Source organism: Benincasa hispida, chromosome 9 (assembly GCF_027475165.1).
Source record: "Benincasa hispida cultivar pf3 chromosome 9, pf3_genome.v1.1, whole genome shotgun sequence".
Taxonomy (NCBI): Eukaryota; Viridiplantae; Streptophyta; class Magnoliopsida; order Cucurbitales; family Cucurbitaceae; genus Benincasa; species Benincasa hispida.
The window spans coordinates 11,840,165-11,912,253 of NC_143486.1; the positions used below are offsets into that span (position 1 = coordinate 11,840,165).

A 72,089-nucleotide genomic window follows, 5' to 3' on the forward strand; every position below is an offset into this window, starting at 1 on the left:
ATTATTAATTTAATTTTATTAAATTAATATTAATTAATTAAAGGGAGGAAGTTACAATTTCCTTCCCCCATTTTCTCTCAGTCAATTACATGGGTTGTGTGAGAGAAGAAGATGAATTTGATTTATCTTCTTCCTAAAAAACACTAAGAAAAAAAATCTCTCTGGGAAAAACTTACAAAGAAGAAAAGTTTTTCTGCTCCCTCTCTTCCTATCCATCTCCTTCCCTCTTCCAAAGCCCTAAGGTAGAGCCCACAACTCCTGCCATTCTCAATCCATAAGGAGAATACAGGAGGCTCTAGTTGGTGGTGTCCCATTTGGAGAAGGAGATCCGTACATGACTTGTTCGAGGGATTCTTGAAGAAAGTGTTCTTCAAATGTAAAGGTTTCTGAAACTCTAAGTTTTCCATTTTTATTGCATGCTATAATTTATGTAAGTGCATATCTTGTTCTTGTTTAACTATAAAACTTATATTCAATGAAAAATGGAAATTGGGACGATCTTACTTCCGCTCACGGTTCTCTCCAGTTAGAGTTCCTTCAATTGTTTGATCACTACATGATATTAATTGTTATGTGATTACTATTTGATGGTTATTATAAAAGATAACGATTGTCATCTGATTATTGTCTAACTACTATTTGATATCGACAGTTAATGATATTGGTTTCTATTTGATAATGATTATTCTTTTATAATGATTTTTATCTAATTACTATATATCTTATTGTTAACTTGTATTGATTAATAATGATTTGTTGATTTACTGTCTAATTGTTGCCTAATTATTATTTGATATTTGATTGTAATATGATTGCTAATAATGTCGATTGCTATCCAATACTAATTACTGTTTGATATTGATCAATTTTCGATTTCCAATGATACCAATTATTATGTGATTGTTGTGAGATTACCTTTTGTTTTTTGTCAATTAGCTAGTAGTTTCTTTTTTTTTTTTTTTATTACTATTTGACTATCATAGTTAGTAATTTTTTATATTGCTATTTGATTGCATTTTTATTACCCTATAATCTTCTACTTTTGTAGTTAGTAGTTTGTGATTACCATTTGATTGTCATCGGATTATTATCTGATTGTTATTTCATGTGAAGTCTTGAAAAAGGATCTAACGAGTCTTGAAAATGTACTCCTCACTATTCCATTTCAAATAACAATCCCCAATCTATTTTTTCAATCAACTAACAAAAAAACATTAAATCTCAATAAATCAAAGAAGGGAAATCAAAATACATAAAATCTGGTTTACTGAAAACAATAATATTACTTAACACTCGGGTTGGCAAAAATCCCCACGAGTCCCCGCCTCGATCGGGGCGGGGAATCCCCAATTTGACCGGGGATAGGGGTCAAATCGGGGATTATAACCAGGTCCCCGATCGGGGATGGGGAGGGTATCCCCACTTATTTTTTTAATGTGTGTGTATGTGTATAAATTTTACAAATAAATATATATACTATATAATTATATATATACCGTATAAATATATAATTATATATATTACAGAAAAAACTGGGGATGGGTCCCCGTCTCCGTCCTTGCCAATGGGGGGGGGGGGGCCCCCCCCCACGACCCCTGCAGTGACGGGATGGGGAATTCACCCTGTTGCTAACCCTACTTAACACTCATTGTCTTTCTCTCCTAATTCATTGTGCCGTGTTTGTACTCAAACATTCAATTTGTTGTCAAATATTCCTTCTCCCATATATGATAACATAATAAGAAAGAAAATAACATGTGAAACAAACAAACAAAAAATTGCATTCACCATTATGATGTTGATCACCACAACCAACTTAATACAAAATAAATCTCAAGGAAATCAGAGAAAAGACATTAAAGCGTGTTCAATTATCAAATCCTAAAAATATCAAAGAAAAATATTGGAAAGAAGGAAAACCTGTAATGCGATCAATAATCAATAAGGCAAAATCAATATGACGAAGAACCTTATGAATGTAGAAGCAAGACAGGGAAGGTGATGAAGAAATCGAACCAAAAAAGAAGGGGAATAAATTGAAACCGTAGAAGAAATTGGAGGATCTTGCGAGGGGATGAAAAAAATAGAAGAAAAAAAGGAAGAAAAGGCTCTTAAATCGCCAAAAAACAAAAAAAAAAATCGTAAGGGGAGATACGTGGGAAACACGAGGGAAAAAAAAGAAAAACAATATGACATAAGAAAAATTTTGGAATAAATAATAAATAAAATTTTATATTTAAAAAATTTGCCATATTTGTAAACTAATAAAAATGGTGACACGACTGCTATATATTATCTTAAAAAGGCCACCAATTACAAATTCCCTAACTTTGATTTTCTTTTAAAATTAATATTTATGCTAAACTCCTAAATTTTCAAATTTATCCTTAAAATTTTAATTTTAATTTGTAAATTTTTAATAATATTCCAATAAAAAAAACTCATCGTAGCTCGACTAACATCAATATGTGTTATAGATCAAGATGTCTATGGTTCAAATCCCTTAACTCTCATTTGTACTTTACAAAATTATAGAAGAAAAAAAAACTTATTGAGCATAAAATTTAAAAGGTTTAGTTTTTCTTTTCTTTTTTTTTTTAGAAAAATCAATCTTAAACATAAAGTCTATCGTACAACAAATTAAAGTTAAAATAATATTACTATTATGAATATTATAATAATAAATAGATGTCCATTGCTTAGTTTCCCAAGAGCCATGTGTCATCCTTCATATTGTTCATGTGTCTTGTAGTTATTTATGTTTGGTGTCCATACGGGGACGATGGCAAGCAAGACAAACTTGCCAAGTTTGATTGATATGGTGCGTCAGTCTGCCGCTTTGACGGACCAATCAGGTCGCGGATGCCTTAAGCATAAGTAGGAAGATAGAGCTGGCGGCATTTAAGTGTGAGGCAGTGGCAGCCACCAGCAGGGTCACGAGTACCATACCGCATCGTATTCGAGATGGGCTTGAAAAAGGGCGGATTCCTCGATTAAGGATTCCACTTTTTCGAAATCGAATGGATTCGGTCAACTACATACGCGAGGAAGGTAATCAAAAAAGGAAAGAGGAATAAGTTCACATCTTACTTGTCACTTTGCCTATAAATAGTGGCATTCGGTGGATCTTTAAAACTCACACCCATTGGTAAGAAATCCGTTTCAAATTCCACTAAATTTTAAATTTTAGTTATTTTATGATTTTAGTTATTTTTAATTTTAAATTATGTATTATTATTATTATTTTCCATATCCGTGTTCCCATTATGCTCCTCAATTTCACAACACATTATCAGCACGAGCTCCTGTCGTTTTTTCTCGCTAAAGGTGTTCTGAAGGTATGTCGATTTTTCCCTCTTCGTTTTAATTTGCATATTCAATATCTATTAAATTTCTAACATAAGTACAATATTTTACAATAGTTCTACCATGAAAAATCTCACAAAGTTAGAATTTGTGGCCCTTGATATTAACGAAAATAGTTACTTATCAAGAGTACTTATGCTGAAATCCATTTGGATGCTATGAATCTTGGGGAGATTATTAAAGAAGGAATTACAACATCCAAACAGGACAAAGCAAAAGCTATGATTTTCCTTCATCATCATATCCACAAAGGATTGGAAGTGGAGTATCTTACAATAAAAAATCCCCGTATCTTGTGGAAAATTTTGAAAGAGAGGTATGATAGTAAAAAAATAGTTATTCTTCCTAAAGCTCGTTATGAGTGGATGCACTTGAGACTACAAGATTTCAAATCAGTAAGTGATTACAACTCTACATTATTTAAAATCAGTTCGAAATTGTTATTATGTGGAGAGAAAATTATTGATTTTGATATGTTAGAAAAGACAATATCTACATTTCATGTCTCGAATATGCTCATGCACCAGCAATATGAAGAGAAAAGTTTTAAACAGTATTATGAATTAATTTCATGTTTTCTCGTGCCGAACAAAATAACGAGTTATTGATGAAAAATCTTGAATCTCGTCCAACCGGAGCGACACCATTCCTTGAAATGAATATTGTGAATTTTAATAATAATTGTGGTCGAGGTTGAGGTTGTGACCGTGATAGAGGAAGAAATAATTATTATTTTTGTGGTGGTCGTTCTAATCATTTAAATTTCAAAAGAACCACACAAAATGATGATCACAAAAGAAAAGCTCCACAAAATAAAAGTTCAAAGAGTGTTGAAACTAAATGCTTCCGATACGGAATGACTGGGCATTGGTCTCATATCTGTCATACGTCAAAACACTTAGTTGACCTCTATCAAGCCTCCCTGAAGGAAAAAGAGAAAAATGTGGAAGCAAATTTTGCATACTCAAAAGTGTTTCTTTTGACTTTTAGAATATCTAACCTTGTTATTGTTTTTTTTTTTTTTAAATCTATCTTCTTGTTTTTTTAGTAACTTTTGTATATTTTAAGTGTTTCTTTTCTTATTATAATTATTTTATTTTAATGAAGAAACATGGATCATTTTCACATGTTGGGTGACTAAAAAATGAGTAAAGAAAATCTATGTCTGGCAGACAGTGCAACTGCACATACAATACTTATAAAGAAAAAATACTTTTCCAAATTGACAATGTTGAAAGCAAAAGTAAATACAACATCAGGTTTGGCAAACTTGATCGAAGATTTTGGAAAAGCAAATATTACTTCTCCTAGAGGAACAAAATTTACAATTGACAATGCATTGTTTTCTAGTCAATCAAAGAGAAATCTTCTAAGTTTTAAAGATATACGTTGCAATGGTTATCATATTGAGATTGATAGTAAGAATAATGTGGAATATCTATATATCATATCCACTATCTCAAATGAAAAACGTATATTGGAAGAGTTAACTTCTTTATCTTTTGGATTGTATTATACTCATATACGTGTAATTGAAACATATGCAACAATGAACCTGAAGTGAATCTAGACATATTTAAAATTTGGCATGACCGATTGGGTCATCTAGGATCTATAATAATGAGGAGAATTATTGAGAATTCAAATGGACACTCATTGAATAGCCAAAAGATTCTTCAATCTAACGAATTATCATGTGATGCTTACTCTCAAGATAAATTAATAATTAGACCATCACTAGCTAAACTGGTGAGTGAATCACTTGCATTTTTAGAATGAATTCATGGTGATATATGTGGACATATTAACCAACCAAGTGGACCATTTAGATATTTTATGGTATCAATAGATGCATTAAGTAAATGGTCACACGTGTGCTTATTATCAAGTTGAAATCTTGCATTTGCAAGATTACTTGCTCAAATAACTAAGCTAAGAGCAAAATTTCCTGATTATACAATTAAAACTATTCGTCTTAATAATGCTGGTGAATTTACATCCATGCTTTTGATAATTATTGTATGTCAATTGGGATAAGTGTTGAACATCCTATAGCTCATGTTCATACACAAAATGGTTTAGCAGAATCATTCATAAAACGTTTGCAATTAATTGCAAGACCATTAATTATAAGAGCTAAGCTTCCTTTATCTATATGGGGACATGCTATTTTGCATGCAGCATCAGTTGTACGCATTAGGCCAATAGCTTATCATAAGTAGTTGCCACTATAATTAGCTTATGGCCATGAGCCAAATATTTTCCATTTGAGAATTTTTGAATGTGCAGTATACGTTCCAATTGCTCCTCCAAAACACACTAGGAGGTTAGGAATATATATTGGATATGATTTTCCCTCAGTTATTAAATATCTTGAACCCTGACGAGTGATATATTTGCTGCACGATTTTTTGGTTGTCATTTTAATGAGATAAATTTTCCAACATTAGGGGGAGGAATTAAGAAGTTGGAAAATGAAATTACATGAAATGCATCGTTATTGTCTCATTTAGATCCCTGTACAGATCAATGTTAACTTGAAGTTCATAAAATAATTCATTTGCAAAATATAGAAAATCAACTACCAAATGCATTTATAGATGCAAAGAAAGTAAATAAATCACATATATTAGCTGCAAATGTTCCATCGAAAATTGATATCCCAACATAGCAAGTTGTCACTAATGAGTCTGGAACACTCCAGAAACGTGGTAGACCAGTGGGTTTCAAAGATAAAAATCGTCGAAAAATAAAAATAGTTAATAGTCAAGAAGACTTGGCTGAGGATGTAAATACCCATAAAGAAATACTTGACATGATTAGTGAGGAAGATGAAATACCTAAAGATAATCATGAGATTTCAATAAATTATGTCATGACAGGAAAAAGATGAAAGCAAACTAATATAATTATTGACAACATTTTTGCGTATAATGTTGCTCTTGATATTATATCTGAAAATGAGGATCCTAAACCAAAATCTGTTGAAGAATGTCGACATAGAAAAGATTGTCTTTAGTGGAAAGAAGCAATCAATGTAGAATTAAACTCACTTTCAAAACATAAGATTTTTAGACCAGTAGTCCGAACACCATAAGGTGTTAAACTTGTGGGATACAAATAGATATTTGTGAGAAAAAGAAATGAAAATAATGAGGTCACAAGATATAAGGCAAGACTAGTTGCACAAGGTTTTTCACAAAGACATGGTATTGATTTTAAGGAGATGTATTCTCCGCTGGTGGATGCAATTACATTAAGATATTTAATTAGCTTGACTGTGTATAAAAGTTTGGATATGCATCTTATGGATGTAGTCATAACATATTTACATGGATCACTTGATAATGATATTTATATGAGAATCCCAAAAGGATTTAAGATACCTGAAACATATACATCAAATTTTTGGAAATGGTATTCAATAAAGTTACAAAGATCACTATATGGATTGAAACAATCAAGACGGATATGGTACAATCGTCTGGGTGGATATTTATTGAAAGAATGATATCAAAATAATCCAATATGTTCGTGTGTTTTTATAAAGAAATTACAATCAGGATTTGCTATTATAATTGTATATGTTGATGACTTGAATATAATTGGAACTCTTGAAGAGTTTTCAAAGGCAATAGAATATCTTAAGAAATAATTTGAGATGAAAGGTATCGAAAAAACAAAATTTTGTCTTGGTTTGCAAATTGAGGATGTAATATTTATTCACCAGTCAACTTAAACAGGAAAAAATTTGAAAAGTTTTTCTATGGACAAAGCACATCCATTAAATATTTCAATGGACGTCCATTCATTGGACATAAAGAAAGATATATTTCGACCTTGAGAAGATAATGAAAAACTTCTTGGTCCTGAAGTATCATTTCTTAATGAAATTGGTGCACTTGTGTATCTTGCTAATAATACAAGATTAGATATTGCATTTTCAGTAAATTTATTAGTAAGATATAGTTATTTTCCAACAAAAAGACATTGGAATGGAATTAAGTATATACTTCGTTATCTCCAAAGAATAATCAATATGGTTTTTTTTATTCAAATAAATCAAATTTTGATCTAGTTGGTTATGCAGATTCTAGATATTTATCTGATCCACACAAAACTATATCTTAAACAGGTTATTTGTTCACATGTGGAGGAACTGCTATATCATGACGATCGGTAAAACAACCATAACGACCACTTCCTCAAAACATGCTGAAATTCTTGCAATTCAAGAGGCTAGTTGAGAATGTGTATGACTAAGATCAATGACTTAGCACATTCGTGAAACATGTGGTTTGTCTTCTAGTTCCTCCAACAATATTATACAAAGACAACACAACTTGCATAACCCAAATCAAAGGAGGATATACTAAAGGAGATAGAACAAAGCATATTTCAACGAAGCTTTTCTACACTTATGGTCTTGAAGAAAATAACGACATCATTGTACAACAAATTTGTTCGAAAGATAACATGGCAGACTTATTTACAAAGGCATTACCAATTGCAGCTTTTGAAAAATTGGTACACAATATTGGAATGCGGCGACTCAGAGATCTTAAGTGATGTTTTCATGAAGGGGCGTAAATATAATAGTATTATGTTAGGAGTATATATTATATGAAATATGTATTCTTTTTCATTCACTAGGGTTTTTCTCCCATTGGGTTTTTCCTAATAAGGTTTTAATGAGACATATTTTATATACATATAAACATCTAAGGGGAAGTATTCTGAATATTATAATAATAAATAGATATCTACTGCTTAGTGTCCCAAGAGCCATGTATCATCTTTCATATTGTCCATGAGCCTTGTAGTTATTCATGCTTGGTGTCCATGTAAGTCCACATCCTACTTACCACTTTGCCTAATAGTGGCATTTGGTGGATCTTAAAAATACACACCCATTGGTAAGAAATCCACTCCAAATTTTACTAAATTTTCTATTATCCAATTTTATAATTTTAATTTTTTATTTAAAATTATATTTTATTATTATTATTATATTATATTTTCTCAATATCCGTGTTTCCGTTATGCTCTTCAATTTCACAATAATTACATTTTTTTTCTTTTAAGTTGAAGAGATCTACTGACATGACCCTTAAACTTCTTTGAAAACAAAAAGATTATACACTATAGTTTCAATCGAAATTAGAAGAAATAATACACACAATGTGACCATTTGATCTAATCCACACATATAATAGAGTAATATTTAGATGAATCTTGAAATATACCTATTTCTATATGCATCTCACTCTAATCACATAAAAAAAATAAGGAACATATTTTAAGAATTATGTAACAAGAATTTGGATAAGTCATGAACAAGTGTAAATGTAGAATATAAAAAAATCAATTTAAAAAAAAAAAAAGCTCAATCTTTACAATGGAATGATAATATTGACCACTTTAAAATAAACTTTCATAACTTTAGATTATTAGATTTACAATAGTGGTAAAAATTGAACATTCAAACCAATATACAATTGTTATAATTTCAACAATTATATAAATTTCAGAGTCCAATTTTAACACTAGTATATATATATTTTAAAAAACACTGGTATAAGTAATTTGAGTATTCAATTTTTACCATTGAAAGTTTAAAGGTATACTTACTAGAACAACCACCCCTAATTTAGGGGTAATTTTTATGATTTTCCTTTAAAAAATGTTAGGAGTCATATAATCTAAAATTAATAATAGCTACATGCATTTTGTGGAAAAATATCTAATACTAATGTAATATTTCAACTCTTCCCATTCATTATTTGATACGTTCTTAAATTTATTATTTATTCATTTCCTAAACTATACATGAATTTAAATTTTTTCATACTATTATAATAATAGAAATTTTCTCGCATTTTATAAAGTAAAAGATATACATTCAAAATTAATAATATATTTGAAATTAGCTAAATTCAACACAAACTAATTTTAAGTCATATCATGAACTAATACAACCCAACCAAATCAACCCGAACCCAAATCATTATTCTAGAAGAAAATATTTAAAGAAGACACATTTTTCAGTTGGGTTGGCAGCCACCATGGGTGGAAAACCAAGGTGATCCACAACGGTAGCAGAACTCGAATCGACACCTACAACAATTTCAACAACCATATACATATTACAATACAATTATTTTTTTAATATATGATCGTGATTAATATCCAAATAAATTATTAAATTTATTCCTCTCTTTACTTCATATGGTTCAACTATTATAACCTAAACTAGTCCTGATACAAAGATTATCATATAAATTATCAATCGTCACTAATAATGGTTTCATTCGATCTTATAATTTTAATCCAATTTAGTCTCTATGACTAGTTTATACCTTCTTTTTTATAAAAATCTTTTATTATCCTTTAGCATTTTCACTTTAATTTTTGAAGATATATTCACATATTGAAATTCCTCGCATGAAAATTAATATATTATAAGACCAATTCCAATAAAAAGTATATATTTGATAAGATTTATTAAAAATATATATATATTTATTTTAAATGGTAAAACTGCTAAAAATATATCCGAGTATGACAAAATGTTACTGTGTACTAGTGATATACATCGATAGATATCTATCACAACTTATCATGATCTATTAATGCTAAGTAGTTACATTTTACTATATTTTTGTAAATAAATTGCTTCATTTTCCTTTATTTGAAAACAATCATAAAAAATATAAAGATTAAAATTCAACAAATTCTAAAATAGATAGATCAAAATGATATTTGACCGATTTTCAATTGTGTCCTAAACCTTTTCTAAAAAACAAAATTATTGGTCTTTCATGAAAATAATCTTAAATCTACTTCTCTAACTTTGCTAAATAAACGTCCCAACCAAACTAAGTATATACTTGTATAAATATATTAGTATACATATTCTTATTACGTTAAAATAGGCATTTGAAAAGTATGTAGAGACCAAAATAGTTTGAAAAACGAATTAAACATCGAATTACGGTTAAATACGAATTTAGACTAGGAGAAGGTTTGAATTTAATCTTACGAATTTAAAAGTTAGAATTTAGTTTCTATGGTTTGTTAAATTCTCATAAATAGTTTTTATAAATGGATAAATCTTAATATAGTTCATATTAGACGGACTATTTAGGAGATTTTTATCGATTCTAATTTATAATTTAATCAAATAAAAGAAGAAAAAAATAAAAAAAGAAAGGAAGGAAGGAGGAAACCTGCAAGTAATGTGCAAACAACCAGAAACCTTCTCAACGAAGAATTTGCAATTAGGGCATTTCATCCATTTCATTTTGGAGGCTAGCATTTCCATCAAAATGTCATTTATACCCCTGTCAACTTTATGAAGTGTTTGATATTCATCGCACGTGAATCCCTCGTGCCATGGGACTCGACACGTGGCACAGAACAGCCTATGGCAAAACGGACACTCACAATCCCGTAATTTGCCGCCTCCTCCGTCCAATGCTTCTTTGTCGAGGATCATTCCAACAGAGCAATCCTTGAATGGGCAAAACACTTCCTCTGCTTCTGAATAAAGCGCTTTGCAAAGCCCTTTGTTCCATTCCTCTGCTATTTCCCTTGGTAGCATTCTCCTGCCAACCATAATTCAAATAAATTCGCTTTTTTCCATCCATCCTTCCAATATCTTTTTACCATAAACCCTAAATTTTAATCTTTTGATTTGAAAATTTTATTAATTCTTGGTTGCTAATACTAAGATTACTTTTTGTTTTGTTATTCACTTCTAGTTTTATAATGAAAATTCTTACTAAACATACTAACTTTAACCTTTGTAATAGTTAACTATCACTTTTAGTCCTTAATTTTTTATAAAAATATCAATTTAGCTATTCAATTTTTATTTGTAATGATTTAATCATTATATCTTTAATTTTGTAACAATTTAGTCATTAAATTTTATTCTATAATAATTTAGTCACTTTAGTTTAAAATTTGTAGTAATTTAGCCCTTATTGTAGAACTTAGTTTTATAAATATATTACATAAATAAATTGATAAACTTAATAAGAGACTCAATATTTGTATAAAATACAAAGTCTACATCATAAAATATTTAATAAAAGCTATCATCTAATTTTGATGGTTTTTTTTGCACTAGATAATAGATTGTTACAAATTTGAAAGTTTAGGAATAAAATTGTAGAAAATTAAAAATACAAGGAATAAATTATAGAAAATTGAAAGTGCGTGGATTATTGGTTACAAATTAAAGTTTATGAATTAAATTGTTACTTTTATTAAAATTTATATGGACCAAAAATGCTTTTAATGTAAACTTTTTTACTCTCTTCCTGAAAAACTTTTAGTACTATGATAGTATGAGCTCGATTCATTGAGTGTCATATTTTAAACATCAAATTCTAAGAACAAAAAAGGTTTTTAAAGACTACTTTTTAATCGTCAAAATATAATTAAAAAGATCTCACAAAAATGACCAAAAACAAAAACAGTGTTTATAGATTTAATTCATAAATACCAACAACCAAATATTATTGGTGTCTAAAGATAGTTGGCCAAAAAATTCAAATGTAGTCAGATATTATGAAAACTATGCAATGAAGCCAAGTTCTATGAATTGTTTTCATACCATACTTTTTTAATTATTTTATTTTCTTACGACATTTATATGAATTCTGAACCAATTTTTTTTTTTTAAAAAAAATTAAATTTCAAAACTTAATAAGTACTCACCTCTAAAAATAAACATTCCGTTTAATAAGAATTTTAGCCTCCGTTTGTAAACTATTTCATTTATGTTTTTAATTTTTAAAATTTAACCTTATTTCCTCCCTAATTGATTTTCATCTCTACGTAATTAATTTTCATCTATATTAAGTAAAAAAATTGAATTATTAACTAAATTTCAAAAATAAAAAACAAATTTTTAAAAACTATTTTCTAATATTCAAATTTTGACTTGGTATTTTAAACTTACGCTATTTTTTAAAGCCCTAAAGAAACGTAGGTAACAAAACCAAAGACGAAAATAGCGTTTATAGATAGGCTAAACAAATTTTTTTAAAAAATAGCAAAAAGTGTAATTACCAGCAGGTAGTGAAGTCTATGATGGAGGGACAGTTCAAAGTAAGGCAAGAAACGGAGAAATATCCATCAGCGATCTTTGCAGAGACGTGTTTGATTACAGTCACAGCAAAAGGAATGAAAACACGTCTTTATTTGAAACATGTTTGCCTCTTCTTTTTTCTCCAGACAAATCTCACACAACTTCTTCATTGTGGATCGTTTCAGACCCTTTCTTTTTTCTTTTCTTTAATCTTTTAAGGAGTACTGCTATCTATAATTAAGTTCTTAATTAATCATATTATAGATGGATAATTAACGACTCTTCGATTGAAGATATATATTAACATTAAAAACTTTTGGATTATTCTCTAATGGAAAGTGTGATTCTTATAAATGCCTCTCTTGAAACTTGCAGACTTCAGTCACTCAATCCAAAATTTTGAAATTGCCCATACCGTTTAAATACTAAATAAAGTGTCATTTTGTTAATTAACCAACCAAGACTTTTTTTAATAATAGGTTGAAAATATCATTTTTTGTCCGTTTAAAGTTTATTCAATTTTAGTTGTTGTACTTTCAATAAATCTTAAATTTAGTATCTCGAAACTAGTTTTTTATTGAAATTAGATAAATAATAATGATAATTTTCATGTACGAAAATTTAATATGTGATTATGTTGTCAAAATACTAATATAGATAATAAAAAGTTTTTGAAAAAATCTATAAACTAATTGTAGAGACTAAATTTAAGATTTATTTGAGAGTATAGAGACTAAAATTGAACATTTAAAATTACATGGACTAAAATGGATCAAATCTAAAAATATATAGACTAAAAGGATAATACTTGAGTGCATCTCAAGATGCATCCATCTTTATGCTTTTCTCTTCCACATACCAAAAAATAATTAAAATATCTCAAAAAATAAATAAGAATAATTTGTTATGTGTCCAATTATGATAAGACAATTTGATTGGATGTACAAAGATAGGTGTTATCCAGAATGTACTAAGTATTTTTCTAAACTAAAATTGAATAAATCTTATAATACGTGAACTAAAATGATATTTTTTAACTTAAATAATAATAGGAATATTATTATTATTATTATTATTATTATGAATTAAAATGTGAATAATTATTCGTTAAGTTACAAGTTTAGTTCATGTGATTGGGTAATGTTTCAATATAGTTGACGGTTTGGTTGATATAGGTTTTGCACATGAATTGGTCGGTTGGCATGGTTAAACCCTAAAACCAACCGAGAATCAATGTGATCAACTGGTTAGCATCAGAAAACTCTTTGAATGGAAAGTTTTCACTTGAAGAAAACTGAAACCAACATGTTCGTTATCGATATTGGTTTGAGCCCAATATCATGATCAAACGAGAAGAAGTTCACCCCAATATAAGAAAGTATTTTCTAAAAGAACATAAATTCTATATTTTCAAACGATATTCAAAAGCTTTTTCTTACTATTCTAAATTGGCTATATGTAACCTTGAAACAAAATAAGATAATTAACTAATTAATTTTAATTAAATATTAATTAATCTAAATTAACAATCAAACTAAATATTACACTCAAATATACAAATTATCATATAATTCTCCTCATCAAGACCAAAACAAGCGTTGAGAGATAATGATCATTAGATAATTCTCTCGTTTATTTATAATTAGCTAATTCATTTAGAATCTTAGAGATTAATCTCTAACCTATATCTGATTTGTTATTTATTTTGACAAAAGTAATTAAGTTTTGCATTAAATAATTTTAACAACGATTTCTTATCTATTTATGCATTTGGTAACCATGAAAAGTTTTTTCAGACCAAACATACAAAATGGTCAAATTCTCAATTTGGTCCTAAAATTATAAACTTACCCGTTTATTAAAACTGCTCTCAATTAAAGTGTTTATAAACAAAAAAAATTCAAAATTTGTTGTGTCATTAATTTATATTTTATTGAAAGCTTAAGATATTTCAACACATACTTACACATGAAATTCAACCCACTTATTAATCAAATTCGACATACCAAAAAAGAAAAATTATAGAATTCTTACAAGTGATATGTTGGATTAGCATGCATATATGTTAAAATATACTAATAAAACAATGACACATTAACTTTTTATGAGTAAACTTTTAATATAATAATTCTCTTGAAAAAAGACTTAATTGAGAAACCCCCTAAATATGGTTGATTCTTTCATGTCCTTATATTTTCTTTTTCCCCCCCCCCCCCCCCCCCCCTTTGATGAAAAAGAGTTATTTCATTTAAGAAGTTAGTAACTAAATAATGAAGACCTCATGTCTCACCACTCATTTTCTCTCTACTTTCACCCCATCTATTATTGATTCTCTAATTTATTTAAATTAAGATATAGATTAGCATTTTTTTTTAAATTCTAGTTTTATATGTATTTAAAATTATTCTCTTATTAAATATTACAAAAAAAAAATTACTCGACGGTTGTACCAAGCACATTCCGATTTGTTTTTCCTTTTCCATTTTCTATTAAAGTAATTTCCACAAAACATACTATTTTTCTAATAAAAAATAAACAAATAATGCCATCTTAGTTGCCCATATGTATGAAACTTTGAGTGGTTTACAGTTTAATGGGAAAAAAATATAAATACAAAATAAAAAGGCCATACTTTTGCCGACCATGGAGATTAATGGGGTGGGATTGTGTTGGGGTTTTAAGTGAAAAATTGGAAAAAAGAAGGGGTTGATTTGGAAATACCATGATGAGTGGGCAATATCGACTAATATCTAATAAGAAGGGTAAAATTGTAACCTTACAAAAAAGAGAGTAATTTTAGGTATGTAGAAAGCAAGCTAGTCATAATCCTCCCTACTTGACTATTTAGCTGGTCTACTTTCTTTTAATTAGTTTTATATTTTAAAAATCTCAACTTTTGTCCTCCCTACCAACACCTAAATCTTCCAAGAAAATATGATCACCCTAAGCAAATCCCATTATTTGACATATGTGGAATATAATATATACACATATAGAGAGAGGAATAATAACATAGGTTATAATTTTTGTTACATGACAAGCTCTATTAGATTTTTTTAATATGGTTTTATTAGGTCCTTTAACTTTTAAATTCATGGTTTTATTAGGTCCTTTAACTTTTAAATTCATGTTAAATGAGTTCTAAAATTAAAAAACAATAAACTATTTTAATAAATTCTTAAATTTTCAATTTTGTGTATAAGATGTTTCTAACAAATTTCACATTCGGTAAATTAATGAATCTATTAGATATGAAATTGAATTATATTTAATAAAATACTAAACTTTAATATTTTGTACCGAATAGATATACAAGTTTAATATATATATATATATATATATATTGAAAATAAGGACTTATTAAAAACTTTTTGAAAGTTGTAAAACTACAAAAGTTCGAAAAATTGATAAAGTAGACACGTAGTTTAAGCAATATGTTATGAGTTGTTTTAGATTTGTATTTATTCTTGAAATTCTTTAAACTAAAGAATATTACATCGCCTCATTCAAAGTAACATTAAAAATAGTCTCGAGAATCTTTTCAAGATAGTCACAAAGGATTTGTGCTCTTTTAGAGATTTACAGGAAAGTAGGTCAACCATATATTACATATTTTTAAGGCATGTCTTCCTCCGGTTAAAATCATACCTCAGTAAATTTTTATATCACAATTTATTATAGTTAAAAAAAAATAAATAAATAAAATAAATAAATAAATTGCAAAAACTATCCCATAGTTATAGTTGCAATTACACTCAAATTTTTAATCGTAAAAATTGAATCCATAAACTTCTACACTATAAGTGTTAAAATTGAATTCTCAAACTTACAATAATGGTAGAAATTGAATCTACAAATAATAAAAATTAAACTCTTAAACTTATCAAACATTACAATTCATACAATTATGTTAGCTTAAAGGTCTAATTTGACCCAATTTTAGCATTTATATAATTTGAGGGTTTAATTTTTCAAATTGAAAGTTTAAAGGGTATAATTGCAACTATTACCCTACTTGAAGGGTGATTTATGTAATTTGTCATACAAAATCTCACACAACCACTTTTATCAAATAATTAAAACTAAAAAAAAATAAACAATAATTTAAACCCTATAACATAAATTTTTAAATAATTAGTTTATTATAAAATAGATAGGAAAATTGTTATTAAATGTCAAGCTGTTGAAAATGTTTATAAATATAGCAAAATTTCGTAGTCTATCAATATATATCACTGACGTGCTATATTCATAAATATTTTAATTTATTTTTTTACATTTGAAAATAGTCGTAGTAAATATTAGTTTAAAAAATAATATGTCTACATTGTAGCTAATTCACAGCTTAATATTACTTCATCAAACACAATTTTATGCTTATTCAAGTTTAAAATTGCAAGGTACAAATCACTAATTTATTTTATTGTACAACTGACTTTTTCTAAAATTATAGTTACCATCAATCATTTTTAAATCTATAGTAATCTCAAAGTAAACATAGGTTAAATTTGCAAGGTTACTTTTCTTTTTTACTATTATTATTTTATCTAGGTGATGATATATTCAACTATTTTAAACAGGCAGAAACGGGGGTTTAGAGGTTTAGATTATAAATGGAAACTATTTGACTCATTCTTTAATGCACCGATTCGTGACCAACAAAATACATAAACATTATAGTTAGTTTATACGCATAAAAATATATGCTACTTGATTCAGAAGATGCTTGATTTTATATTTTAATTAATTAATTATTATTTTAGTGAGTGCATAAGATGCTAAAGAAGTTGTCAACTATGGTTAGAATCATAATAGTAATAATACAGGATGCAGCCCATGAGTCAAGCCTAAAGCAAATGCTTTGCAAAAATATAAGATGGAAGGATTCAACTTTATAATTACAAAGTAACGTTTGAGGGAAAATAGTTTTAATTAATTGCTGAAATCTCTTCTGTTCTTTTGTAAGGTTGATAATTTAGTGGGAAAAACAATAATGTAAGCTGTAACATATGAAAAATAATTATGAAAATAATTAATATAAAAAAGAAATTGGGTGAAAACGATATACATTTGAAATAAAAGAAATGGGGATCATATGGACGGTACGTAATAAAAATAATATTTTATATATTTTAAACTAGAATTCTTATTACTACCTACACAGCAAGAATCTCAACTTTTAGATGATAATCTTATATTTCAATGTTTACATTTTCTCTCATATTGAATAATAATTCTTTATTGTGGGCGTGAGTTGTGACTTGTGAGACCTTTAGGTAAGAAAAAAAGTTCAAAAGATGATAATAGAAATTATGAACCAAAACTATATACATATACATATAATAATAGTTTGTAAGGAACGACAAGTGTGAGATAATCTAATCATGGCCGTTAATCGAGAAAATTTCCCGAATTATTTATGTAGGAATAAGAACTAAATTCCTAATTTTAAACAATTAAAATCACATTGTCAGATTTTTTTAATGTTTAACAATCTTAATTACCAAAAATATTGAACCACCACTAAGTCCATATTTCATATCATTTCTCTCTGATTGTAACTGAGTTGGCGCCATACCAAAATATAATAATAACACCAACAACAATAAAATCTAATTAACTGAATTAGGTAACGTTATACCTAATTAAAACTAATGAAAAAAAAGGAGAAACTAATAGTGATGGAATCTATTATTCTTAATGAGAAAATTGTGATTCAATCTAACTCCTTAGTACGTATTTGGGACAAGGAGTTGGTTATTATAATTTTAAGTTATTATAGTTGAGTTTTAATAGTTTGTGTTTGGGTATAGATTATTTTAATTTGGGTTATGATAATATGTGGTTGAGGTGTAAAATATTTTAATTTGAAAAAGAAATAGTAAACACTGTAGCAAAAAAAAAAAAAAATGTTGAATGAAAAATAGTAAAAAACATAAGAAATAGTAAAAACTGTAGCAAATGAAGGCTTTAAAATAGTGTTTACAGTAGTTAATTGGAGGTTTTGAAATAGTATTTACGGTTATTATATTCTTATTGTAGGTGTAGCTTTTATTCATGTTAATAGGCCATGTAATGTGTTAGCTATTAGCTAAAAAGGCTAGAGTGAAAGAACTATGAGGTGTTTGAATGTTTGAATTTTCTTGTAGATCCTTCAAATAGTGAAAATGGATATTTCTTCTTTTGCGAAGAAGTTTATGAAATTTGATATCTTTTTTTTCAAAATAATAATAATAATAATAAATAAATAAATAAGGTAGTATGTGCCAAACGGAGCCTGACTCAATTGGCATAGGAGTGTACTAGTAACCCAAATTCTGTGGTTCGAATCCTCTACTTTCAATTGTATTTAAAAAAAAAAAAAAGGTAACATGTAGAGTTGTTTATTTCTACTCATAATCACTTCAAGCCATCTGATTCTCATCGAATAATTGACAAAATTTCAATTTGAAAGTAAATCTAATCTCTATTTTAAACTAAATTCTCCATCTTATCTATTTTTTTATATACTATCGGGAATGTCATGTAGTTAGATTCGAGATATCAATACTTTTGTATTTCTTTCCTTTCTTCAAAATTCTATATTTCAAATTTTTTTCCTCATTTATTTAAAGTGCAAGAGAATCTAAAATAAATTAGTGACATTCTTCCCAAGATTTTATACCATCCCAAGTTATTTCAACAAGATAAAATTTTCTTTTCAAGCTTTCTTGAAAGTCCAATTAAAAACTATATCCTTTTCCCTTTGATTGTAGGCCATAGAATTCATTCCCTATAAACATAAGAAAACACACCCACTAAAATGAAAACTAACAAATAACATAATTAACACTTTAACCAAACACCTTCCATCCCATAAAGGCTTTAAGCATTCCTCTTTAAAAAAGAAGGAATTTGAAAACGAAAGAAGAAAAGAATCAACTACAAATATAAATAATTTATTTCTTTTGTAAATAAAATGCATCTTTTAAGTTAAAGAAAATAGACTTCACTTTAATAATTTATTAAAATGTGTTAATAAATGAAAATTTACCTTTTTAGTTCTAGTTGTCAAGTTCTCAACAAGTTTTTTAAGTATAGATTTAAAAGATTCCTAAAGTAGTTTTCTATTATTATTTTAAATAATTATATAAACTTTGAAATTAGGAAATTAATTTGAGAGAAAAGTGATGATTCTTTAAAATTATTTTTTAATATAAAATGTAATAAAAAATTGAATCTTTTTTAAAATTACTTCAAAACCTTATAAACACAGAGACGGTTGCAAATATAGTAATCATATAAACTCCTAAACCTATTTTACTAATTAATTATGTTACGTCACCATAATTACAAATTAATGATATTTACTTTAATTAATTGGTGTGTAAAGTATAAGATGAATATGTGTGTATAATGCTTAAAAAGAGAAAAAAATTGTAAGTGTTAGAAAGGAGCACTGAAGCGTGTTTAGAGGTTAATGGAGGCATTGATGAGTGGCTGGTCTAAGCACAAGCGTTTAAAACAAAGCAATGATATGTGCTGGTTGGTGATGCGTTGGTCGAGGGGGTGCAGCGCTGATTGGGGTATGCATTGGTCGAGAGGAGAGACTTGTATAGATACAAGCCTATGTGTGGGTGAAAAGTTTAAGCACTCAACTTAATCACCCAATTAAAGGCCTTAAGCAAGCATTAGTGCGCTAGATGTCACCTTGAAGAGCTATCTGATCATGCAACCCTTGGTATAAAAGGAAGTTTGTAATGAAGAGCTTGACTTGAGCAATTCACTCGTGCTAAAGGGGAGAGTTGCTGCCAACTTGAAGCTTGTTTAGTATTAAAGTTGAGCTAGGCCTGCTGGAGGAAAATTCTTACAATTTTGAGCATAAAGTTTAAGAATTCTCTAAGTGCTCAAGACTCTCAGATTTCTCGAACAGGGTGTAAAGATTGGACAATTCCAAGTTCGTTGAGAGGAATCAGAGGCTGGAATTTTAAAGTAAGATATTTAAGCTGTCTAGAAATTAAGTTATTTAAGATGGAAATTAAATTTGGGAATTTGGCTGGATGGACAAGCAGGCAGTTGCAACCTAAGCATAAGTAAGCAGTTGACCGGCTGAAGCTGTGCATGGACGAGCGCACGTAGGCGAGGGTATGCGCTGGCAGGAAAGTGTTGGTCGAGGTGTGTACGACGATCGAGGTGCTGGGGATTGCTACAGCGAGTGCTCATCGCATAGGTAAGGTAGGTGCATCCTGGCGCCCATGAGCACCCGTGAACGTATTGCCATCCATCAACCTAGTTACAAGGTAAAATTTGGCTAAGTATGGTGAAGTGTTAAGTTTACTTAGGTGTTAAGGATGCATTGAGCAAGGTTGAGTGTGTTGATACGTTGAGCTAGGTTTAGACGTATAATATTGTAAGGAAGTCAAGGCATTAACTGAGGGTTCCTATTTCTTTCCACGGGGCAATTGCATATAGGAGAGACCTACAATCCTTTGAGAAAATAACACAAAAACAGTGAGTGACTAGTTTGCAAATATTTGCTCATTGCTTTACTAGAGAGTTTTCAACGCATAGTCAGCCTAAACATGATTTCTCAATGCATGTTTAGTGTTAAAGAATTATGTTGAATGCATGATACTTAACTATTTTACCATATATATGTTTTTCCATGTTATGATTTATGTAAAGTTAAAATGTTTTATGCCTTGCACACAAAACCTACTCTTAGATATATGGTACCGAAGGTATAGTAAGGTACCTAGTTATGATGTGATCTTGCTACTGAAGGTATGGTAAGGTAGGTCGGATCCTATTCTAGTATCAAGTAGGTCGGATCATATTCTAGTATCTACGCACGTAAAATCCATGTTACTGACATTGAGGATATCGAGCAAAAGGGTTCTCTCTCAACTAAGACTATAAGGGATTGAGCAAAATGACTCTCCCTCATGATAATGACAGTGAAGTAAGGATGTTTTACAAAAAATGACGATGAATGATATTTTAGGGTTCTATATACTATGAGAGTTTATGATTCCAAATTTTGCTTTTATTAATCCCTGAATATTGAGAAAATAAGTGCTTTATGTAAAGCATATTTTCTTAAAGTAGTCATTCACTAGGCATTTTAAGCTCGTGGTTTTAAATATTTTCTCTTCCCAGGTAGTGGTTGACGTCCCGAGACTTAGCAGTTCTATTAATCAGTCATTACTCAAGGATCATAGAGGACTTGAAGCTTAAGTGGTCCATCATATTTTGTTGATCTTTGAGTCTATCATGTACATGTCATGGGAACATGGTAGAATTTGTGTTGAACAATTGTTGTAAATAAACTAAGTTTTTCTGAGATTGTCATGTATGTTGAAGCTAAGATTCTAATTAGTAGTAATATATGTACATTGGACCGTTGTTGAGATTGTGTGTTAAGTTGTGGTGAGTTAGTAACTACTATTTAGGTATAACAGATATTATGAACACAGGTTCATAGGAAAAGGTTGGGCAGTAGTTATTATAATAGGATTGGCAATTATTATCTTCACATCTCTTCTTGGATTAAGAGGGTAATTTGGAAAGAAGTGTGACAAATCAAACACAAAGTAGTAGTAGATACAGCACAATGTAAAAGAATTTGAAAATATAGCAAAATTTAAATCCAACTTTCGAAAGTTTATCAGTAATAAACTACATTGCTAGTAGAAGTTGTAAGAGTCGCTCACTGGTAAGAGTCTATCAGTGATAGAGTTTGCTATATTTGTAATTCTTTAAATATGTTGTTATACACTTAATTATTAGCCCTAGAGTTACTAGGATTTCTTGTACGGATGATCCGAATTGGAAGGGGAAAACAAGATCTGCCATACTTTTTAAAAAATGTGAGTTTTTTTACCCTTCATTGACGTCAACATTGGGTGAAATTACCATGAAATCCTCGCACGCATGCGAAAATGGCGAATCTCGCTCTTGGCTTTTCGCTCCTCTTTCTCTTTCGTTTCTTTTCTTTCTTTCACAGATCACTTTCCTCTCTCGTTATCTCGCTCCCCTCTCTCTCGCTCTTTTCTATCTCACACGTTTCTATCTCGTTCTTTGACGTCCATTTCGTTCTGTAACATTGTCGGAGAAGAATGAATTTAAGCATTCGTCGATTGGAGGAGCAGAAGAAGAAGAACAAGAGAGAAGAAGAAAGAAGAAAAACAAAAAGAAAACGAAAAAGGAGAAGAATGAGATAGATGAAGAAAAAGGAAAAAAATTGAAAAACAAAAAAAAAGAAAGAAAAGAAAAGAAAACCGGGAAGAAAACCGGGAAGAAGAAAAAGAAAAGATAATAGAAAAAAGAAAGGAAAACACGGTGATGGAGGAGAAAAAAATAAAATGGGGTAAATTGGTAAAATTGCTTGAAGATGATGTAAACAAGAGGTAAAAAATCTTAAATTTTAAAAAGTAGTGCATTTCTCATTTTGGGTCTTCAAAATAGATCACCATGTCATTCTTTCAAGGGTACCATCTATTCCAATTATCCTATAAACATATTCTTTAAGAACTCAGAACTAAAAGTTTATATTTTGAAAATTAGGAATCAATGCATTTATTTTTAAAAATCTAATGATTAAAAAGATACATTTTGAAAGTACCAAATATACATGTTCTTCAAACTTCTACCATTCAACAGGAATTTTTTCAAAAAAAGAAGTATTTTTGAGTATTATGAGTTGAATGAACTCTAGTTTAGAAATTAGAAGGAATGGGTAAATGTATGAGATAAATGCGATGGTTGCTATCTATTCAAAGGCAATATGCTCAAACGAAAGGATTTGACTTCACGAGGGCCCAGTAATCCAACAGACTTATTCTCTGGCTCACATCTTTGGTTATTAATTGAAACCTAAAAAAAAGTGTCACCCATTAATGTATGGAATCCTTTACCCATCTGGCTACTTATGCTGAGCTGACTATGTATTTTTTTAATGAAAAATTATAGTTTTAATTTTTATATAATGAAAGCGAATTTCAATTTCCTTTCTTTGTTTAAATGTTTCAACTTTTCTATAAGTTTGGTTAGATCTCTAAAAATCTCTAAGGTTAACAATATGATATTTTATAACATGGTAAGGGGTTATTAATGAATGTTTGGCCTACCAACTTTATAAGTTGGTGGTAAATAACTCAATTTCAATAATAAACACAATTGAAATTTGTAAATTTATCGAGAAATTCCATTTTTTTTTAATCTATTTTGCATAATAATTTTAGACTTCATAACTCAATTCACGTGCATGTTAGGAAATAATTATGCAATTGTTAAAATCACTTTTGAAAAGTTTAAATCACTCAAAAACACATCTTTCACCACTCATTAATTTAATATTTAATTTTACACTTTTAAATATAATTTTTATATCATCAAAATTAGTTTCAAATGATTATAAATACCTAAAACATTATGTCAAAAATGATTTTAACTATGTTTAGAATCACTTTCAAACCTGTCCTAATCAAATATATAAAGAAACACGTCATTAATGAAAACAAGAAAACAAAGAGGGATATAACTACTATTATAAGAAGCACATTGAAACATTCAAGTTATAAATTAACCCTACCCATTAAAATCAAGCATAAATTATAGGGACAAAAAGGTGATGGGCTACTTTTTCAGAAGGGGAATGTTGAAAGTAGCTTTTAAAGGGGAAGAGAACAAAAAACAAAATATGATGAACTGTCAAGAGATATATAGTCCAAAGGCTTTGGTTGGTGCCATTACTAGAAGTGAAATTAGGTGCCTTAGATCTTTGGGCATAGTGCACACCTATTTTCGTCAATGTTTTTCTTATGCCTTTCCCCATTCTTGAATCCCAAAATGGAAAGTTCCTTTTTTTCCCCCTCTTAGTACTCTATGATTCTGGATATATATTTAATTCAAAAGGAAAATGAAATGAATGTCAATGAGCAGCCGATATATTCTCCACCTTGCTGAACTGGATTTTGGGTTCTTTGTAGATGTAGAAGAAAGAAAGAAAATATATCCTATAAATTTTACACATCTTTGGATTTTTTGTCCAAGGTAGAAGAGCGGAAGGGTAATTTTTAGGGTTGTTAGCATTTCTACCTAAATATGGCAATTCATTAAAAAGAAATAATGACTTTGAAAATCACATCAATAGTCAATATATGCAAATAGTTTCGTATTTTATCAACAAAAACTGATGAAGAACATTGGGAATTTCTGTTCATCAATAAATGACCAACCTCGCACATCATGTAAGCATTTGATTATAATCAACGGTTCATTTCAAACTTAGAATCAAAAGTAATTTAAAAAAAAAAAAAGGTTTCTGTAATCAAAACAAATTCATGGAATAATTCAACAGTAAAATTCTATAACTATATAAAACTTTTTACCATTTCCCTAAAATCAGAAATATAATAGATAAATGAAAAATCTAACAAAACAAAACCATTTAAAAGTTGATAACTAAATCCCTCTACTCAAATGTGAAACCTGGTTTATTTTTAGGCCGTAAAATAAACCCCATGTAATATTTGAAGTCTAATAGAAAAGGAGAATTGAACGTAATAGATTGATTTAATAGTTATTGAGTCAAGATAGTTATCTATCTAAAATTTCATATTTACAAATATTCTTAACATCCAAATAACGTAGGCACAAATTATCCTAAAATATTAGTTTGATACATATGTTAGTCAAGAGAAGGAACAAGATTTGAAAAGGAGTGAGGTATAAATATAATGACTGATGTGAAGGGATAAGAGAGGGAGAAGTTAATGAGTCTAATAGGGAAGGAGAGAGATACTGTAGTACTGGAAAGAAATGGGCTTAATCTTCAAGGGTCAAATTCGGATGGAGGGAGGTAATGTGAAAATTAAAGAAGAATTTTTTTTTTAATCAGGTTATAAAGAGAGGCCAACAAGAACAAGTGGAGTAGACAAATGGGTGACCGTGACTGTGTCCTCTGCCCACCGATTGCGTCTGCTCAACACGTTGTCTTCCAATAGAGAAATAAATTAGTCAGAATAATAATGATGATAAGCAACAAATTATCTTTTAAAATTAATTTCTAAAACCCAACAACGGGCATTAACCCCCACTTCCCACCTCAACCCATCGCCAAAAGTAAACGCTAAATGAGAGAATTCCTCTAGTGGGATGGGAGTAAGAGCAAAACCATATTGCTTATATTTATATATATCTTAGACTTTCCAATGTCAACGTCACCCTCTCTCTCTCTCTCTCTCTCTATTTTCCATTTCCCCCTTTCTCTCTCTCTCTCTTCTTATTCTTCTTCTTTTTTTTCTTTTCTTTTCTTTTGGTCAATGGTTTCCCCCATCTTGTACAAGGTAACCCTCCAAACCTGATTATGACTATGTACTTCATTCAAGCTAGCTTCTTCATCTTCCTACATCTTCCTTGTTCCTCTCCACCTTGCTCTTTCATTCTTCTTCTTGTAGAACCTTTTGTTTTCTTTTTTTTCAGATGAGAGATGATAGAATGGCCACCTCCTTGATTAATGGTCTCAGTCATCAACCTTTAGTGACCAATTTCTCAATTAATTCCAACTTCCTCAACTTCTTGGTTTTGACCCTGCTTCTAGTTTTGCAATTCATTCCTCCTCTCTCTGTTTCAGCTTCTTGCAACACATCTGATCGCGATTCTCTCTGGTATTTCGTCAATTCTTCATCTGCTTCCCCGGTGGCTTTCAATTGGTCTTCTTCGATTGATTGTTGTTTCTGGGAAGGAGTCTTTTGTGAAGCAATCGCAAATAGCGACGACAACCGAGTTACTCAGCTTTCGTTGCCTTCTAGAGGTCTTCGTGGTGAATTCCCTTCATCTCTCACAAACCTTACTTTTCTCACTCACCTTGATCTCTCTCACAATCGTTTTAATGGCTCTCTCCCTTCTGATTTCTTTACGTCCCTAAGTTATCTCAAGGACCTTAATTTGAGCTACAACCTTCTCACCGGCCAGTTGCCGCCACCGCCGCCTTCATCGTCCGGACTCGTGATTGAAACTCTGGATTTTTCAAGCAATCGATTCAGAGGGGAAATACCTGCTTCGTTTATCCAGCAAGTGGCAGTTTCGGGGAGATTGACCAGTTTCAATGTCCGCAACAATAGTTTTTCAGGTCTCATTCCAACCTCCTTTTGTGTTAATACTACATCCATAAGCTCCGTCAGGTTATTAGACTTTTCCAATAATGAATTCGACGGTGGAATATCCCAAGGGCTAGGGAACTGCTCCAATTTGGAGGTTTTTCGAGCGAGTTTCAATGGTCTCACCGGTTCAATTCCCTCCGACCTTTACAATGTTCTCACTCTAAAGGAGCTTTCTTTACATGTTAATCATCTTTCGGGGAACATCGGCGGGGGAATTGTTAATCTCACCAACCTCAGAATCCTGGAATTGTACTCCAATTCTCTGATTGGCCCCATCCCAGCGGATATTGGAAAGCTATCTAAGCTGGAACAGATATCGCTTCATATTAACAATCTCACAGGCACTCTGCCCACATCACTGATGAATTGCACTAATCTTACTTTGTTGAATTTGCGGGTTAATAAGCTGCAAGGAGATCTCTATAATGTTAATTTCTCTCGCCTTGTTGGCCTCACCACACTTGACCTGGGCAACAATATGTTCACAGGTAGTATACCATCGACTCTTTACTCCTGCAAATCTCTAAAGGCAGTTAGACTGGCTAGTAATCAGTTTTCTGGAGAGATCTCTCACGAAATTGCAGCGCTTCAATCACTGTCCTTCCTCTCAGTTTCCAAGAATAATCTAACCAATTTAAGTGGAGCACTAAGGAATTTGATGGGTTGCAGAAACCTTGGAACTCTTGTCATGTCCAGTAGTTATATTGGTGAAGCATTGCCGGATGAGGATATGATTGTAGATGCTACCACATTCCAAAATATTCAGGCTTTGGCAATTGGAGCTAGTCAGTTAACTGGTAAAGTACCCTTATGGATAAGAAAACTCAGGAGTCTGGAGGTCTTGGACCTGTCTTTTAATCGCCTTGTAGGTTCAATACCTGAATGGTTAGGTGATTTTCCGAGTCTGTTTTATATTGACTTGTCTAATAACAGAATTTCCGGAGAATTCCCCGCCCAGCTTTGCAGACTGCAGGCTTTGATGTCGCAGCAGATTCTAGATCCTGCCAAGCAGAGTTTTCTTGCATTGCCCGTCTTTGTTGCGCCCAGTAATGCTACCAATCAGCAATACAATCAGCTCTCCAGCCTTCCGCCAGCTATATACCTGGGAAACAACACCATAAGTGGCCCTATTCCTTTGGAGATCGGGCAATTAAAGTTTATACATATATTAGACCTGAGCAACAACAGCTTCTCCGCCAGCATACCAGATACGATTTCCAATCTCAGCAACTTGGAGAGATTAGACCTCTCTCATAACCACCTCACTGGTGAAATCCCCCATTCCCTCAAAGGCCTCCATTTCTTGTCTTGGTTTAGCGTGGCCTTTAATGACCTTCAAGGACCAATACCATCGGGGGGTCAGTTTGATACGTTTCCTAGCTCTAGCTATGAAGGAAATTCAGGGTTGTGTGGTCCTCCTTTTGTGCAGCGCTCTTGCTCTAACCAGACTAGAGTACCCCATTCCACCGCTCAAAATAAAAGCTCCAGTAAGAAACTTGCCATAGGATTGGTCGTGGGTACCTGTTTAAGTATTTCTCTCATCACCACCCTGCTAGCGTTATGGATATTATCCAAGAGGAGGATTGATCCAAGAGGGGATACCGACATCATGGATTTGGACATAGTTTCAATTAGTTCTAATTACAATGCTGACAACAACACTAGCATAGTCATTTTGTTTCCAAATAATGCCAACAACATCAAGGAGCTTACCATTTCTGACATATTGAAGGCCACTGATGATTTCAATCAAGAAAACATAATTGGCTGTGGTGGTTTTGGATTGGTTTACAAAGCAACACTAGCAAATGGGACAAGACTTGCTGTGAAGAAACTATCGGGAGACTTGGGACTGATGGAAAGGGAATTTAAAGCAGAAGTAGAGGCTCTGTCTGCGGCCAAACACAAGAACCTGGTTACTCTTCAAGGTTACTGTGTGCATGAGGGCAGTCGGCTGCTAATGTATTCATACATGGAAAACGGAAGTTTAGATTACTGGTTGCATGAGAAGGTTGACGGTGCATCTCAACTTGATTGGCCAACTCGGTTGAAGATTGTACGAGGAGCAAGTGCTGGATTGGCCTACATGCACCAAATATGTGAGCCACATATTGTACACCGTGATATTAAGTCCAGTAACATCCTGCTCGATGAGAAATTTGAAGCTCATGTAGCAGATTTTGGACTTTCTAGATTGATCAATCCTTACCAGACTCATGTTACAACCGAACTTGTTGGCACCTTAGGCTACATTCCTCCAGAGTATGGACAAGCATGGGTCGCCACTTTGAGAGGAGATATGTATAGCTTTGGTGTGGTCGTGCTCGAGTTGCTTACCGGCAAAAGACCTGTAGAGATATCAAAGCCAAAGGCATCACGAGAGTTGGTTGGCTGGGTGCAACAATTGAGGAATGAGGGCAAACAAGATGAAGTCTTTGACCCCATTTTGAGAGGGAAGGGCTTTGAAGAAGAGATGATCCAGGTTCTCGATGTTGCCTGCATGTGTGTCAGTCAGAACCCCTTTAAAAGACCTACCATCAAGGAAGTTGTTGATTGGTTGAAAGATGTGGGGGCGACCAAAGTTCCCCAAAATAAGGATGTGTGAAATTGCACTTCTATAAATGAGAACAGTATCATACTTGCACACAAGAAAAAAAAAAAAAAAAAAGGTTTTGGTTTCTTTTCCAATGCGACCTTTTAACTACAGTTTTACTCCGGTGTAAATGGTAAAGGTGGTGTTGTATTTATTAAGATTATTTCTCTTGTTCATAATTCTGGCATCTACTTTAAACTTGTGAATAATGTTTTTTAGTTTATATCTGCACAATTATAATCCTAGAATAGGATGTATTTGATTGTCGAAAAGCATATGAGAAAAATAAAATTCACAACGATATGGCCTGAAAATCTTATAGGCCATACCAGCTGTTGACGGAATTTCAAGACGAGTCTTAATAAAATCCAATCATATGCAATAGTAGGCAGTCTAGGGTTGAAAATCGGTCAGAATTGGACTGAACTGAAGCATCAGTCTGTAGCAATTTCTAAACGAAAGGTCTGTGGAGACCAATGGACCATTCATGTGGTCCATCGTTTTGATGCGGTTTCAGGAAGGTTTCATGCAACTTTTACTAACCAACCAGTCGGATTTCATTTTCAAAAATGGACACTTCAACCATTGGTCGGTATTCACTAACTTAATTGATGTGATTTGAAATGGTTCAACTGTTGGTAATGGTGGATGACCCAATATAATAGAGTCATTCTAGTAATCGTCACCACATAACATCCTACAAGCCTCGATACGATACAATAGGACGCAAATGTAGAATAGGATCTAATAAAGACAGGTTCGGTAAGAAAAACACAAGAAAAGACATGAACTACAGTTCTACTGAGTTAGCTCAACTTTTGAGTAGCGGAATATGAAGTCCAAACATTCGAACAGCAAATCAAAATTAGGAAACCAAAAACCAGCTAATTCCAGTGAGAGACTTATTTTCCACCCATGGAGATAACTCCCTCAAGTATCCCAGCCTAATGGCTGTCTAAAAACTCATCAATTACTGAGGGGGAAGAAACTAAAATCCAAATAAACCCAAAAACATATAGAAAAAATTGGTAGTCATAGACACGTTTGAGAGTGATTTTAAAATGTTTGGACTCACAATTGTCAATTTTAATGTTTAGAATCACTCTCGAACATATCTTTAATTATCTAAAGTTAATTTTGATGGTTTAAAAATCGCATTAAATCGCATTTAAAAATTTGTAGCTAGCATTAAATTAATTTTGAATTATTAAAAGAGGTTGGAAGTGATTTAAACATGATGAAAGTACTTTTACGTGGACATAGTTTGAGAGTAATGGATATGAAACATTATGAGAATCTATACGCACTGTTATCACAGTGAAACTAAATAGTTTAGAGAAAGTGTCACGTTGTTCTCTCAACGATTTCCATGTCAGATGCCAAAAATATACAGCTATTCTTAACTGTATAACAAGTATAGTAGGACAGTGACAACAACCACTAAAAGAAAAGGCAGATAGTCCAAAAGCAGCCTCTTATTTTCTAGGAGTCTTTATCATAAATTACGTCCAAATGACGCAACTCCTACACAACTCCTACGAGTGATGGTCCAACCGTCCAATTGACGTCGACTCTCCTGAATGTCGATTGACCTAACTAACTATATTCAAAGACAATAATGAAATTGACTTCGCACAATTAACAAACGAACGCTCATAAAAACGTAAAACAGATCAATTATCGAAGCAATACTTGTTCAATCAATCAGTGAGCAGAATTCGGAAATCTACTATTCAGGATTCAGAAAATAAACTCTCTCCATTGGAATGTTTAGCATACCTTCGAAGATAACCTCCACGCTCAATCGGAATAACGAGTTCTCTCGTTCTTGATCTTTCAGCATGTTTCTAGTACCTAAACTCTATTCTCCATTGCATTTGGTATATTGAAAATCTTCAGCAAAATTTCTCGGGCTTCATAGCTTATGGCAAAGAATACACGGTGCCGGCTGCGGTTGGGAGATTAAAATTTGAAGAAGGGAAGAGAATTATGAGAAATGAAAACAGGAAATTTCCAGAATATCAAGAAAAATTGAAATGCAATTAGAAGCTACGCACATTTTAGAGCAATGTGAACTGAAGAGCGGACAGATTGAATCCTCCAGGGCCTGGAACAATGCCTTCAGACGAGAAAGAGACTGTGAAGGAGGGAAACTGAAATTATGGACACGGAAACTTTCCGATGGGCCCTCCTACTTTAGTTTTATTCTGAAGTATATTACTTTATTAAATTCCAGAATTATGCCATGCTTCCGTACCTGACTCGTGGCTCGTGCAATTCGACGTCTTGGGCCGTTGGTGTTGGAGTGTTGGGCCCATAGAGCCCAATATTGAATGGGCCAATATGACATAAAGAAGGGGAGGTTCTTACGTAATTATATCACATTTTATTTGGGGGGAATTGGAATATATGGGAGGATTTTAGGTTTCAATTGGAAAAATGGTAAAGTCGAAATTTAATAAGAATTTTAGTAAATCTGTTGTGGAGCCTATGATTTAACTTTTTCTAATTTCTTATTTGCCCTCTATCTGTGGTAACAGTGTAACGGTTGAAGATTGAGTTATTAATATTTATATATACAATATAATTATTAACTATTGAGTTATTAATTTTTATGTGAATCTGATTAATTAAAAACCAAAAAATAAATATATCATTTAACCAAATAATCCTTCCTAGTTTTTCTCTTCAAATAAATTACCGAATTTGATTAATATATTTTTTCATTTAAACAAATAATCACTTCTAATTTTTCTCCGCAAATATCTCATATGTATCCCTATTTTCTTCTTAGTTTTATTTAACTAGTTTTTTTTTATTTCTTTTGGTTACAAGATTCAATGTTTATCTAAATCTTTTTTTCTTTATTTATACATATTGTTATTTATTTGTTTTCATATTTTTCCAATGTATTCATTTGTATTTTTATTGTGTTTTACTTAATATTATATTAATATAAAGTTATGAGATTTAACTTACATATATTTACACATATAATATAGTTGTAGTGTGAAGTTACAAAGTTATTAGATTTAATTAATTTACCTTTACATATACGGTGCAATTATAATGTAAGTTAGTAACATTCCAACCTTTCAAAAATAGTTATTATCAATTTATTCAAATTTAGTTATGAATTTTGTCTTTCTTATTTATTTTTGAAATATGTGTGGGTTCACTAAAATAAAAATTTGGCTTAATTTAACTATAATAGATGTCCAAGATCTAATAAATTAAATTTCCAATAGATTAAATTAAATTATTTTAGTTTTCAAAATTTTGAATTAAAGATTTTGAACGTAATTTTCATAATTTTGGAAGTTTAACGTATTTATTTTAATTTAAAATTTTTAGAATCAAAATTGAGTTTATTAGAAGATTATCTTATGAAAAATACGAGAAGATATGGATATATTTTGAATTTAAGATGAAAAAAAGAAACTTATTATTATTATTATTATTATTATTATTATTATTATTATTATTATTATTATTATTATTATTATTATTATTATTATTATTATTATTATTATATAAACATATTTAAATAAGTTTTTTAGGTTAAAATAACATTTAAAAAAAAATAAAAGAAAGTTAAACAAGTGGGAGGAAAAAAACCTAGTTATCTAACCACCGCATAAAGCCCTTGCCCCCCTTCTCCTCCTTCGCATCAAGAGCAACACTTTCCGCTTCACACCATATCCCTGCCATTCTGCTCGGCTACAGTCCATCACACGCTATTGATCGTCTCACAACGTCGTTTTTGCTGAAATCGCGTCGTTGCGGAAGTAAGCTTCGATAAGTGCCATGGATCTTCCTATATCATTCACTCTTTTTTTTTCCATTTTCTCTCTCACTCTTCATATCTCTTTTCCACAGTTATTTTTCAGACACCATTGTTACTGTTGTCGTTGTGGTTGTAAGAGGAATTGGTCGGCAGTGTTTAGGTGATATTTAGGTGATTATCAAAGGCTTTTTTTAAAAGGTTTTTATTAAAGTTTTGGTTTTTCTATGATATGATTGGCTTCAAATTAAATTAAGGATTGTTTTGGAGTTTAGTGATAATTTTGATTGTTGTATAACAAAAGGTGTTCGAAGACGTCTGATTTAATGTAATCCAATGTTACATTACATTGTATTTGTGTTGAATTAGCTTCTTCGGATTTGATTTTGTTTGTGATGTATGATTTTAATAGATTTAGTGTGCAGGGATAATTTGGATATTTTTAATTAGTATTTTTTATTTTAAAAAAGCATATTGCTATTTTTATGATTTTTAAAAGTTTTTGCTACTTTTCCAAATGAAACTTTAAAATTTGCTATTTATGACGTTAGCTCTTTATTTTATTTTATTTTTATAATATTTAGGGGAGGAAAATTGGATCTCTCCCCTAAATATTGTAGCCTTTTACTTAGAACTATGAGGGCTGATGAGCAGAATATGTGTTGATAATACTAAGAATTCATGTGGAAAAGTGAGTTGGCATCGACTAGCACTGAAAACCCTCGCTAACCCTATATCATGCGTTATTCTATGTCAAAATGTCTATTTTTGTAGCTATTGCAGGAATTGATCGCATGCATTGATCCCAGACCATCGCAAAGTTGATCGCATGCGTTAATCTTTATGAAGACTAGTTTGTCACATGGAATGTTGCAGCTACAGAGTGATAATCGTGATAAAAGGTTGATAGCAAGGTGGGTGGAATACGTTGATACTTCAGAAGAAACGATCATAAACGCATACCTTGAGAGTATAAGAAAAATAAGATGATGTTGACATTTCACTTACCGCGTCAGAAGTGACAATGATTCAGAGCAGGACTACCAATGGTGTTGACGTGTGAGCTTTATAAATATAGAGCATTGGAGCCCAACTTCAATCCATCCTAGTCTCTGCCTTAGGTAGATTCTTGTGATCACAGATGAGAGCGTGAACAAGACATTCTCTGAGAGTTCTTCACTCTCACGACCTTTTCCGAGTGACGACCGGAGCTTCGCCAGAGATAGAGCTCAAGAAAGACTTCTCCACCACCCATCCATAGCATCATCGGCAGCCTTGACATACTTCTGATGGAAGCAAGAGATTGCCTACATCTAGCCCTCCACCTCTCCTCTTATCTATGTATTATATTACATTTTGGCTTAAGACATTAATACATTTTGTAATCAATGCATATCTTTAGTTCCTTTAGCACCATCTTCATCTTCTTTTTCTTTATCATCGTTTAGTTAAGTGTTGATTGCAAGAGTTATTGCATATTTAATCATGCGGTATAGAGGACGCATATAATAAACAACCGAGAGGTGTGCGTTGCACGAGTATAGAGAGCCAATCCTCTTTACTTAGTGCAAGGCTATCATAATGCTTGTCTATGAGCTGAGTAGTTATAGTTAACTGCCCGAGAGGGCAACTCACTAAGCAAAATAAGCAGTGTTCCTAGAGATAAGAATAATCTTATGCTTAACGCAACCATGCATTATAGAGATATAATGCATGCGGCTGACGACCAGGAGGTGTGGATGCGTTAGTGTGGCGAGCTAGGATTACTCTTGCGACCAAGCATAATGATGCGGTGAATTTATTCCCTCCACAATTCTATTTCTCCATACACTTTATTATGCATTAACAGTTGTCGCATCTCTACCAATTCTCATAGTCAAACTTCCATTGATCAATCTATTTAGTTATGAGTAGAAGTAGCGCATAGTTCATTAGCTTCTTTCTTTTTACTTTTATTCATCACCTCAAACGCATTACTTCGCAAACATCATACAGTTACAAGTCCCTGTGTTCGACCTCGAATCATTCCGAGAAACTTGTATTCTCGTTATACTTGGCGAGAGAGCAAGAAAACTTATGACAGGAATGCATGGTCATCGCATACACAATTAACGCATATTCCTCAGTTCAATGCATGACCATCAGTGCATAGAAATCAATGCATATCAAAAGAGTGCATTTTCCTCTCACCAAGTTTTTGGCATCGTTGTCGGGGACTTGACATCTAATAATTTGTTAAGTTTTGTGTTTTCATAGGCACCCTTTTACTCTTAGGCGTATTGTGGCTTATGCGACCAAGTTGCAAATTCAATTTGAGTAAAGGTGATGCGCTAAAATGCAATATTGCCCCTGAGATCAAAAGGCTATCTGTCACATGAGTTGGAAGCAAACTTAGAAGCATGGTAATCGCCATACGGCCAATGAATGCTGGAAGCTCCAATGGTCGGGACAATGAGTTCCTTGACTCAAGCAATCGAGTTCAATCTCCTACATGGAAGAGTCTTTGCGGTGACTTCACTCCAATTTCTCTAGGGACGTATTCTATTTATCTTTACTTACTTTTCCTAGTTAACTTCTTATTTTATTTGTTTGATTATTGTTGTTTTGGATTTGCGGCTGCTTTTCGTGGATGTGGTGTTGTGTTCGCTCTTTGTGGTGTGATAATAATTACCTCTTGGTGTGTTGCTTTGAAAGAAGAATCTTGCCCATCATTCAACGCATGGCTATTTCCTCTGCATGAATTCTGAGTATTGACGCAATTGATATTCTGCTCGCATCTCTTTTCTTGTTATCTTTTATGCATTATCCTTTTGAAATTCTTTTTTTATCCGCTTGCTTTCTTTTGCGTTGATAGATTAGCATCCATGATGATATGTAAATTCACTACATCCACTAACTAAACGACACATGGTTCACCTTGCTTTAGTAGCTTCTTCAAGGTTTGACGGTCTTAAGTTTTATAATGTGCAAACCTCTGTTCAAACCTCTTTTACTGCATTTCTGAAGAGTTTGTCTTTAGGTTTTTGGCAAAGACCCTGCCACTCTCTAAATTGGGCGTGGTAGTGGTCCGAGCAAATGCATCATTTTTCTTAACATTGCGATGATTATTCAAAAAAAGAAAAAAAAACATCATAATAAAAACTTTACTATCAGCGCAAAGGGGAAACCCAAGCTGATAAGAGTTAAAATAGTGAAAGACACTTATCCATAGTTGGATACTTCGCATGACACCCGTGCAAGTAAGCCAAAACGAAAGTAGGTGACCAGAATCAACGTATAATAACAATTCCTCTGTCTGGTGCAAACTAAAATTAGCTAAGACAAGAGTTAAAGTTAAATATGGCATGCAACAGAAGTTGGATGCCCACATGACACCCGTGGAGGCAAGCCAAAACAAAGAGCGTAACCAAGTTCAACACCTCAATCCAATAATGAATCGCAAAGCTTTGAATCGTATTAAACAATCGCATTGTAAAAAACTAAAAGCAAAGTTATCTATGATGAGTAAAAAGTTTTTGAGCGGAGGCTTGTCAGAATTAGACTTATAAAATATTTCTCAAAAGAAGTAGCTAAGTTTGAGGAGAGTGCTGCTGTCAAGGTTAGAGGTGCAAATGAACTATATTATGAGAAATTGATCAACGCAAAGGAAGAGTCAGAGGGCTAGTTTTGAATTTCCTTAGTATAAGACATGCTTGAGGACAAGCATGATTCTAAATTTGAGAGTGTGATAGCTTGTAGAAATACAATCTATTATAGTCTTTCACTTAGAATTATGAGGGCTGATGAGAAGAATATGCGTTGATAATACTAAGAATTCATGTCGAAAAGTGAGCTTGCGTCGACCGACATCAAAACCCTTGCTAACCCTATATTTATTCTGTGTTAAAATGTCTATTTTTGTAACTATTACAGGAATCGATCACATGTGTTGATCTCAGACCATCACAAAGTTGATCGCATGCGTTAATCTTCATGAAGATTAATTCGTCGCATCGAATGCTACAACTATAGAGTGATAACCGTGATAAAAGATTGATCGCAAGTTGGGTGGAATGCGTTGATACTTCAAAAGAAACAATCATGAATTCATACCTTGGGAGTATAAAAAAAATAAGATGATGCTGACATTTCACCTACCGCATCAGAAGTGGCATTGATTCAGAGTGGTACTACCAATGTTGTCGACGTTTAAGCTCTATAAATAGAGCCTTAGAGCCCAACTTCAATCCATCCTAGTCTTTGCCTTAGGTAGATTCTTGTGATCACAAATGAGAGCGTGAGCAAGACATTATTTTAGAGTTTTTCACTCCCACGGTTCTTTCCGAGTGACGATCAGAGCTTTGCCGGAGATAAAGCTCGAGAGAGACTTCTCCACCACCCATCCATGGCACCACCGGCAGCCTTGACGTACTTCTGATGGAAGCAAGAGATTTCCTACATCTAGCTCTCTACCTCTCCTCTTATCTCTATATTGTATTACATTTTAGCTAAAGACATTAATACATTTTGTAATCAATGCATCTCTTTAGTTCCTTCAAATCTTCATCATCTTTTTCTTCTTTATCATCGTTTACGTTCATCATTTAATTAAGTATTGATTGCAAGAGGTATCGCATACTCCATACTGCGGTATAGAGGTATGACACATGTAGTAAACCATCGAGCGGTGTGCATTATGCGAGTATAACGAGCCAATCTGCTTTGCTTAGTGCAAGGCTATCGCAATACTTGTCTATGAGTTGAGTAGCTATAACTAACTGCCCGAGAGGATAACTCAGTAAGCAAAGTAAGTAGTGTTCCTAGAGATAGGAATAATCTTATGCTCAATGCAACCATGCGTTATAGAGATATAAGCATGCGACTGACCAACGAGAGGTGTGCGATGTATTAGTGTGGCGAGCCAGGATTACTCTTGCGACGAAGCATAATGATGCGGTAAATTTATTCCCTCCACAATTCTATTTCTCCATGCACCTTATTACACGTTAACAGCTGCCGCATCTCTACCAATTCTCATAGTCAAACTTCCATTGCTCAATTTGTTTAGTTAGGAGTAGGAGTAGCGCGTAATCCATTAGCTTCTTTCTTTTTACTTTTATTCATCGTCTCAAATACATTGCAAACATCATACAGTTATAAGTCCCTATGTTCAACCTCGGATCATCCTGAGAAACTTGCGTTCTCACTATACTTGGCAAGAGAGCAAGAAAACTTGTGATAGGAATGCATGGTCATCGCATACACGATTAACGCATATTCCTCAGTTCAACATATGACCATCAGCACATAGAAATTAATGCATATCAAAAGAATGCATTTTCCTCTCACCATTGAGCTCAGCTGATCTTAGCACATAATAATAATTGTTTTATTTTTGCAAAAGCAATCTCTCAAAACTAAATATTAACAAGGCAAAAATAATTCATTAACCAGCTTATTTTATCATCTGCCATCAGCCATCTATTGTCATTAAAATTCAAAATATAAGGCTTTATTAAGGTAATTATTTTTTTTAAAAAAAAATAAACTTATATATATTATTTTTACTTATAAGTTTCTTTATTTTCTTATCCACTTTCTATCCATATTTTTAAAAAATCAAGCCAACTTTTCAAACTAAATCTATATATCCACATCGGCGATCCACCTTTACAACTGAAACTAGCTGGACAAACAGCGAGCTGACCCACTTGAAGAACAACCACGACAAACAACCACCGAAAAACCAACCGGAGAACACCTGGAGAATAACACCCAACCACGACGAAGAACGCCCAACCACGACGAACAACCACCAGAAGAACACGCAAAGAACAATGAAGAACACCCACGCGCCGGCGAAGAACACCCAGAGAACACCCACGTGCCGATGAAAACCAACCGAAAAACAACTGGAGAACACCCACGATGATGACCCACCACTGGAAGAAGCCCACGACAACGGAGATCCAAGCAACACCAGTGACGACGACGATCAGAAGTGATGTGCACGGCCAAGCTAAGGAGAGAAGAGAGGGTTTGATAAGAGAGAAGTGAAAGGAGAGAGAAGATTTGATATGAAATGGAGAAGATATTTTTTAATAAAGTTAAAAAAAAAAAAAAAGAGAGAGAGGTCTTTAATGTTGGTTTTAAACCGACATTGTAGCCCATCTTCAATGTGAGTTTAAAACTGACATTAAAGATCTATTTTTTTTTTTAAAACCGACATTATACATCTGATTTTACTTTTTTCAACTGGCATTAAAGCCCAAAATTTTTGTAGTGACCGTTTGATTTTTGTTATTTAATAGAAGAAGAAGAAGAAGAAGAAGAAGAGAAATCAAGCCTAAAAACATCATTTACTAGTGGTTTCAATGTTTTGTTGTTTACATTTTTAGGATTGTTAAAAAAAAAGTCATATTTTGAAAACTAAGACCCCGTTTAGTAACTATTTTGTTTTTTGTTTTTGTTTTTAAAATTTAAGCCTATAGACACTACTTTTACCTCCAAATTTATTCATTTGTTATATGCTTTTCACGAATGGTTTAAAAAACTAAACCAAATTTTGATAACTAAACAAAGTAGTTTTTGTTTTTTAAATTTGGTTAGGAATTCAATCATTTACTTAAGAAATATACAAATCATTGTAAGAAATGTGGAGGAAATAAACTTAATTTTCAAAAACAAAAAACATAAAACAAAATTATTGTCAGACAAGGCCGAAACGAATTAATTTTCAAAATTTTATTGTTGTTTTTGGAAATTGACAATGAACTAAATGTCTACCCAAGGAATATGAACATCATTAATAAAGAATTTGTGAGAAAACAAACACAATTTTCAAAACTCAAATGAGAAAACAAACACAATTTTCAAAACTCAAATAGTTACAAAATAAGTTGTAGTTTTCAATAACTTGTTATTGTTTCCAAATTTTGACTAAGAATCCAAGCTTTTTTTTTTTCAAAAAAAGGGTGAGAACTTCAATAACATAAAACTAAAATTAAAATTGTTACCAAAATGTTTGTATTAAATTTACACAATGTATTAATAAAACATTTTTCCATCCTTTTGTAAGAAAAAACAACACAAGTGAGATGAAAGGTTCGGATATATATATTTTTAAAAGTATAGTCACAGTAATAAATAATCAGTTATTTTGTAAAGAAAATTAATGTTGATATTTGTTTAACATCTACGTATTATTGAATTATTATTTCATTGAGACAGGTTTGCTGATTTCAGTTTTGTTTTCTCTTCATACCCAACTACCTCAAAATTTAGTGTTGGGATATTTTATTATTATTATTATTTATCTCTACTCTTTTTTCACTTAGTCAAATAAATGACAATATAATAGATAGTTGAGAGACTTTGTTAACAAATCTGGAAAGACTTGAGAGAGAGAGGTCGTATTGTTCAGACCTCTTTTTTTTTCTTAATTATTATTAATAATAAAAAAAATAATAATAAACAGATAAAAAATAAAAAATAAAAAAATGTTAATTATTTGCATTCAACTACCATGCTTTTCATTCAACTACCATTCTTTTGAATTTCGATCCAATAATATGATTCATCAGAATACTTAATTAGGTTTTGTTTGATAATTTCTTGATTTTTGACATTTTTAGTTTTTAAAAAAATAAGTTTATGAACACTGTTATTACCTCTGAGATTTCTTTTATTTAGTATCTATTTCATGTGTGTTTTCAAAATCCAAAAAAAAATTATAAAAAGTATATAGTATAATTTTTTTTTTTATAAATGTTTTTAAAATTTAAAATTTTACTATAACTTTAAATGTCTCTTAAACAAGGATAACAAGTTAAAAAGATAGGTTTGTTAATTATTTAGGTCCATTTTGGTAATTATTTTTTTTTTTTTTAAATTAAGTCTATGTATACTGCTTCCAATTCCAAATTTCTTCATTTATTGTCAATTGTTCAAAAAACCAAACCAAAATTTGAAAACTACAAAATTAGCTTTTAAAATTTTGTTTTTGTTTTTGGATTTTGTCTCAGGATTTAATCATTGAACTTAAAAAATATGCAAATTATTGTAACAAATGGGATAAAAAATAGGCTTGATTTTCAAAAATAAAAAATAAAAGACGAAATAGTTACCAAACGAAGCCAGATTTTAAAATTAAGTCTATCTCTAAATTTCTTGTTTTACTATCTACTATTAATTTATCAATGTTTTGAAAAACTAAATAAAAAAAAGTCTTTAATAAGTAATTTTTGTTTTTAGAATTTTGATGACAATTTGATTATTTTACTTAAGAAAGATACAAATCAATGTAAGAAATTACGAGAAAATATGTTCAATTTTCAAAAACTAAAAATGAAATGGTTATCAAATCGACTTAAATTATGAAAATTAAAAATAAAAAACTAAAAACTAAAAATAAGCTCAAATTTTAAAAAAATTAAGTGATTTCCAAATGGGGTCATACTCTTAAATGTATTATTTTAAAAGATGGTTGTATTTTGAAAGAAGAATATTGAACAAATTTTCGCGTGGGAGGAGAGATGCATTTTCTGTTAGTTTTCGTCCGCCTTAATCCTCAATTTACAAACTTCTCTTCGTGTACGTCTAATTGATTATTCATTGACAATACTTAGCTACACAATTATTATTTTGAAAGATTATCCACATATATATTTAATTTTAGAAAAGATTACCCGTAAATTTGGTTCATGAATTTTTAAAATAGACCCTTTTAATCCTTTTTAAGTAAAAAAAGTTACGTGTAATTTAGATTTTTTAATTTTCCCTTAATAATCGATATATATATATAATTTTTTTTTATTTTTATTTTTTTTTTTTTTTTTTACATATTAACATTATAGAACTAGTTTCTTATTAAGGGAAATAGAAGACACTTGAAGTCCACATTGACATAAGAGTACAAGATATCTCCAAAGGATGAGCCAAACATATCGAGCTGAAAATCCCTCACACGAAATAGGTGATCATCCAGTTGAGTTAATTGTATTTGTCACCTAATTACCTCGACATGTCCACCTCTAACACCATCATTAGAGCAAAAGGTCTAAGCGAATGACAGTACGAGAGTCATATAAATATAAATTTTAACCCCCAAACAGGCAAGCATTTAGCTAGTACTTCCCTATTAAACACTTAGATTTTGTTGATTCAGACATCCATATTTATGTAACACGATATCATACTTAGTGTGACATATTGATTCTTGTGCATGTCAACTCAGTTGAAGAGCAACCAAGTGGAAATGGACATGAGAAAATTCACACGTCAATAAATAAGAAGTGTTATTTTAAGAACAAGAAACCTTTTTTTTATTATAAAAAAAAAAAAAAAGCCTAATGACTATCTTGGTCTCTATACTTTTGGTTTTATTTCATTTGGTTCTAGTACTTTCAAAATGTTCATTTTTGTCTTTATACTTTCAATTTTGGTTCATTTTGGTCCCTTTGATTCATTTCAATTCTTGAATTTTCAAAAAGTAATCATTTTGGTCCTATAAAAATGAAAATAAAGGAACCAAAATGATCACTTTTTAAAAATACAAGTACCAAAATGAATCAAACTTGAATTGAAAGTATAAGTTTGAAAATATAGGAATCAAAATGAACAACATTGAAAGTACAAAATCAAAATGAACATTTTGAAAATACATCAACCAAAATAAATCAAAATCAAAAGTATAAAGATGAAAGCGATATTTGAATTTGAAACAAACAAAAATATTAAAACTCTAACTTTATAATATATATATATATATATATATATATATTATAAAGTTAGAAACTTCAACAAACAAACTAAGATTTAAAGTAACAAAAATTGAATGAATATGTAGAATCTAAACCAAACACCGCACACCAAAGAAAATGAAGATGTAAAAAGGAACCCTCTTGGCAGTTGGAGAAGCGCGAGCACAATATACAAGAGGAGCACCAAAACTTTGAACGACAGCGTTTCAACGTTTGACTAATATTCCACTAAGATTATTTAAATAACAATTTTCTACCATACTGAACGGTTGACGCTGTTTCTTATGAACAGATTCTGGTTGACTATGACCTACACATCCAATAACCGCCATATTATTAAGAAAAAAAACGTGATTAGTGTATTTTTTTTTTCTTTTCAGCTCTTCATTTAAATGACTCGAAGACAAAATTCAACGAAATTAGGTTGGATTAGAAATTTATTTCTATTGAATTAGTTCAATTGATTAAATTTTTTGGATTAGATTGATTAAGGTCTCGTGTATCCATCATAGACATAATAAATCAATGATAATTTGAAGAGTATACCTCATTTGATTACATTTGTTATTTTATTTCGTAATTTTAATAAAATGTGGGATCCACTTTGAATTTTGTAATCAAAGACCACACTTTGATTGGGAAATTGGGGGTGTACAATCTAATTATTTTGAAATTTATGTGAGACCCACTAGCCGTTATCGTTACCGTTACTATTATCGTTACATATATTGTTATTATTACAGTATTAATAAAAACAATAACAATAAATGTGACAAATTTGTAATTCTAAGTAAACGCGATAAAAAATAACCAAATTATGTTTGCGACTCAAATTTATTATGGTTGATCCACCTCCATGAATGAAATCTGATTACGATTACACCACTTTCCATTATGATTTGGTAAATGTTTATCGAGTATTAAGAAATTAATATTAATTCAAGCATTATATTTAGTTATGGGAGTGTAAAATTAGCTATGTGTTTATTTATTTTAATTTGGTTTCATTGTTATTTTAAACAAATTGTATCCACCATAACTTTTTTCTTTTAAAAAAAATATTGAATATTTTGGAGTACGATTTTCAATAAAATAAGTTTTAAGTTTTCATCATAATTTAATATCTTAAAATAGTTTTGTTCTTCAAACATGTTGCCTTGGCCTAGTGGTTAAGATGGGTAGCTACTGAGTACATGGGATTTCTTGAAGAGAGCCTGAGAATAAATTTTTTTACTTTCATCACACGTCTAATGGTAAATTTTTTTTTTTTTTTTTTTGTCAAAAGAATGTTTCATTCATGTATAAAAAGTTAATGTTTAAAATTAATTTATATATTTAATTAGATCACTTTGACTGAGTGGTTAAGGCGTATGCCTGCTAAGTACATGGAATTTCCCCGTGAGAGTCTGAATCTCTCAGGCGACGAAACTTTTTTAGTTTCATCACACATCTAAAAATAATTTGTGTGTTCAATTAGGTCATTTTGCAAGTTAAGGGTGTGCTTGCTAAGTACATGGGGTTTTCTCACAAAAGTTCAAATGTCGTAGGCGACAAATGAAAAAAATGTTATATATATAAAGTTAATGTTTATTCGAAAAATAGAAAAAAAATATTTTTTTTCATACTTCCATTAAACTATATTCCATCGTCTAAAAATTAACATTAATATAGTATAGCAGTAATTGACGTATACTTTCATTTTAGATGTTCAAATCTTTATACATTTTATTTGTTTAATAACTCATAAGTGAAAGTTTAGAGACCAAATATGCACGAACCTAAAGATTTAAAGACTAAACTTGAGTTTAATTAAAGGATAAATTACACACAAAAAAAACTTTGAATTTCATCACTTGTTTAAAAAATACCTCTATACTTACAAATGTTGCAATATTACTCATCAAATTATAGACGTTTCAAAACTATTCATCAAATTAATTTATATGTTCAATTAGGTCGCTTTGGCCGAGTGGTTAAGGCGTGTGCCTGCTAAGTACATGGGGTTTCCCCGCGAGAGTTCGAATCTCTCAGGCGACGAAAATTTTTAGTTTCATGACACAAGAGTAGTAAATAATCTTTTGTCGAAAAAAATGTTTATATATAATGTTTATTCGGAAAATAGAAAAAAAAAATATTTTTTTCATACTTCCGTTAAACTATATTCTATCATCTAAAAATCAACAATAATGTAGTATAGCAGTAATTGACGTATACTTTCAGTTTAGATGTTCAAATCTTTATATCTTTTATTTGTTTAAGAACTCATCAGTGAAAGTTTAGAGACCAAATATGCACGAACCTATAGATTTAAAGACTAAACTTGAATTTAATTAAAGGATAAATTACATACAAAAAAAACTTTGAACTTCGTCACTTCTTTAAAAAAACCTCTATACTTATAAATGTCGCAATATTACTCATCAAATTATAGACGTTTCAAAACTACTCATCAAATTAATTCATATGTTCAATTAGGTCGCTTTGGCCGAGTGGTTAAGGCGTGTGCCTGCTAAGTACATGGGGTTTCCCCGCGAGAGTTCGAATCTCTCAGGTGACGAAAATTTTTAGTTTCATGACACAAGAGTAGTAAATAATCTTTTGTCGAAAAAAATGTTTATATATAATGTTTATTCGGAAAATAGAAAAAAAATATTTTTTTCATACTTCCGTTAAACTATATTCTATCATCTAAAAATCAACAATAATATAGCATAGCAGTAATTAACATATACTTTCATTTTAGATGTTCAAATCTTTATACTTTTATTTGTTTAAGAACTCATCAGTGAAAGTTTAGAGACCAAATATGAACGAACCTAAAAATTTAAAGACTAAACTTGAATTTAATTAAAGGATAAATTACACACACAAAAAAAAAAAAAAAAAAAAACTTTGAACTTCATCACTTATTTCAAAAATACCTATATACTTACAAATGTTGCAATATTACTCATCAAATTATAGACGTTTAAAGACTACTCATCAAATTAATTTATATGTTCAATTAAGTCGCTTTGGCCAAGTGGTTAAGGTGTGTGCTTGCTATGTACATGGGGTTTCCTTGCAAGAGTTTGAATCTCTTAGGCAACGAATTTTTTTAGTTTTATCACACATCTAATGGTAAATATTTTTTTGTCAAAATAATATTTCATTCATGTATAAAAAGTTAATATTTAAAAATAACTTGTGTGTTCAATTAGATCGTTTTTGGTAAGTAATTAAGGCGTGTGCCCGCTAAGTACATAGGTTTTATCACAAGAGTTTGAATCTCGTAGGTAACAAATTTTTAAGCTGAAATTGATAGTTTCATGACACATCTTGTAGTAAATAATCTTTTGTCGAAAAAAATGCTATATATGTATAAAGTTAATGTTTATTCGAAAAATAGAAAAAAAATATTTTTTTTCATACTTCCATTAAACTATATTCCATCGTCTAAAAATCAACATTAATATAGCATAGCAGTAATTGACGTATACTTTCATTTTAGATGGTCAAATCTTTATACATTTTATTTGCTTAAGAACTCATCTGTTAAAATTTAGAGACCAAATATGCACGAACCTAAAAAATTAAAGACTAAACTTGAATTTAATTAAATGATAAATTATACAAAAAAAAAAACATTGAACTTCATCACTTATTTAAAAAATATCTCTATACTTGTAAATGTTGCAATATTACTTACTAAATTATAGACGTTTCAAAACTACCCTTAAAATACAAATCCTTTTAACATTTGAAATAGAAACCAATACTTTCAGTCAATGACAATATTGTAAATCTTGAAGGTATAGGAGTATATATAAAATTTAAATTTAATTAATTTGTATATATGGGAAATAACATATGGTTTGGTTTGGGTAGCTTTGGAATTTCGTTGACATTTCCCGGGGTAGTTGGTTGGAGCGAGTAACGTGAGGCTTAATCGGGTCGGGTCTTTTCCCTTTTCTATTTTTACACGGGATTTGTTTTCTCTCTTTTTTAAATCTTTTTTAAAAACAATTCATTTAATAGCCTTCTAATTAGATAACTTCCAAAGCGTTCCCACACATCGACCAAAAAATACATTTTTTTTTCCAAATTTTTCGGAAACACCTTTCAAGTTGTATTTGATTTAACTTTTTAAATATTTAATTTTTAAAATAAGTTATTTTAGAAAAAAATTGAAGTGTGACAATTGTTCAAAATAATTTTTGAAACACTTTCAAAGTGTATTTTAAAGAATTTCTATAAAAAAATGTTTAAACAAAAATATTTTTTTTAATAAAAAAACACATTTTTTTCTAGTCATACTTTTAAGGATGCTTGGGGCAAGGACTATTTTAACACTATGATAACCACCTCTAGCTACACTAAATACTATTTCAAAACCCTCAATTAGCTACCGTCAACACTATTTTAAAACTCCATTTCCTACAATTTTTACTATTTTACATTCATTATTTTTTTTATTTTTTACTACAGTGTTTACTATTTTTCTTCTCAAATTAAAATATTTTACCTCTCAAAAGCATACTATCATAACCCAAATTAAAATAATCTATACTTTAAATACAAACTATTATAATCTAACTATAATAATCTATGACTATAATAACCAACTCCTTGCTCCATGTTCGGAATGTCCTAAACTCGCAGTTCGTACTATATGAAACATATTCTATTTTCAATAATATTATTGAAATTGCACTCTATAATAAAATCCAATAAACGAACCCATAGCTAGAGTATGAATACTTTAACTTTATGTAGAGACATAAAAGAGGATCAAGTTATAGTATATAGCCTAAAAGGTCTATAAGTATATGGATGAGACTGTGTACCTCATCCTGGAGACACTATGGATGTGACCCACTTTGTATATTGATACAAATAATGTGATCTCGAAATCGTTCATGTGAAGACATGCGAATGGGGGCATCCTATGCAAAAAAAAAAACGTTTGCATAAACCGATCCACGAAATAGTCACTTTTCTTTATAACGATCGTTTACTGTTAAAACTGACTATTTCAATTCGATGACCTAGGGTAACTTGATCTTTAATCCTGAGCTAACTATGAACTCCTGTTTATTCGGGATTATCTTTTGATCTACATAGGTGAGAGTAGTTCAACAACACTGCTCAATAAACCTCTCATTTTGGGGATAAAATCGGATAAATAGTTGGGGACATAGTCCTGCAATATGGAATTCACTCCTACTCATTTAGGGTTAACAGATAGGTTGTTCTCTTGAGTACTGATTCATAATATTGAACAAATGGGGCCCACCATCTCATGATGGAGAGAGACATGGTTTATTAGTTGAACTATAAATTAATTGTTCAATAGAGAATCAGTGGTGACTTAAACAAGATGTATTTACAGGGGTAAAATGGTAATTTTGAACGACCTACAAAGGATCGACTTACTAATCATGGTTAAATCAAGTGGACAAAAATATATCTATAGTGAGAAGAGTGCAACTATTGAGCTAGAGTGGTATGTCTTGGTAGTTAACGAATATTGATTAATTAGGATTAAAGAGTTTAATCGATTAATCTCAAATCGTTGAACCTCATGATCTGTAGATCCATAAGGTCCCTCTACTAACTCGTAAAAATTTAAACCTTGGATTAAAATATTAAATGAATTTAAAATGTTCAAATTCAATTTTTAGGGTTTGGATTTGAAATGTTCAAATTCAATTTCAGTAGGATTTGGATAATTATATTCGATATAATAAACGTTTAAATTTATTGAAGTTAAATGTAATTGGAGAGTTCAAAATATTTAAATAATGATTTAAATATTGTTTGAATGAATAAGGATTCATGTGTGAATTATGTGTTTTATTAAATTAATATTTGATATTAAATTATTATTTAATTAATTAAATTTGTTTAATTAATTAATTAAAAATTAATAATTTAAAATGAAAACTCAAATTTTGAAATTTAATTTAATTTAAATTATATTTAATTTAATTTTAAATTAAATATAATTAATTAATTTAAATTTGAAATTTTGAGTTTTAGTGGAATTATCCAAGTTTGAGATGTCTTGGTGGATTTTTCTACATTTCAACACCTAACCCACTTCTATAATGCAATTTGAAGTATCAAAATGCTGACTTACTTAATGCTTGCATGAGTAATCTTAATAAATACACGATCTATCAGATTTTGGAGACATGCATTTTCTTTTTTGAAAAAGAAAATTCTGTCAAAAAGTTTTCTCTCAAACCATCTTCAATCCACTCTCGATTCCCTCTCAATTTAGAGCTCCACCACTCAATTCAAGGCTGAGAATAGTAGAGAAGATATTCTTGGTGGTCTACTGAAGAAATTGAAGGTCAATTTCGTGGATATAGCAAGGATCAAATGGAAATCTACAAAGGTATTCAAGTTGAAACCCTTTTTATTGAAACTTTGTGTTTTAGCATGCTTATTACTCAAATTAAGTGTAATTAGATTAGTTAATGATTCTGTTAGCTTCCATTTTATGCATGTTTACTCTCAATTGGTATCAGAGCACGATTTAAGCACTCAATTAATGTTAATTTGAGTTTGGTGGGTGAATTTATAATCATGCATGTTATGGTGACTGATATAATGTTCATCCAACTTTGGCATTAGATTATTCTTCTTTAATTATGGTTTTTTATTTGTAAGTGGCTCTATTTGATGAGCCTTAATGTGTGATTAAGGGTCTATAATTTTATTAGAGTCAATAAAGTTAAAACTAGGTTGTAATTGAAGATTTAAGCAAGTAAGGTCAGCTAAAAATTCTGGAAAAAATAGCCACTGTCAGGTAGCATCGCAACGCTGCCTATACAACGTTGTAACATTGTTCTTCTTGAAGCTTGAGTCGTTGCAACGCTGCTCATCCCAGACCAGAAACACATGCACTCATAAATTGGTTCATGGGAGTAGGTCGATTCGATCGGTTCAGCTGCCTAGGGTCCAGTTCAACCCTTTTGGCCTGGTTTAGCCTCTTTTTGAGCTTTGAGGGCCGGTTCGGGCAGTTTGGGTCCGATTCAAGTCGGTTTGGATATGTATGTGCATATTGTATGCCATATAGATTTACAATCCCACCATAGGAAAGCATGTTTCATGCATCAATATATGTTATAATTGGTTATAATATATATAGTATGCATGTTTAGGGTTTCATAAGTTTAATATAATTGTTATATTGATGTATGGAATGCTTGAGTATATGTTATAGCATGTCTATAATTTTATAAGAGTTATAAAATGATAAGATGCATGCTCACTTAGGTTTAATAACAACTTATTTTAATAGTTAAAATATGTCAATCTTATAAAACATGGTTACAAACTCAATCGGTCTATAATTCTGTCTAAGGCTGGAGGTATTTCAATTAACAGTTTACGTAACACCTGCTACTTGGGGATTATAGCCAAAATACTGAGCATTGTTAACTGGTTTTATAAGCATGCGTGAGCGGTGTGGGGTAATAAAATGGTTTTATCACTTAAACATCGTATGTTAAATCCAAATATAAACGTTATACTTGGATAAACCACATAAACTTAGAGTGTTTTTTAGTCGAAATATACCTAAGTACAAGAGATACCCAAACAATTAGAACAATTCAATGGGAGATTAATAATATATACGATATATTTTTTTAGCCCTCACGTCCCTAAGAGTTCATATCATGAGATCCATGCTCGGTTTCGTGTCACTTTTACTGCGACAACTCTATTCAGAAATTGTTTGCATGGGTCAATATCAAGGTGAATAAAGGAAGTAATTCATAATAAATGGGTGTAGGAAATGCGTCAACATATCCTACGGTCTCTTCCATTAATTGGAATCCTGAGATTCTTGTGCTGCGTCTACTGTTGTTTTTAGGTAGCACTAGCTAGTTATTTTTACAGTGATCCCCTCGGAGGGTTGTAACATAATATTCAGAATAGCTCAAACTTCATAAATGAATAGGGTTTCTTAGTTCCAGCTTGAACATTGTCTTCCACTTCAGGATTCCATTAATTGGAATCCTGAGATTCGTGTGCTGCGTCTACTGTTGTTTTTAGGTAGCACTAGCTAGTTATTTTTACAGTGATCCCCTCGGAGGGTTGTAACATAATATTCAGAATAGCTCAAACTTCATAAATGAATAGGGTTTCTTAGTTCCAGCTTGAACATTGTCTTCCACTTCAGGGGCATATTCATACTATTCTATGAAATCTAAAAATTGAGGGTTACACTTACAAGAGTTACTAAGTGTTAGTAAGTTATTGACCGAAAACGGTAACTAAATAACTATAGGAATAAGAGTTATTCTGGATATAGTATTTAGTCAAGAATGTCTTGCTTTAGTGAACAAGTATTTGACTTCCCCTCGGTAGCATTTATTCTGACTCAATAAAGTATTGTTGCAAATAAATAAAGATGTATGGGTGCTTTATTACTTTTGCTAAAATTGAATTTAGGTGCATTTTACTCATAGAATTTATTTATGCTTCAGCATGTCAAACTCAATTATACAACTCTTAGCCTCCAATAAGTTCAATGGAGAGGGTTATTCAAATTGGAAATCAAACATAAATACTATATTAATAGTTGATGACTTGAGATTCGTTTGAACAGAGGAACGTCCTCCTCTTCCCAATCCTAATGCAACCCGAAATATTCGGGATGCCTATGACAGATGGGTCAGGGCTAATGAAAAAGTCAGGACCTACATTTTAGCAAGCATATCTAATGTGCTTACTAAAAAGCATAAAACCATGGTCATTGCTAGAGAGATCATGGAGTCATTACCAGAGATATTTGGATAGCCATCCTCATCAAGACTAAAAAGTGAATATTTAGTGAAAACTCAAAGTTAAAAGTGTAAATCTTAAAACCTAGGGGTAGAATTGAAACAAAACCTAAATCTCAATGGTAAAATTGTAACATTTTGAAACCTAAGGACTAAATTGAATTCAAACTAAAAATTTAAAAACTAAAAGTATAACATCTTGAAATTTATGAATCGAATGAAAATTAGACCTAAAACCTAGTTTTATTGTTTTTGTTTTTAAAAGATGTTTTTATTAAAGAGCAAGATGAAAGATGCTGGTAGTTGCAATTATATTATCAAACTTTCAATTGTAAAAAATAAAATAAAACTCTCAAACACAAGTGTTAAAATTAGACACTCAAATCAAAATTACGATAGTTGTTAAAATTGATCCTCAAATAATAAAATTGAGCCCTCAAACTCATATAATTGTAAAATAAAATAGAAATTAAACTAAAGAAAACCATGTTTATAAGCTAAAATTTAAAACAAATAATAAAAATAAGAAATCAAATTGTTATCTAACGATAATATCATAATTTTAAACAGTAAAACCTAACCTTGTCCTTGGCATCCAAAATCCCACAACCATTCAAATCAGAAAAAAAAAAATAATAAAATAAAATAAAACTTGAGTGCAGCCACATGTCGTATCCATTTAAAAGTGGTTGGTAATTTGATTTTCTTTTTAAAATATTAAAAAATATTTTGTTCGTGTGTAAGTAAAGGTAGCTCGCACCTAAATATTACTCTTTTGAGTTCCCAATTAAGTTTGCATCATTAGTATACTAAATAATTATTTATATCAATAAAAATGGGTTGTTTTCAAATATAAAAAAATAAATCAAAATATTTACAAAATATAGTAAAAATTTTGAACTATCAATGATAGACACTAATAGACTTTTATCAGTTTTTATCGGTGACATTGATAGACACTGATAAAAGTCAATCAATATCTATCAGCGTCTATCATTGATAGTTCTAAAATTTTTCTCTATCTTGTAAATATTTTCAACAATTTTACCATTTGAAATAATTTTCCAATAAAAGCGGTTTAAAATAGATTTTGAAAGGATTTCAAAAGCTATTTTAAGTTGTTAAAAACTTTAATTTTTTTTTTCAAATGATATTTTTGAAAAATTAAACACGTGTAAAGTTAAACCAAACATCCTTTAGTATGCTGAATAATTATTTTAATATGGATCAAAAGACACCCAATCAAATTAATTCCATTATATCCTTCGACCAAATTAAATTATTAATTTATTATTCATAGCATATATCTATATATATATGTAAATCAATAGAAGGTGCTATACTAGCTCATGTTGCAGAAAAATTGGTTTATTAAAATACACTTTTTGTCCTAACTTTAGTTTTTATTTGGTTTTTTAATTTTCAAACCAAAAACTTTTAGCTCTTACAAATTTAAACTTCATTTCTATTTATTTCTCGAACTAATTTGATTTTTAATTGGTACTTAAATAAGTTTAACATTAGTTTATAGATGGTTCTTGAGTAGTATGGATCGTGGAGTGAAGATTAATATGTCTCGTAAAGATTGCTAATATTATTATGAATATTATAATAGAAAATAGATATCCATTGCTTAGTGTCCCAAAGGCCATGTGTCACCATTCATGTTGTCCTATGTGTCTATGTAATTATTCATGCTTGGTATCTATACTTGGTGCCTATGTAAATAGTGACATTTGGTGGATCTTAACACCTTTATTGGTGAGAATTCCACTTCCACTAATTTTCATATTATCCAATTTCATGATTTTGGTTATTTTATGATTTAGTTATTTTATTTTATAATTTCATTATTTATTTATTTATTATATAAAAGTATTATTATATTATATTTTTCATATCTATATTCTCATTGTGCTCCTCAATTTTCATAACACATTATCAACACGAGCTTTTGTCATTTTCTCCGCTAAAGGTAGGTCCTAAAGGTATGTCGGTTTTTTCCTCTTCGTTATAATTAATAAATTAAATATTATTTTTCATATTTAGTACATATTAAATTTTCAATATAAATATAATATTTTGTGATAGTATTGTCATGACAAACCTTACAAAATTAGAATTCACAGCCCTTGACATTAATGGCAATAATTATTTGTCATGGGTGCTCGATGCCGAAATTCACCTGGATGCTATGAACTTGTAGAATGAAATATGACATCCAGTCAGGACAAAGCAAAAACTATGATTTTCCTTCGTCATCATTTCCACGAGAGATTGAAAATGGAGTATCTTACAATAAAATATCCTCGTATCTTGTGAAAAAAATTAAAAGAGAGGTATGATAATCAAAAAACAGTTATTCTTCCTCAAGCTCGTTAAGAGTGGATGCACTTGATGCTACAAAATTTCGAATCAGTAAGTGATTACAACTCCGCATTATTTAAAATCAGTTCAAAATTGTTAATATGCGGAGAGAAAATTACTGATGCTGATATGTTAGAGAAGACATTTTCTACATTTCACGTCTCGAATATGCTCTTGCAGCAATAATATCGAGAAAAAGGTTTTAAATAGTATTCTAAATTAATTTCATGTCTTCTTGTGACCGAACAAAATAACGAGTTATTGATGAAAAATCATAAATCTCAACCAACAAGAACAATACCATTCTCTGAAGTGAATGTTATAAATTTTAATAATAATCGTGATCGAGGTCATGGTCGCGGTCGAGGTCGTGACCGTGGCAGAGGAAGAAATAATTATGATTTTCATGGTGGTTGTTTTAATCATTTAAATTTCAAAAGAATCACACAAAATGATGCTCACAAAGGAAAAACTCCACAAGATAAAAATTCAAAGAGTGTTGAAAATAAATGCTTTCGATGCGGAATGACTGGGTATTGGTCACGTACCTGTCATACGTCAAAAAACTTAGTTGACCTCTATCAAGCATCCCTGAAGGAAAAAGAGAAAAATGTGGAAGCAAATTTTGCATACCATAATAAAGACATATTTGACCCATCCCATATGATAAATTTGGATGTGACGGACTTCTTTGAATCTCCTGAAGAGAAGATTGACACAGTTGGTGGCAGATCAAGTGTTTCTTTTGACTTTGAGAATATCTAGGCTTAATATTGTTATTTTCTTTTATCTATCTTCATGTTTTTTTAGTAACTTTTGTATATTTTAAGTGTTATTTTTCTCATTGTAATTATTTTCTTTTAATAAAGAAACATGGATCATTTTCATATGTTGGGTATTTAAAAAATGAGCAAAGAAGATAGTAGACAGTTCAACTACACATACAATACTTACAAATAAAAATAAAAAAAAATTCTAAATTGACAATGCTACAAGCAAAAGTAAATACAATATCAGGTTCTGCAAACTTGGTTGAAGGTTTTAGAAAAGTAAATATTAATTTCCTAGAGGAACAAAATTTACAATTGACAATGCATTGTTCTCTAGTCAATCAAAGAGAAATCTTCTAAGTTTTAAAGATATACGTTGCAATGGTTATCATATTGAGACCAATAGTAAGAATAATGTGGAATATCTATATATCATATCCACTGTCTCAAATGAAAAACGTATATTCGAAGATTGCTTGCTTTATCTTCTGGATTGTATTATACTCATATACGAGTAATTGAAACATATGCAACAATAAACCTAAAGTTCATGAATCCAGACATATTTGCAATTTGGCATGACCGATTGGGTCATCCAGGATCTATAATGATGAGGAGAATTATTGAAAATTCAAATGGATACCCATTGAAGAACTAGAAGATTTTTCAATCTAATGAATTGTCATGTGATGCTTGCTCTGAAGTAAAATTGATAATTAGACCATCACCATCTAACGTGGGGACTGAATCACCCGCATTTTTAAAACGAATTCATTGTGATATATGTGGACCCATTAAACTACCAAGTGGACTATTTAGATATTTTATGGTATTAATAGATGCATCCAGCATATGGTCACACGTATGTTTATTATTAAGTCCAAATATTACATTTGCAAGATTACTTGATCAAATAATTAAGTTAAGAGCATAATTTCCTGATTATACAATTAAGACCATTCGTCTAAATAATGCTGGTGAATTTACATCTCAAGCTTGTGATAATTATTGTATGTCAATTGGGATAAGTATTGAACATCCTGTAGCTCATGTTCATACACAAAATGGTTTAGCAGAATCATTTATAAAATGTTTGCAATTAATTGCAAGATCATTACTTATGAGAGCTAAGCTTCCTTCATCTGTATGGGGATATGCTATTTTGCATGCAACATCACTTGTACGCATCAGGCTAGTAGCTTATCATAAGTACTCGCCATTACAATTAACTTATGGTTATGAGCCAAATATTTTCCATATGAAAATTTTTGGATGTGCAGTATATGTTCCAATTGCTCCACCATAATGCATTAAAATGGGTCCTTAAAGGAGATTAGGAATATATGTTGAATATGATTCCCCATCAATTATTAAATATCTTGAGCCCCTGACAGGTGATGTATTTACTGCACGATTTGCTGATTGTTATTTTAATAAGACAAATTTTCTAATATTAAGTGGAGGAATTAAGAAGTTGGAAAAAGAAATTATACATAATGCATCATTATTGTCTCATTTAGATCCTCGTACAGACCAATGTTAACTTGAAGTTTAGAAAATAATTCATTTTCAAAATATAGCAAATCAATTATCAGATGCATTTATAGATGCAAAGAAAGTAACTAAGCCACATATACCAGCCGCAAATGTTCCATAAAAAATTGATATCCCAATACAACCAGTTGTCACTAATGAGTCTGGAATACGCCAGAAGCATGGTAGACCAGTCGGTTCCAAAGATAAAAATCCTCGAAAACGAAAAATAATTAATAGTGAAAAATATATGGTTGAGGATGTAAATACCCATAAAGAAATTCTCGACATGACTAGTGAGGAAGGTGAAATACCTAAAGATAATAATGAGATTTCAATAAACTATGTCATGACAGAAAAAAGATGGAATCGAATTAATGTAATTATTGAGAACATTTTTGCGTATAATGTTGCTCTTGATATTATATCTGAAAATGAGGATCCTGAACAAAAATCTGTTGAAGAATGTCGACATAGAAAAGATTGGCTTCAGTAGAAAGAAGTAATTGAGGTAGAATTAAACTCACTTTCAAAATGTCACGTTTTTGGACCTGTAATCCAAACACTAGAAGGTGTTAAACCATACAAATGGGTATTTATGAGGAAAAGATGAAAATAATGAGGTCACAAGATATAAAACAAGACTAATTGCACAAGGTTTTTCACAAAGACCTGGTATTGATTTTGAGGAGACGTATTCTCTAATGGTGGATGCAATTACATTATGATATATATAAAGTTAATGTTTATTCGGAAAATAGAAAAAAGTATATATTTTTTTCATATGTTCGGTAAACTATATTCTATCATCTAAAAATCAACATTAATATAGCTTAGCAGTAATTGATGTATAGTTTCATTTTAGATGTTCAAATCTTTATACCTTTTATTTGTTTAAGAATTCATCAGTGAAAGTTAGAGACCAAATATGTATGAACCTAAAGATTTTAAAGACTAACTTTGAATTTAATTAAATGATAAATTACACAAAAAAAAAAACTTTAAGTTAACTTTAATTTTCGTTACTTATTTGAAAATACCTCTATACTTACAATTGTTGCAATATTACCCATCAAATTATATAAGTTTCAAAACTACTCATCAAATTAATTTATATGTTCAATTAGGACGCTTTGGCCGAATGGTTAAGGCGCGTGCCTGCTAAGTATATATATATAAATTTAATGTTTATTTGGAAAATAGAAAAGAAAATATTTTTTTCATACTTCCGTTAAACTATATTTTATCATCTAAAAATCATCATTAATATAACATAGCAGTAATTGAAGTATACTTTCATTTTGGATGTTCAAATCTTTATACCTTTTATTTGTTTAAGAACTCATCAATGAATGTTTAGAGACCAAATATGCACGAACCTAAAGATTTAAAGACTAAACGTGTATTTAATTAAAGGATAAATTACACAAAAAAAAAAAACTTTGAATTTCGTCACTTGTTTAAAAAATACCTCTATACTTACAAATGTTGCAATATTACTATCAAATTATAGACGTTCCAAAACTACTCATAAAATTAATTTATATGTTCAATTAGGTCGCTTTGGTCGAGTGGTTAAGGCATGTGCCTGCTAAGTACATGGGGTTTCCCCGCGAGAGTTTGATGTGCTCGCTTAGTACATGGGGTTTTCTCATAAGAGTTCGAATCTCAAATTTATAGTTTCATGACACATCTAGTAGTAAATAATCTTTTGTCGAAAAAAATGTTTATATATATATATATATATATATAAAGCTAATGTTTATTCAAAAAATAGAAAAAAATTATTTTTTCATACTTCCGTTAAACTATATTCTATCATCTAAAAATCAACATTAGTATAGCTTAGGAGTAATTGACGTATACTTTCATTTTAGATATTCAAATATTTTTACATTTTATTTGTTTAAGAACTCAGCAGTGAAAATTTAGAGACCAAATATGTACGAACCTATAAATTTAAAGACTAAACTTGAATTTAATTAAAGGATAAATTACACACACAAAAAAAAAAAAAAAAAAAAATTGAACTTCGTCACTTGTTTCAAAAATACCTATATACTTACAAATGTTGTAATATTATTCATCAAATTATAGATGTTTCAAAACTACTCATCAAATTAATTTATATGTTCAATTAGGTCGCTTTGGCCGAGTGGTTAAGGCGTGTGCTTGCTAAGTACATGGGGTTTCCCCACGAGATTTCAAATCTCTCAGGTAACGAAAATTTTTAGTTTCATCACACATCTTAAAATAATTTGTATGTTCAATTAAGTCATTTTGGCAAGCAGTTAAGGTATGTGCAAATTTATAGTATCACGACACATCTAGTAGTTAATAATTTTTTGTCGAAAAAAATGTTATGTATGTATATATATAAATTTAATGTTTATTTGGACAATATAAAAAAATATATTTTTTTCATACTCCCGTTAAACTATATTCTATCATCTAAAAATCAACATTAATATAGCATAGCAATAATTGATGTGTACTTTCATTTTAGATGTTCAAATCTTTATACCTTTTATTTTTTTAAGAACTCTTCATTTTAGAGACCAAATACCTAAAGATAATAATGAGATTTCAATAAATTATGTCATGACAGGAAAAAGATAGAATCGAATTAATGTAATTATTGACAACATTTTTGCGTATAATGTTGCTCTTGATATTATATCTGAAAATGAGGATCCTAAACCAAAATCTGTTGAAGAATGTCGACATAGAAAAGATTGGCTTCAGTGGAAAGAAACAATTGAGGCAGAATTAAACTCACTTTCAAAACGCCAGGTTTTTGGACCTGTAGCCCAACCAAAAGGTGTTAAACCTGCGAGATACAAATGGGTATTTGTGAGAAAAAGAAGAAAATAATGAGGTCACAAGATATAAAGTAAGACTAATTGGACAAGGTTTTTCACAAAGATCTGATATTGATTTTGAGGAGACGTATTCTTCAGTTGTAGATGCAATTATATTATGATATTTAATAGGCTTGATTGTGTATAAAAGTCTGGATATGCATCTTATGGATGTAGTCACAACATATTTATATGAATCTCTTGATAATGATATTTATATGAGAATCCCAAAAGGATTTAAGGTACCTGAAACATATACATCAAATTTTCGGGGATGGTATTCAATAAAGTTACAGAGATCATTATATGGATTGAAACAATCAGGACAAATACTGCATTTTTAGTAAATTTATTAGCTAGATATAATTCTTCTCCTACAAAAAGACATTGGAACGAAATTAAACATATACTCTGTTATCTCCGAGGAACAATCGATATGGGTTTATTTTATTCAAATAAATCAAATTTTGATCTAGTTGGTTATGCAGCTTCTGGATATTTATCTGATTTACACAAAACTAAATCTCAAACAAGTTATCTGTTCACATGTGGAGGAACTGCTATATCATGGCGATCGGTGAAACAGACTATAACGATCACTTCCTCAAATAATGCTGAAATTCTTGCAATTCACGAGGCTAGTCGAAAATGTGTATGGCTAAGCACTAGAAGAATTTCGGGCTTTAATGTCGGTTGACAACCAACATTAAAGATAGTATTATTAAAGCCCTTTAATGTCGGTTGCAATCGACATTAAAGCCATTTATTGAAATTTGCCACCGACATTAAAGCTCAGAATCTGTCTATTTTATCAATTATTGTCCGTTTTTTAAAATTTCGTTGTCGAATCCATTTTTTTGGTCAAAAAGTATAACATGACACATCATCATCGAACGTTGTGGTTATGACATAATATTTATGTATGGATTTCAAATCTATTACATTTAATCCACAAGTTCTGCTAAATTATAATTTAAAAGCCGTACAATAATTTAGCCCTTGAAAACACAAATAACAAGTAATACAAGTATTATGATTTTACAAACATTATGAGTTTTACTGTCCCTCTCCACTTGGTAAGTATGGATCCCTTCATAATTCTTCTTGAACAGACCCCCTAGCTTCAGCAATGTCTGGTTATAGGCATCTTTGTCTGACCACTGTTGTTCAAAGGATCACAAACAAAAAAAGTTTAAGACAAAGGATTGAAAGTGAAAATGAGATCAGAATTCATATTCAACTAACCATGTTTATTGGGAATGTGTATAAATGGTAGATTCAAGACAAAATTCTTGACTAGAGTTCCCCAAGAAAAAGCATAAAGAGGTTGCGATACCAAATCTTTACTCATTTGTTGCACCTGCAAAACAAGAAAACTCAATAGTTGAATAAATGAGAGAATCTTCTTTTTAAAACTATGAGTTATCAACTAAAACTTATTAAAACTGTGAGTCAAACATTCTTTTAGTGTATTTAATTAGCATAATGCATTTGTTCTCAAGCCAATCAATCGTTTAGTTCCTGCATCTATCGTTTAGCTCCAGCGGCCCATCGTATAGCTCAATCATTTAGTAAACGATCTCGCGCATAGGCTATCGTTTAGCTACCGCGCCCATCGTTTACCTCCATTGTTTAGCGTTAACGCCTTATCGTCTAATGCATTCGCTTATCACTTAACGTCATCACCTATCACTTAGCATTTCGCCTATTGTGTAGTGTGTCTGCTCATCGTCTAGCGCAACACGGCAATTGTCTAGCGCTCATGCCCATCGCGTAGCGCCATTGTGTAGTGTATCGCTTAGCGCCTGCGCATCTACTATACGGTCGTCCAGCGTCCGCCTACACGATCAACGATTGTCCAGCACCTGCCTACACGATCGTTTAACGCATCGCTTAGCTCTGCACATCTGCTATACGATCATCTACCTCATCGTTTAGCTTTCCGCATTGCTATACGATCGTCCAGCGTCCGCCTACATGATCGCCTACCTCATCGTGTAGTGCTACCCATTTGCTACACAATCGTCTACCTAGCGCCTTGTGCTCAACATTTCGATTTCACTGCTCTTGCTCACGCATACCTAATGCAGGAGCAACTCTTGGCAACGCCTTTTACCAATACTTCAACAAATGTATCATATACAACAAAACCATTAATCAAATCAAATTTCAAAGGCTATAGACACATAAAAAGTAGGCCCAAATCTAGGAGCAGAGAGACATATTGAAGTGAAACCGCAGCTGGCTTTCATTGAGACATTTACACAAACAGTTGAGAGGTATAACATAAGAATAAAAATTGCTGTGAGTTTAAGAGAGGAAAGAGAAGAAAAGCATACTGATCTGGACGAACGACGAACGATGAACTTCAAATCAAACGACGAACGACGAACGGCGACACACGGATCAACACATCTGTTCATCGTCTAGCGCATCACGGCTATCGTCTAGCGCTCATGCCCATCGCATAGCGCCATTGTGTAGTCTATCGCTTAGCGCCCGCGTATCTGCTGTACGATCATCCAGTGCCCGTCTACACGATCAACGATCGTCCAGCGCCCACCTACACGATCGTCCAGTGCCCACGCATCTATTATACGATCGTTCAGCGCCCGCTTACATGATTGACGATCGTCCAGCGCTGACCTCACGATCGTCCAGCGTTCACACATATCTACACAATCGTCTAGCGCTGAGAGGAAAGTTGAGAGGCGTAACATTGAGATATTTGTGCAAACAGTTGAGAGGCGTAACATAAGTACAAAAATTGTTGTGAGTTTAAGAGAGGAAAGAGAAGAAGAGCATACTGATCTGGACGAACGACGAACCGCGAACTTCAGATCGAACAACGAACGACGACACATGGATCCGGGCGACATCATATCTGGGCAACTGGGTGCGACGGCGCAGGTTGCAGACGAACAGACCTGCACGGAAGCCAGATCTACACTACAACAGACCTGCACAGGTTGCATGACGGTATGGGTTATGCTACCCATTAGCAAGGGTTTGGAAGAGAGAAGTGAGAAAGAAGAGGGTCTGAGGAGAGAAGTGTGAGAATGAGAGGAAAAAGAAAATAGGGGGAGAGTGAAGAGGGAAAAATTAAGCGGGTCTTTAATGTCGGTTTAAAACCAACATTGAAGGTACTCCTACAATGTTAGTTTAAAACCGACATTAAAGACCCATTTTTTTAAAAAAATAAAACCGACATTATACATCTGATTTCACTTTTTTCAATCGATATTAAAGCCCAAAATTCTTGTAATGAAGGTTGATGACTCAGCACATTCGTGAAACGTGTGAATTTTCTTTTAATAAAAACCTTCCAACTATATGGTTATGGATAAAGAGATGAAGAGGTTGAAGCTGGGATTGAGAGAAGACAATGGAGAGGGAAGGATTAAGAGTTGAGAGAGACGAATTTAGAGTTAAGAGAGAGACAATGAGAGAAGTTTGTGTATAAGGGAAATGGGGAAAAGTAATGGAAGCCTAAATTTTTAGCGACAAAACATACAAAGTGGAATGAAAAATTAAACTTTAGAGCGCTAACTTAAAAAAACAGACTGGTGTTTTTTTTATAGCAGATTTTTCAAAGTGCTATAACAAAATGCTATAAAAAAAGGTTATTTGTTGTAGTGCATTCACGTGTAGATTTGGTATCATTAAAAAAATTATATAACTAATGTGTAAATTTTGGTGTTTAAAATTTGATTTTTTTCTAATACTATGGTTTATCTACAAAATTTTACATTTAAATTATTAAAAAAAATTATAATATACGTATTTGAACTTTTGAATAGATTTTATTGGTTTAAAATTTGGTTATCTCTAATATTTGATTATAATATTTGATTGCCAAAATTTATCATTAAAAAAATCACTTAAATTAAATTGGTAGTAGATTTCCCCCCAAAAAAAAAAATTTCATTGTATTCATCATCTATATTTATCATTTCAATATTTATTTTGTTTTTTTAGTATCACATTAAATCATTTTATTCATCACGTTATGTACATCAAAATCTTGCTATTTTAATACTTAAAATATTTTAAGATTTTAGTTTATTTTTACTATCACATTAAATTAATGATAAGATACTTAAAATTTTTTAAGAAATCTTTTTTTTTTTTTAATTTTATATTCGCCTACATGTACAGTCTTTTTGTCACACCAATTGAGTTTATTGTGTTTTCATCTCTACTTCATTCTTGCACACATTTTTGCTAGTTTTTTGTCATTACTTTTTCTTTGATATATTGAAAATAAAATGGTGAATTAGATTAATGCAATTTTGGCTTAAGAAATGTATCTACCTTTCATCTGGTTTCTTACGTTGGTCTAAGAATTTTTATCAAATCAGAACTTGAATGAGATTTTATTAGATGTTGAGACCTTATTATTAGTTGCATAATGTTTTTTTTTTCTTCTTCAAGTTTTAGATTATGACAATATGTCTGCATAAATGGTATCTTGAATTGTGGATGGATTATGACAATATGTCAGCATAAATGGTATCTTTAATTGGGTAAAAGTTGTGTAAAATGTATGTAATTCTGTTTTTCTTAAATGATTTCTAAATTTTATAATTCAATATTTTGTATCTTAACCTTCCAAAATAAGGATATTTGTAATAGATAGCAAAATAAGGAAAAAATCTAAAAATATATCACCGTTTTAAAATATTTAAAAATATGGAAGCGTTGATTAGTCAACTTTTGAATTTTTGTAATTTTCAATTTTGTCCTCCCTTGTCTCATCTTATTGTACACGTTATTTTTTAATATATATATTTTTTCTTTTCTCTGGTTGAGGTTGAGTTTTGTACTCAAGATTTGAAAGTACTCAATTCATAAGTGACTTAACACCAACAAGCCAATCATCAAGCTTGATTATTATAACGAAACATTAAATACAAATAGTAAATGAAAACGGATTTGAAAGAAACTACTTTTTCTAGTTCTTAATTTGCACCATTTCTAAACATTTCTTAAAAGTTTGAAATAAGAAATGAGAATAGTTATTAAACAAGTTTATTTCACAAAAAATGAAAAATGCGAACGATATCGTCAAACATTTCAATATTTTTTTTTCTTTTTATAGGACATTAAGAGTACGGTGTCTATCAGTAAAAACTTGAAAAAATAGCGTAGATGACCCAAAATGAAGGGCAAAAATTGAAATATTTATGTATCTGTGTATCGTAATATTTATATATCGATAATATCAATTATTAGTGATACTAGTGATAGAACTTTATAGATATCAGTCATATTCATGTATTAGTGATATCAAACTTATGTAGATATCAACGATGTAAGTCTATTAGTGATAAAAGTCTATTATTGATAATCATGATAAAAGTTTCTTAATAATAGCTATTGATATCTTTGAGTGTTAATCTTTCAAAAATGATAATCACTAATGAAACTCTATCAATGATTGCCACTACTATTTTCCATCACTGATAACTTAATCTTTGAAGATATTTTTCGCAGTTAATAGCCACTTATAGAAGTCTATCATTGATAGCCAACTTAGTGAATTTAATTAATAAAGATGAATCTCGAACTAAAGTGTAAGTGGAATGCCTAGAAGTTATCACTAATAGCATGTTATCAATGAAAGAAGCTATCAACGATAGCATGTTATTTGATGATAAAAAGGAATGACAAATGTTATCTCTAATAACATGTTATCAATGATAGAAGCTATCACCGATAATTATGATATAAGTGATATTAGTGATATCGGTGATAGAATTTAGGTGATATCCCAATATTGATGTCATCAATGATATAAAAGTCAATTCCTTTCAATGAGAGTCTATCGTTGATAGGCGCTGCTAAAAGCTATCTCGATGATAGCCACTGATAGAAGTGATCAATGATAGCTACAACTATCAGTGATAGCCGTACATCAGTGATATGACTTAGGTATATATCAATTAAATGAATTATATTAATGATATTGGTGATATGACTTAGGTAAATGTCAAAAATAGTCACTTATAGACCTCTCATTGATACACTTCTATCACTTATAGATTTAAATGTTAATCTTTGAAAGATGATAGTTTCCTTTCAAAAGTTGATAACTACTTGTAAAAATCTATCATTTATAACCATTGATAATCTTAGATGTTAATGTTTCAAGTTTGATTCCAATTGATTAAAGTGTATCAATGATAGCCATTAAAAACTGATAGAAAATTGAAAGGTGTTATTTCAAGTGTTACTATTTCAAGGTTGTATTAATATTTCTCTAATTGATTATCACTGATAGCATCTATCAGCGATAGCAGCTAGTAGCTATTAGTGGCTACCATTGATAGCTACTATTAGTTGCTATCACTGATAGCTTCCAATTTGAGAAAAGTGTGAAACAGTACACTGCGTGTGAGCTTTTTAGTCATTTACCTATATAACTATCCCTGATAGCTGCTATCAGTGATATCTAATACTATTTTTTTTGCCATGTCGTTAATATATATATCCTTGTTCTACATCTTTTATTATTTTGGGTCTGATTGTTATTTGTGTAACCAACCACTATAAAAAAATATTGGTTTTTATAGTTATCTGACATAGCTTTTAAAAATAGGCTATGAAATCTAAATGGAAAAAAGAGGAGCAAAAAGGTTAAAAATGAATTTTGTTTTGGCACTAAATTTTTTTAAACTATCCATGTGAATCTATTAGGTAACCCCTCTTTCTTTAATGCAGAAACTCTTTGCTTCCTCATTCCCCTCCTCCCCCCTCTCTCCTTATTTAATCACACTCAAAAGCTTCCTGCCGTAATTATCCAAAACCTTATTGAATCTATTAGATGACCCCTCTTACTTCTTTTTGACTACATATAGAGTATGATAATCTCAAACCTAATTCGACGTCGTTAATAAAAATTTTATGTCAGTTGAATTTTCTTATGGTTCACACTTACTTAACTTACCTCCAAAATTATATTGTTGTTATTTATTATTATTATTATTGTTATTGTTGTTATTATTAAGCCATATTCACAATTACCGGTGCCCAAGAGACAAAAATATTTATAAATTAGTTGGCTCACAAACTGCACAATCAACTCTCCAGCTTCCTCGAGGGGGAAATAGAGGATGGATCTCTCTAATATTGCAACTCATTTAATGTTCTCTAGTTGTTTAATTGTACTAACATCTTTATTTTTTTTAATTTTTTTTTGGATGTAAATGAATGAAAAAATCGCACAACTTGTTTGGATGTAAATGAATGAAAAAATCGCTATCTCTAGGATTGGCAACGAGGCTGGGTGGGGTGGGAGAGATTCCCCATTCTCATCCCTACGGGGTATTTTCGAGGGAAATAGATGTATGTATGTATGTATGTATGTATGTTGGGATTGGTGTCCTAAATCTCTTGTATTCTCGTAGTTTGTAAACATTATTGTATAAACAAATTGTTATTAATAAAAGAATTGTTATTTTATGAGCATACACTCAATCCAATAAACTAAGATTCTAGGTTATTTTATGTAATTTAAACAAGTATATAGAGACATGTAAGTGGATCTTGCTTAAATAATAACCTAAATGGTCTGTAGTAGATGGATGAGGTTGAGTACCTTATCCTTGTGACACTACGGATACGACCCACTTTGTAGATGTTATAAGTATTGTAAAGCGCTACAAATAATCTGATCTTGATCATTCATGTAGAGACATGTGAACAGGGGTATCCTATACAAAGAGTTTGTATAAGACCGGACCACGAAATGGTTAGTCTCATTATATAATGTCGTCAATAGTAGGGACTCACATTTCACTAGGATGACCATAGGTGATGACCTGAATCCTGAGTGAGTTGTAAACTCCTGCTCATGAAAGCAATCCTTTGATTTGTATGGGTGAGAGTGACTATATTGCCAACTCAGTAAGCCTACCATTTTGAGGATTTGTCTAATTGGAGAGTTGGAAACTCAACTACATAGGATGGAATTCACTCATTCCTGATGTCCGGTAAGTAGATAAATTGCTCCCTTAAGGGCTGATTCCGGGACTTGAACAATGTGGCCACACCCTATCCTGGCTCGAGAGGGACTTGGTCATAGTTGGACTAAGACTTATTATTCATTAGAGGAATCGGTGGTATTTAAGGAGTTAGATGTATCTACAGGGGCAAAACGGTAATTTTGGTCCAGTTGTACTTACGAGCAATATGTGAAGTGTCATCGAACTGTTGATTGATTATATCCAATGGACACAGAAATATTTACGAGCAATATGTGAAGGGTCATCGAACTGTCGATTGATTATATCCAATGGACACAAAAATATATCTGTAGTGTGAAGAGTGCAGTTGTCGGTCTTTAGTGGAGTGACCAATAGTTAATGGAAGTTGAGTAACTTAATGTTTAATAATTATCTAAGTACCATTAGAGCTTTGATCTACATGTCTTTCAAGTCCATAAGGTTCATTCTGTAGCTCAACAGGGATTTAATTGAGAATTAATTTTGGATTAATTTGAAATGTTCAAATTAATTGAGAGAATTAATTATATATGATATAATTAATTAAATTATTACTTCGTTTAAGAACATATATAAATAACATAGAAATAGAACATTGTAGTTTCTCAAATTTGGTCCCATTTTTAGAAAAGTTTCTTCTTCCAGAAACAAAAAAATAGAAACGGTTATCAAACAAATTAGTTTCTTAAAAAATGAGAAATAGAAACAAAAAATAGAAAACAGGAATGTTATCAAACAGACCCAAAATAATTATTTACATCTCTCATCAGAAATCCTCTTGCAAAGCAAGTAATCATTTTCCTCATTTAAGATCTGTTTGATAACAATCTTGTTTCTTATTTCCGTTTCTGTTCCCTGATTCTTGTTTTCTGTTTTTTTTTTTTTAGAACAAGAAACATGAATATGTTTGATAACTATTCATGTTTCCTATTTCTTGGAAAAAAAAATAAGAACAAAAACTTGTTTAATAACTGTTCTTGTTTCTCATTTCTTGTATTTTTTTCCTTTACATTTTTTTTCCATATTTTATAGTTTAAATATAATCTAGTTATATAAAATAAATGAACATATAGCCATTAAAATATAAAAATAATTATCAAATACACATAAGTCCCCATGTAAAATTAATAATAGTAATATAATTGTTTCTAATATTCATATGTTGCTAAAATTTGATTTACAATATTATTTTTCACTCAAATCCGTTCTTTTAAATTTAAATGATGTAGACTCAAATCTAACTCAATTATATTATTATATATGTAAATGTCGTGGTTGTAAAAATATTAAAATGAACTTTAATGAATATCTTAGTAAATAGAATTTATATATTGTAAAATTATAATTGGTTTCATATGTTAGAAAGAAATTTAAAAATATATATAAAATTTCATATTGCAAAACTTAAAATTTAAAATTCAAAAAATATTTATACATATACATTGAAAAGGGAAATTGTTTTAAACAACAAAGCTACTGAAAATATTTACAAATAATAACAAAATATCACAGTTATCTGCAATAGACTACTATCTGAGTTTATCATGACGTAGATAGACACAAATACTAGTCTATCGCAAATAGACGGTGAAATTTTGCTATATTTATAAATATTTTGGTCCATTTTCTTATATCTGAAAACAACCCTATTGGGAATTTGAAATTTGAAAATCAAAATAATATATAAATCTAAATATTTGAAAATTCAAAATTTAATTTGCTATATTTGTAAATGTTTTTGTTCATTTTCCTATATTTGAAAATAACTCCATTGAAAATATGAAAATTTAAAATTAATATTAAAATATTTGAAAATCAAAAATCAAAAATCAAAATTAAATTAACATATAGATATAAAAAAAAATAATAAAAAAATAAAAGAAAGAAATATAAAAGAAATACAAAAAAATATATAGAGAAAAATGAAATAAAAAGAAAGAAAGAAAAATAAAATAAAAATGTCTCACATGAGATTTGATCTCAAGACCATAAAGATAAATGATGTTTTAGACAAGCTTTCTCACTAACTAGCCAAGTTTATAATCTGATATATTTTAGAAACAATTTTTAAAAAAAATAGAAAAAAACTACTTTTTTTAGTTCCTCATTTTTAGGAACGTATCTCATTTTTAGGAACGTATCTCAAATTTCAGAAACAAAAGACATGAATAGTTATCAAATATGACATTTTTTAAAAATAAATGTGAAATAGAAACAAAAAAAAAAAAAATAGGAAACAGAAACGTTATCGAATGGACCCTAATTTTTTGTCAAATTACTAAATAACCCACAAACCATATTCAACATGTAACAAAAACAAAACAAACAAACAAAAAACTAAATTACAAAATCTACCCTAAATTTTACTTTTCTTTTAAAAATCATCAAATTTTCAAAACTACCATCAGCCGTTTAAATTTGTAGTTTTTCAAACATATACAAAAAACCAAAGACAATATTGCAATATTTGTAAAAATATATATTTGAAGAGATAAATAGATATATTTCTTTAAGAAATAACGTTTTGTAATTTAGTCTACAAATACGTTAAAAAAAAGGTGGTTGCAGCCATCTATGGTAGACATGTCTGCATCTAATTAACAATTGTCATGTAACAATTTATTTTTAAAAGAATATGTGTACTTGATTAATAAGTTTTTAAAATATATTTTTTTAGTATCAAGTTTTTTAGAATAAGTTTAATTAGTCCCTAGGTTTTCCAAATATACATTTTTAGTTTTTGAATTTTAAAAGTAGGTTTAAAAAGTCCATGCACTAATTTATTATTATTTTAAATTAAAAATTATTTTTTTAAGATTACCCCTTCCCTCTAAAATTATTTTTAAACATATTTTATTTTATTCAAAATTTCATATAATTATATAAAGTGGGAAAAAAAAATAGTTTAGAGATCTTTTAAACCTATTTTAAAAAATTTGGGAACTAAAAAGGTACATGAACCTATTCTAAAAAATCAAGGATTAAAAAGGCACATTTTAAAAATTTAGGACTAAATGTACCTATTCTTTTAAAGTCGAGACTAAAAAAATAGTTTACCCTTAAATTTTTTATTTTGATGGAGATGAAGGAGGAGCATGAAATTAGGTAGAGAAAATTAAGCTTAAAAAAGAAAAAAAAAATACATAAAAACTAAATGGAAAAGATGGTGTTGTCCAATACAAAGTTTGGTGAATAAAATGAATATGAGAGGGAGTGGTGTTGTGCAGCCACTCAACAAAGTCCTTCTTCATAGTCAAAAATCAAAATCTTTGGGGGTTGGTGAAAAGAATACCCACTCCCCCTATTTCCTCAAACCTCACATCTGACCATTTTCCTTCTCTTTTTGTTTTTTTAAATCCTTTTTATTTTTCTCACCAACCAAACACACAACTTATGTATCATTTTCTCATCTCTATAAAATCCCTTACTCTTCTTTATCCATCTTCACACCAAACTCATCTCTACTTTTTCTCTTCTCTCTCTTTCCCACTCTGTTTCTCTCGGTTCTTCTTCAACCTCTAAATTTAACTTCAACAATGGCCTTTGAATCAAACCAAACTAATGAATTCATTTTCCGTTCAAAGCTTCCCGATATACACATTCCCAATCATCTCCCACTCCACGATTACGTTTTCCAGAATTTGCCTAAATTTGCCTCACGCCCCTGTTTGATCAACGGCGCCACCGGCGATGTTTACTCCTACCACGACGTTCACCTAACTGCCCGTCGAGTCGCCGCCGGCCTACATAACCTCGGAATTAAAAAGGGTGATGTTGTCATGAATTTGCTCCCCAACTCCCCGGAGTTCGTCTTCACGTTCCTCGGAGCGTCGTACAGAGGTGCCATCATGACGGCGGCGAACCCTTTTTATACGGCCGTGGAAATCGCCAAACAGGCAAAAGCCGCCAATGCGAAATTGATCGTGACGATGGCTTGCTTTTACGATCGGGTTAAGGATTTGGCTGAAAATGGTGTTAAAATCGTCAGCGTGGATTTTGCTGTTGAGGGTTGTTTGCATTTCTCTGTTTTGAGTGGGGCTGATGAATCTAATGCGCCGCCGGTGGATTTTTCCCCCGACGACGTGGTGGCGCTGCCGTACTCCTCCGGCACCACCGGTTTGCCGAAGGGAGTTATGTTGACGCATAAAGGGTTAATCACAAGCGTTGCTCAACAAATGGACGGCCAAAATCCAAACCTCTATTATCACGGCGATGATGTTATCCTCTGTGTGCTGCCGTTTTTCCACATCTATTCACTCAATTCGATTTTGCTGTGTGGGCTACGCGTTGGTGCTTCGATTATGATTATGCAGAAATTTGACATCGTTTCTCTTTTGCAACTGATTGAAAAATACAGAATATCGATCATGCCCATTGTGCCGCCGATCTTTTTGGCCATTGCTAAGTCGCCGGAATTTGAGAAATACGATGTATCGTCAGTGAGGGTTCTAAAATCCGGTGGAGCACCACTCGGGAAGGAGTTGGAAGACGCCGTAAGGGAGAAATTTCCGGCGGCGGTTCTCGGACAAGGGTATGGAATGACCGAGGCCGGTCCGGTTCTAAGCATGAGTTTGGCTTTTGCAAAAGAGCCGTTTCAAGTAAAAGCCGGAGCCTGTGGAACTGTCGTCCGTAATGCAGAGATGAAAATTGTCGACCCAGAAACCGGCGCCTCCTTGCCGGCGAATTCCGCCGGAGAGATATGTATTAGAGGAGATCAAATCATGAAGGGATATTTGAATGATTTGGAGTCAACCAAGAGGACTATTGACAAAGAAGGATGGCTCCACACCGGTGACATTGGCTTTGTCGATGACGACGACGAGCTATTCATTGTGGACCGGCTCAAGGAACTTATCAAATTCAAGGCCTTTCAAGTGGCGCCGGCAGAGCTAGAGGCCCTTCTTATCACTCATCCTAAACTATCCGACGCCGCCGTTATTGGGTGAGTTTAAATGAATTTCTTTATTTGTTATCACTAAAAATTATTTGTAGGAATTTCATTTCTAATCATATTTTCTTTCTTTCTTTTCTTTTAGTATGCCGGA

The 72,089-nt window shown here is 30.9% G+C and overlaps 3 protein-coding genes, 1 long non-coding RNA gene and 3 other non-coding genes across 8 annotated transcripts in view; 5 read left to right on the forward strand and 2 right to left on the reverse strand.

Annotated features, from left to right (window-relative positions):
- Positions 1–9,410: 9,410 nt before the first annotated feature.
- LOC150033630 (E3 ubiquitin-protein ligase RSL1-like) lies at positions 9,411–10,984 on the reverse strand. The gene is made up of 2 exons (XM_090316995.1): positions 10,596–10,984; positions 9,411–9,483 (listed from the first exon to the last, which is right to left on the reverse strand). Exons 1-2 carry the CDS (start codon positions 10,982–10,984, stop codon positions 9,411–9,413), a joined length of 462 nt encoding a protein of 153 aa, XP_090173121.1.
- An 11,153-nt stretch (positions 10,985–22,137) lies between these two features.
- On the reverse strand, positions 22,138–31,655 carry LOC120086043 (uncharacterized). 2 transcript variants are annotated; one of them, XR_005484137.2, is made up of 3 exons: positions 31,261–31,655; positions 30,983–31,151; positions 22,138–22,542 (listed from the first exon to the last, which is right to left on the reverse strand). It is a non-coding gene; the product is annotated as an uncharacterized LOC120086043 (long non-coding RNA). The 2 variants fall into 2 exon arrangements; XR_005484136.2 differs by lacking the exon at positions 22,138–22,542 and adding an exon at positions 25,000–25,442 and having other exon boundaries at positions 31,261–31,652.
- Positions 25,535–29,382, forward strand: PSY1R (Leucine-rich receptor-like protein kinase family protein). Its single transcript, XM_039042459.2, has one exon. The coding sequence runs from the start codon at positions 25,931–25,933 to the stop codon at positions 29,213–29,215; it is 3,285 nt and encodes a 1,094-aa protein (XP_038898387.1). The 5' UTR covers positions 25,535–25,930; the 3' UTR covers positions 29,216–29,382.
- Positions 31,656–44,682: 13,027 nt separating the features above from the next.
- Positions 44,683–44,764, forward strand: TRNAS-GCU (transfer RNA serine (anticodon GCU)). Its single transcript has one exon. It is a non-coding gene; the product is annotated as a tRNA-Ser (tRNA).
- Positions 44,765–45,202: 438 nt separating this feature from the next.
- On the forward strand, positions 45,203–45,284 carry TRNAS-GCU (transfer RNA serine (anticodon GCU)). The gene has a single exon. It is a non-coding gene; the product is annotated as a tRNA-Ser (tRNA).
- A 13,034-nt stretch (positions 45,285–58,318) lies between these two features.
- TRNAS-GCU (transfer RNA serine (anticodon GCU)) lies at positions 58,319–58,400 on the forward strand. Its single transcript has one exon. It is a non-coding gene; the product is annotated as a tRNA-Ser (tRNA).
- A 12,045-nt stretch (positions 58,401–70,445) lies between these two features.
- Positions 70,446–72,089, forward strand: part of LOC120085203 (4-coumarate--CoA ligase 1-like) — a 2,086-nt gene continuing 442 nt past the window's right edge. The window contains exons 1-2 of the mRNA XM_039041093.2: positions 70,446–71,986; positions 72,081–72,089. The exon at positions 72,081–72,089 is cut by the window's right edge and continues 442 nt beyond it. Of these exons, the coding sequence (XP_038897021.1) occupies positions 70,581–71,986; positions 72,081–72,089 (1,415 nt within the window). The 5' untranslated portion in view covers positions 70,446–70,580. The remainder of the gene's footprint in view (positions 71,987–72,080) is intronic.

Coding starts and splice junctions, on each gene's coding strand:
- LOC150033630 (XM_090316995.1), bottom strand. CDS start 10,984: ATGGTTGGCAGGAGAATGCTACCAAGGGAAATAGCAGAGGAATGGAAC. Junction 9,484..10,595: donor TGTTTGCACATTACTTGCAG/GTTTCCTCCTTC, acceptor AAATTGTTGTAG/GTGTCGATTCGAGTTCTGCT.
- PSY1R (XM_039042459.2), top strand. CDS start 25,931: ATGAGAGATGATAGAATGGCCACCTCCTTGATTAATGGTCTCAGTCAT.